We start from the raw sequence: 57907 nt of genomic DNA, 5'->3' as shown, positions 1-57907 counted from the left end.
CCACTGCAACGTGATCCCAAACTGTGCAAATATGAGATAATACATTAATGAAGGTGATGAAATTTGACAAACATTAAAATAGATGTTAGTTTTGATTTTCGTAAACTTTTTTTGGTTTATACTTTGGCCCCCTCAATATCGAATCCTAGTTCCGTCCCTAATCAACAAGACTTACTGCCTAAAACCAAAAACTGGCTTCTCTTGAATGTTACTTACTGTGAGAATGTAAGCTTGAAAGAAACGAAAATAGTGAAAAGAAGAAGGTGAAACTAAATTGTTGGTACCTTAAGTTTTCCAATAATGCACTTTTGGTCCCGAAATTTGAAGTGAGCACTATTAATCTCAGTAAAAAAATGACTACTATTGGTTCCTTCTTTAACTTGTGCTAACAAAAACAGTTGACGACTAAGACAATGGCTCGACATGAGTCTAATTGTAAATGCAAGAAAGGCAAGACACGGAGATTTGCAAATATGAGCAAAAATTAGACAATTTGGAGGTAAAGTGGGGCAAAGGACGATTTCGTGTAATTTTGAGGTAATGGGCTGCGTTGAAAAAGCAAAAGACCTTACCCAAGGGAAAAGACAATGATCCATATTTCATTTGGGTTGTCTCTTTGATACCGTGTTGGATCACAAACAAATACGCAACAGTTTTTTTTTTTCTGTACATTGGAATTCTTTTTTGGGCAAGAGTGATTTGGTGTTTAGGGTTTGGTTGAATGATTTTGGTGAAGGTTGTGTACAGAGAATGATTTGGAAAGGGGTTTCAGAGGGGGATTGATTGGTGAAGCTTTGCTGGGTTTAAACTTTTTTTTTTTTCCTTTTATCTTTGTCTAATTTTTATTTTGGGGTTCCAATTCCTTCGAACAATTTTTATGGATTAATTTCTTTGTATGTAATGTAATGGAACGTGGAAAAGAATGGAAGAAGAGTACAATCAGCATGCAGTTAGTTCATCCAGAAAATATTAAAATTTAGGGATTTATTTTAATTTGTTTTAAATTTTTTTGAGGCTATTTAATTACATGGTATAATGAAATTGACATGACATAAATTTATTGGGTCAACTAGTACATGTGATAGACTGATAAGCTTAGGAGACACTTAACTAATACATCAATACCTAACACAGACAAAAGAGCTTTCTTAGAGCATCCACAGCAGTGGAGTTAAAAATTTAGCTTTTTAGCTCCACCAAAAGTTACTTTATCTATTTTACCTACATACATGCTGCAGCAGTGGATCTATTTTAGCTTTTAACACAATAAAATAATATATCCATTACAATAAAATAATATATCCACTACAATAAAATAATATATCTTATACAATAAACAACCACCACAACCACCTTCAACCGCCACCGCCATCGCCGCCACCACCGTCGCCGCTGCCGCCGCCGTCGCCGTTGCCATCGCCGACGACTTTTTTTCCACCGCCGCCGTCTCCATCGCCGCCGCCACCGCCGCCGCATGATAGCAAATAATCGTCTAGTGTTATATTTTTTTTTAACCCCAAATTATACTCATACATTTTTTTTTTAGTAAAACAATTTTTCAATTATTGTGATAACGTATTATCGTCTCAATTATCCAGAAGCAACCTTGAAATAATGTGAACTATGAAATGAAGGAACTTTATAATGTAGTCCATAGATTTATAAGAAAACATAGAAAATAAAATACATATTATAACAAGAACAATGTAGTCCATAGATTTACTCACATACATAATTCAAACCAAATTACAATAAAACTCACACACTCGCACAAGTTCCTATGACTCATACTAAACCCACATACAAAAAAGAAAATTCCTACGACTCGCCTTGCAATTGCCATAAATGTTCAATAAGGTCCGATTGGAGTTGAAAATTTCCCTGCACACAGAAAATTTCCAAACTAACATTTATATCGACACAACAAATTACATAGATAAATTATACAACAAACTTACATTTATATTACAGAGACATTTATATTACATTTATAGACAAATTACAGAGACCACACAATAAATTACAGTGACCCAATACATTCATGTGGTTTTATGCAACACAGTAATTTACAGAGATCAAGTTTTGTGCAACACAATAATTTACAGAGACCACCCATACAGAGACCACCCATACGTAACTCTGGCTCTGTGCAACACAACAAATTACACTAACAACAAAACATAAAAACTTTCCCACACAAATTACAGAAATCACATAATCTAGACAAGAAATTTCTGCAAATAGAAAATTCTCAATTCAGAGCCCACATAATCCACACAACCAATTCCTGCAAACCGAAAATTCCCAATACAGAGTGCACAGAATCCACACAACAAAATAACAGAAAATTTCCAAAACACAAAATTTCCAATACAGAGACCACATAATCCACATAACCAATTCCTGCAAACAGAAAATTCCCAATACAGAGAGCACAGAATCCACGCAACAAAATAACAGAAAATTCCCAAACAAAAAATCCCAAAAACAGAGACCACAAAATCACAATAACCCAGAAAAATTAAGCTATGAAAAAATTCACTACAAAAGAAAAGAGAGAGCACTGACCTGAAGTGGATCGGCTGGGACGGCGACGGCGTGGGCTGGGCTTGGACGGCGACGGCGTGAAGAGCTTGATGAGTGAGATGGGAGCTTGCGACGGCGACGGTGATGAGTGAGGGAGATGAGCTGGAGTGCGATGAGTGAGGGAGATGAGTGAGGGAGATGCGGCAACGGACGGCGTGGGCTGGGCTGGTCTGGGATGGCGATGGCGTGGGCTGGTTTGGGCTGGACGGCGACGGACGGCGTTGGCGAGGGCTGGTCTGGGACGGCGATGGGTGAGAGAGATGAGTGCGATGGGTGAGAGAGAGGAGTGAGGGAGATGCGGCTGGGACGGTGTGGGCTGGGTTGGGCTGGGATGGCGAGGGACGGCGTGGGCTGCGTTGGTCTATGGCGGCGACGGTGATGAGTGAGGCAGGAGTGATTTGGGAGATGAGAGTGAGGGAGAAGGAGATTGAGAGCGACGGTGAAGGAGATAGAAAATAAAAGAATGAAAAAAAAAGGGGAAGGAGTGAATATTTTAATCAGGCTGCTCCTTAAAAAATTTTTTTTTTTTTTTTTTGATGAGTGCTACAGTGCACATCTATCTATAGATGTGCACTGTAGCAAATCAGCCAAATATTTTGACTTTGGCTCCACTGCTGTGGGCTTGTTTTGCAATATTGGTGGAGCTAAAATAGCATTATAGCTTTTTAGCTCCACTGTTGCAAATGCTCTTACAAATGGTGTCGGTGTCTAATGTTAGGGGATATATAAAAAATTTAAAATTATAAAGGGTAAAATCAAAATTATCCTCTAATTTTGTGTGAGGACTGAGGAGGATAATAACTATCCTTAATAGACACCTGACCGGAAAAGAAAAACCAATTTTCATGTCATTTCATGGAACCATTCGAACACCCAGATAACACTACAGAAGGACATTGAAAAAAAAAATTAAAAAATAACATTTGGTTCTTCTGCTGTATGATGAACATGGCATATAAAAGTAGTATAGCTCACCAAGGCATATTACTAAGATACTACTAATTTATTCATGTCACAATACATTTTCGCCCTTCTTAATAATAATTCCCTTAACCTCCTACATTATTTATGTAACAAATTAAGCATAGAAATATATAGATATGTTAAGTAGCTCAATTAAAAGTTTTTCAACATAAATAATCACCCTTTCTTTACAAATCGCATATTACAACATGGAGAGCTACCTAAACACGGTTTGACACACAGTTAAGGTCCATAAGGACATAGATATGGATTGGAGAAAGAGAAAACATAAAAGGGTAAGAAGTAGAAGTAGGACCGGAGGAGAAGTAATTTGGGTAGAGAAAGAAAGTGTATTAAAAATTTTGATTTTGATTTTGATTTTGATTTTTTTATAGATAAATTTCACTCTCCAACCGCCATTGAGGAGGTCTCCAACGAGGAGCAAGATTGAAGAGGTAGAGTAAATGAACTTTGGCCTGGAGACTTAATAACAAAGAGATGAAATTGAATGTCAATCACACTTTGCTTGCTTGGAGGACAGTTGATATTTGATTCTTATCATTCTTTCTGTAGGGATAAAAGGCCCAAAAGTACATATTAGGCTGTAGGCCTTGTTCGAGGACGCTTAGTGGTCCGAGGACAGATAAACGATAGTGAAGACATAAACGTTAGAACTTCATGAGCAAACTACGACTAAGAAGGTTTGGGAAGGTGGGCCGAGAAGGAATGCCTCCCCGACTAAGCAAAGCAGAGGTCAGAAGGTGTGGTCTACCATCCAGAGCAACGTTCCAGGAGATTCTATTGATAATGATACACATCATGAAAGCAAAGGACAAAGGAAAGTTATGAAATATCTAAGAGAAAGCTGCTACCACCACCGCATTGAATGCTTTGCAGCTAACTCTCTGACCGTATAATGTGGAAGTGATACCTGAACAGTAATTTTCAACCTTACAGCTACTCCCAGAGACTTCAAGAAGGTGTTGATGGGACAAGGATCAACGCCAGCGACCTAGTCTACACGTGGAGGGTAGAGATGAAAGAAGGAAGATGGTATAAAAGAGAAAGAAGACCCTGAGGGAAGGGGATCAAGGAATGGAGGGAAAAACACTGTAACAACAGGAACTAAACTTGTAATCAAATTCAAAAGAAATATATACAAGAATTGATCTCCTCGAATTGTGTCAAGGATGATTTTCTTTGGATAAAACCAATTTATCTTTACTTTCTTGTCATCTTGACCCACTATAATTGTTGTCCAACTCATTAGAGCCTAGTTTTCTAACCCATTCTTGACATATTCATTGTATTAGACTCTTTGTGCCTAAATCCTTTCACCATTTGGGCTTAGGGATCAAAACGTGCCTTTACAATTGGCGTCGTTTGTGGGAATTTCTTGTGTTGTAGTGAGTTTAACGTTCAATTATGGTAGGTTCAGGTCTAAATCGAGGGGAGTCTGTTGGTTCCCAACGTCAAGACTAGTTTCTCAACCTTGAACGGAGAAGGGACCGAGAGGTTAGTGTGCATACCACCCATACTGGTAGGAGCCAATCGCGAAGTAGGAGTCGCATCTCTCATAAAGAGAATACTAAAAGCATGCAACTGGAGATTAACCGTTTACGAAGGAGGTTGCGCTGCAAACGACGGAGGAGGACTCCTTCAAATTCTGACTTCTCTTCTAATGATGATGGGAATGGCAATTACAGGCCCAAGTCGAGGACTCCCCCTAGTGAGTATTTCTCGCGTGATGAAGATCACCACCATAGGTGCAGACATAAAAGCCCATCTTGCAAAGGCCTAGGAAATGACACTATGAGTAGAGCGCTAAACCAAATTTCCAAATCAACTTTCACATACAAAATTGAGGGGGGAAAACTTCCTTGGTGTTTTACTCAGCCAACATTCACCATGTACAATAGTCGAACAGACCCTGTAGAGCATGTGAGCCACTTCAACCAGAGAATAGTTGTGCACTCCAAGAATGAGGCCCTGATGTGCAAGGTGTTCCCATCCAGTTTGGGGCCTGTGATAATGAGGTGGTTTGATGGCCTGGGAGCAGGTTCATTGATTCCTTTAAGGAACTCACCCAAGCATTCAGATCTCGTTTTGTTACTTGCAACAGAGTTCCTCGGCCCTTGGACTCTTTGTAGTCCATGACTATGCGAGAGGGAGAGACCTTGAAAACATACTCTGACAGGTACTGAGAGATGTTCAATAAGATTGATGGGAATTTTAATGACGTAGCTATAAGGATTTTCAAGGTCGGCCTACCCGTCGAGCATAATTTGAGAAAATCTTTAATGAGGAAGCCTGTAAGAAGTGTGCGCCAACTCATGGACTGTATTGATGAGTATAAACGGGTAAAGGAGGATCAACAACAAGGGAAGGGAAAGGCTAAGGTTATCCCATAGGATAGGAGGGATTTCAGGTCAGATAGATACAACAATAACCGGCCTCGAAGAGACTTTGCTGGGCAATCTGGGTCTACTACTACTCAGGTGGTCGGCACAGTGTTCCGTGAGCCAGTGCATCAAGTCTTGGAAAAAATTAAGAATGAGTCATACTTTAAATGGCCAAATAAGTTGGGAGGAGACCTTATGAAGCACAATCAAAGCCTTCATTGCTAATACCACCAAAAGTGAAGGCACACCACAGAAGATTGTAGAACTTTATGGAGTCATTTGGAGCAGCTGGTCAGAGAAGGAAAATTAAAGTAATTTTTATATCAGCCCAATAGGCAAGGGGGCCAAACAGGATTAGGATCTCAAAGAGATGCTTCTTCGAGAGCCCATTTGGGCACAATTAATGTTATTTTGGCTGTTTTGGGGAGGACTGGTTCTTGTCCCTCTCGGGTGTTGTCCATAGCTCGGCCACATGCCGAGGACTCCACCCCTGAACCAAAAAGGGCTAAGTTGAGGGTCCGACCACCGTTGAGTTTCTTGGATGAGGACAAGGTTGGAACCATATAGCCACATGATGATGCCCTAGTGGTCACCCTTAGGATAGGGGGTATGATGTGAAGTGGGTGTTGGTGTGATAGGCCAAGAATGTATTGACCCCTTGTGATAAATTAACCAATTAACTTAGCCAAGTTAATTAATTAACTCAATTAACATGAAAAATGCATGGTAGCACAAACAAATCACCAATTAACTAAAGTGCTATGGAAATTAAATTGACATGGTGATTTGTTTATGAATGGGGAAAACCTACACGGCAAAAACCCCACCGGGTAATTTTAAGATCATCACTCCCGAGAATCTACTATTATCAAAACAAGCGGTTACAATTAAAGGAATCCTAGTACTTTATACCAACTTACAATTGAACCCTTATCTCAATACCCAATTAGACTTGTTCTGTAGTGACAATCTCTCATTTTCAATGCACGGCTCCCAGTACGTAACTAACTAATAGATGCGCGGATCTCAATACGCGACTTGATCACCAACTTGAGAAAGATATTGACTGCAAAGTTCTTCAGTTTATCACATGATGAAGATCACGAAACTCCTTGGTCACAAAACCCTAAGATGTACAAACACAGCAGCTTCTTCAAGAGAAAGATGAACAAGGGCAAATTTTGTCTCTGGTCACAATTTGCATGAACACAACTTTGCTTCACACTTGCGCACCCTTTGACAGCCCTTAAAATAATCCATATATATGTTTAGGGTTATGAGAAAAGAAATTCTAAACATGTACTCACGGATTGGACGCAAAACAAAACTAAAAATATGTTTTTCATAAACCTCGACAAATAGGGTATCTATCGAGCTAGATGTCGAGCTTCGAGCTTTGAGCTTCAGTAGCTTTTTTTAAGAGCTTTAAAATCCAACACTTTCTCACTTGTTTCTTGGACAAACTTGCATGGCTTTAACACTTAAACTTAAAATCTTGTTCCTTAAAGTATTAAATACATCCTAGATCTACCCAATTACAAGTAAAGTACGTTTTGTCAAAGGATTAACCAATTCTAAATTGACATATGTTCCTAACATCAAATCACATATGTCCTAACATGGTGGATTAGGGTAGCGGGGCAGAAATCATGTACCCTGATTTGTATAAAGGGCTAAACTTGAAACCTGAGGATTTGACAGGTTATGATTCACCTTTGTTAGGTTTTGATGGGAAAGTTATTGTTCTAAGGGGTCAAATTAGATTACCAATACAAGCAAGTTTGGAAGTGGTGGAGGTGGATGCTTACTCCCCCTACACTGCCATTATGGCAAGACCTTAGCTTCATGCCCTGGGGGCTGTTTCTTCCACCCTGAATTTAAAAGTGAAATATCCATCCAGGGACCAGATTAAGGAGCTGGTTGGGAGCCAGTCTATGGCTAGGCAGTGCTTGGTAGCTGCAATTATGCATCAGCCTGAAGTTGAGTCCTCGACCTCTACTGAAGGGGGCTTGTAGCAATCAAGGATTTCGGGGTTATCTATGGATCCGGTGCTAGAAGGGGCAAAGTGTGAGAAATTTAGAGAAAATAGTTATAAATGATGATTCAAAAAAGTTTTTTCAGGTTAGAGCTCAGTTGCCTCCTCGAGAGAAGGAAAAGCTAATAGTGTTTCTTAAGAGGAATATTGATGTATTTACATGGAGTACTTAAGAAGCTCCTGGGGTGGACCCAAACTTCATTTGCCATCATTTAAATGTCAACCCGACTATCGTCCCCAAAAAGCAACCACCTCGGTGTTCATCTAAAAAGCATTTTGATGCTGCCAAGGATGAAGTGATCAAACTTAAGCATGCTGGGGCTATTAAGGAGGTGTTTTACCCCAACTGGTTGGCCAACACGGTAGTGGTGAAGAAGAAAAGCAAAAAATGGCGAGTATGTGTAGATTTCATGGATTTGAACAAAGCTTGCCCTAAGGATCCTTTCCACATGCCTTGAATAGATCAGTTGGTGGATGCCATTGTAGGCCATCCTCAAATGAGCTTTTTGGATGCCTTCTGAGGGTACCATCAGATACCTTTAGCTTCAGATGATCAAGAGAAAACAGCTTTTGTTACTCCTACTGGAAATTACCACTACAAAGTGATGCCCTTTGGTTTAAAGAATGCAGAGTCTACCTATTAGAGGATGATGACCAGGATATTTGAGCCACAGCTAGGAAAAAATATTGAGGTTTATATAGATGACATGGTGGTTAAGAGTAAGTTAGAATCCGAGCATGTTAGCGACCTCGAGAATATCTTTGAGACATTGAGGAAACATAAGCTACACCTTAATGCTTCTAAGTGCTCCTTTGGTGTTGGTTCAAGAAAGTTCTTGGAGTACATGGTCACTCATCGTGGAATTGAAGTCAATCCTTACCAAATTAAAGCAATTAACAGTTTACAGCTACTTCGGAATCCCAAAGAAGTCTAAAGATTAACAGGAATGACTGCCGCCTTAAACCGATTTATCTCTCAATCAATGGCCAAATGCAGACCTTTATTCCAGTTGTTGAATAAGTGGAAGGGATTTGAGTGGACCGAGAAGTGTGTCCTGGCCTTCCAACAGCTGAAGGAATACCTTTCTCGGACACCTATTATGTCTAAGCCCGAAATGGATGAGGTTTTGTTCACCCACATTGTTGTGGCTTCCCATGCCGTGAGCTTGGTGTTGATACGGGTTGATAGTGGTGTGCAGAGACCAGTTTATTACGTGAGTAAGTCGTTACATGAAGCAGAAGTTCGTTATTTACCACTGGAGAAGGCTATTTTGGCAGTAGTACATGCTACTAAACTCCCTCATTACTTCCAATCCCACACAGTTGATGTTTTAACCCAACTCCCGCTTCAATCACTATTTCGGAGTGCTGATTTCACAGGAAGGATTGCCAAGTGGGGTAAGATCCTAGAGGCTTTTGATATCAAATACATGTCTCACACCTCTATTAAGGGCTAGGTCCTCGCAGATTTGGTGGCCGAGTTTGCTGAATTCCCATTAGGAGAGGGAGTTGAGAAGCAAAACATGGATAGAAAATCAATTGGCAGGGTCTCCTTGCAAGAGCCTTTATCTTGGAGAATATACGTTGATGGTGCAACAAATCAAAGAGGATCTAAAGTGGCGCTAGTTGTAATTTCTCCTAGAAGATCATTATTGAAAAATCCTTAAGGTTGGGTTTCTTGGCCACAAATAATGAAGCTGAGTATAAGGCTTTATTGGTAGGGATGACTATGGTTCAGAAAATGGGAGGAAAAACAGTGGAGATATTTTCAGATTCCAAGTTTGTTGTGGGCTAGGTAGAAGGGGAGTTGGAGGTTAGGGATGTGAGAATGCAGGAGTATTTGAATTAGGTTAGGCGCTTGCGATCAGGGTTCGAGTCCTTCACCCTACTGCAAATCCCTAGGAGCAGGAATACACTTACTAATTCTCTTGCCACTCTCGCAACCTCTTCAGCGCAGAGCTTACCTCAGGTTATCCTTGTCGAAGACTTGTGCAAACCTACTGAGATGAAGAGAGAGATGGTCCATATTCATCAAATTAAGGTGGGACCTAGTTAGATGTACTCTATTGTGCTATTCCTTAAGTAGGATATCCTGCCTAAGGGGAAGTCTAAGGCTGACAAAATGCGGAGAAAGGCTCCTCAGTTTGGCTATCCGAGGACCAAAAGTTGTACAAGCGCTCTTTTTCTGGGTCATATTTGCTATGCATACACTTGAGGCAGTAAAGCTACTCCTAAAAGAGTTACATGAAGGGGTTTGTAGAAGCCACACAAGAGACAGATCCTTGTCTCACAAAGCCCTCACTCAAGGATATTGGTGGCCGAACATGCAGAAAGAAGTACAAGAGTATGTAAAAAAGTGTGACCAATGCCAAAGATTTGTCCCAAACTTTCATCAACTAAGGGGTGTCCTCAATCCTCTGTCCAGCCCTTGGCCTTTTGCTCAATGGGACTTGGATATTGTAGAGCATTTCCCTAAGGTAGCAGGGAATAAGAGATGACTACTGGTCGGCACGGATTACTTCACTAAGTGGGTTGAAACTGAACCATTGGCAAATATCAGGGACGTGGGTGCCAAGAGATTTGTTTGGAAAAATATTGTCACTCGGTTTGAGATCCCTCATACTCTCATCTCAGACAATGGTCTTCAGTTTGATAACAAAGCCTTCAGGAGGTACTATTGTGACCTAGGCATTAAGAATAGGTATTCCACCCCGGCTTATCCACAGGGGAATGGACAGGCCAAGGATGTCAATAAAGTCATAGTGAATGGACTCAAGAAGAGGCTGGATGTTGCAAAGGGAAAATAGGTGGAAGAGCTGCTACACGTCCTTCAAATATATTGGACTACACCTCATAAGTCAACAGGGGGGACACCCTTTTTAATGACTTATAGGGCCAAGGCTCTAATTCCTCTAGAGACCGGATTCCCAACACTGAGGATGAACTCTTTCACTCTGAGCAACAATGATGGACTGTTAGAGGAGAGTTTAGATTTAATTGAAGAGCGAAGAGAAAATGCCATGGTTCAATTGGCGTACTATCAACACAAGTTCAAGCAAGGGTACGACTCAAAGAACCCAGCATGAGGAAAGTTAGGGCCCAACTAGGAAGGGTCATATCATATCGCTGGATTAGGTGAATATTATTTGGAAAATCTAGATGAAAATGTTGTTCCACACCCCTGGAATGTAAATAACCTGCGAATGTATTATTATTAATGAAAGTCTTTTCCGCCATATTTTTGTTTATGACATTATGCATTACACTTCTTATTTGATTAAGTGTTAAACAGAACTTTGGTCATGCCTAGTTCCTCGGACCATATACCTTAGGTAAATTAATACTTCCCATTACGTGTTTAAGTATTAAACAGAACCTTAGTCATATTTGGCTCCTTAGACCACATACTTTGGGTAAATTAATACTTCATATCATTTTTCTAAGTGTTAAACAAAACCTTGGTCATGCCTGATTCCTCAGACCACATACCTTAGGTAAATTAATGCTTCCATTACTTGTTTAAGTATTAAACAGAACCTTAGTCATGTCTGGCTCCTTGGACCATATGCTTTGGGTAAACTGATACTTCATATCATTTTTCTAAGTGTTAAACAGAACATTGGTTATGCCTGGTTCCTCGAATCACATACCTTGGGTAAATTAATACTTCCTATTACTTATTTAAGTATTAAACAGAACATTAATCATGTTTGGCTCCTCGGACCACATACTTTGGGTAAATTAATAGTTCATATTATTTTTCTAAGTGTTAAACAGAATTTTGGTCATGCCTAGTTCCTTGGACCACATACATTGGGTAAATTAATACTTTCAATTACTTGTTTAAGTATTAAACAGAACCTTAGTCATGCCTGGCTCCTCGGACCACATACTTTGGGTAAATTAATACTTCATATTATTTTTTTATGTGTTAAACAAAATCTTGATTATGTCTAGTTCCTCAGACCACATACCTTGGGTAAATTAATACTTCTTATTAGTTTTTTAAGTATTAAACAGAACCTTGATCATGCCTAGCTCCTCGGACCACATACCTTGGGTAAATTAATACTTATTATCATTTGACTAAGTATTAAATAGAACCATGGTTTTGTCCGGTCTCTCAGGCCACCTATCTTAGGTAAGCTGACATTCCTTTGACTATGAGAATACTAGACAAAACCTCGGCCATGTTAGGTTCTGTGAAGCATATGCCTTGAGAAAATTAATACTCAGCCCTACCCCATGCTGAGTAACAAAGACTCTCATTGTTGTTACTTAGTCAAAAGGACACTTTTGAGCATTAGACAAAGCATTTGCAAGTGTTTTTATGATCAATTCATGAGCTAATTGTCATCTACAATTCCTTAAGTCTACTGTTAAGTGGAAGGTCATATGGAGTCCTGGAGGGATAAATGCTCCATCATTTTCTAAAATTAGGAGGAAGTCCAGTGATATGTAGGAGCCTTTGAGTTAATTCCGCTTAAGGTATGTTTTTGAAGTGAAAGATATACTTTGTTGAGATTGTAAACACATTATCATTTATTCAGATAACTAAATGAAGTTATGTCTCATTTTCATATTGGTTAAGTGTTAAATGAAACAGAAACTATGTTGGGACTTGTATGAATATCACAAGAGTAAAGAAAAAGTTCATAATTTTCATTAAGTTAAACCTTAGAAAAAGGAAAATGGATTACAAAAGAGCAAGTTGGTTACAAATTATGGAAGCAAAAACAATAGTTTAAAAAAAAAAAAAAAAAAAAAAAAGAAGGCTACTCTAAAAAACTACTTCTTTTTTATTAGAATTTTGTCTTTTGCTGGGGCCTTGGTAGACTGGGTGAGTGCTGCTTCTGAGGATTATGGGCCCTTACCCTTGAGGTCCTTCTTGGCAGGCACAGGGAGAGTTGCCAGGACAATCTCCATCTTGGAGGGTACCTCTTTCTCTTTGGTTGGGTCATGAGGTGCAGCTAGGGGCTTAATGGCATCAAGGGCCACTGATTGTGTCTGTTTCTTTTTCAATAACCCCAAGCTGCTTGGCCAGCTTGGAAGGACTATCAAGAGAGAGAGGGGCCTTGGCTGGAATGTCCTTACCAATCTCTGCCACCTCGAAGGCAGTGTCAGCCTTGGTGCTAGCAAAGCTTGATGTAAGGATGGCAGGAGGGTAGTATACACTCTCTACTCTCCTAAGTGCAAAAGAAGCCTTAACCCTAACTTGGTTAAAGGCCTTGTTCCACACCTGGAGGCAGTAGCTCCTACATACCTCCAAGACCTCGGCTCTAAAGGCCTCCTTGGTCTCTGCCACCCCTACATCATACCCATCCTGCTCGGCTGATCTCTGGCCTTCTTAGCCTCCTCCAGTTTCTTCTTTAGGGTCATGATTTGTTCCTTGGAGGCGGTCAACTGGTCCACGGTTTGGCGAAATTGCCTTCATTAACCCTCAGCTTGCCTTTCAGCTACTTCCAAGGCAGCTTCAACACTCTTTTTGTCCCTCTCTGCCTCAGTCAGTTTATTTTTCAGTTTAAGTATCCTTTTTTTGGCCACATTGAAGGTATCTACAACCGTAATGTGCCTTCCCTCCTCTTCCTTCATAAGCCAATGGGAGCTGTTTACCATCTCCTCAGCCCTAAACGTAACTTGGATGGCTTATCAAGGAAGGAAATACAATTGTAAAAAAAAAAATATATATATATATATATATATATATATATATAAAGGGAGAAAGGAGAGAAAGGGGCTAAGGGACTTACCATGGTGAGGTCCCTCTTTAAGCTGAGGAACACCTCATGCTTCCTAATGGACCTGAGCTCAGCCATATCAGTGAGCAGCAGCAGAGCCTGCTCCACTGCATTGGCCACATATCCAGCCTTGCCCTGCTGGAAATCCCTAATTGAGGTATCACTGGGGAGAGGAGCTTTGTCCAGCACCAGAGAAGGGGTCTAGGCAAGGACTTCAATTTGTTGGTCACCCCTTCTATCTATGGTAACACCCTCACTGGAGGACCTTATTTACATGACCTTGGTTTGCTTGCCCCTTCTTTGGACCTCAGCTTCCTTGGGTGGGGGGTTTCTCCTCTCCTCCATAACCTCCTTTTCCTTTTGATCTCGCTTTCTCTTTTTATCAACAAGGTCAGGTTGGGAGACCTATGTAGGGGGCAGGTTGGAAGGCTTTGGTTGAACTGCCTTTTCAGGGACGTTGCCCCCACCGTGGGACTTCAGTAGGTCGAAGAGGCTCGTTCTTGGTTTGCATTGTAGCCCCATAGCTTCTGGAATAGAAGTGTCTTCTTGTGTTTGGCTTATTTGTGCTGAAAGGAAATGGCTGAAATCATTGATGGGAGCCTCGGGGGATTAAGGTCGGTTGAATACCTCGAAATCGTCCTCGGATTTCGAAACTTCAACTATTTCTTCCTCCTCCTTGATGGCTGGTTAGGATGGTGTGGCTACTTCCTCGGCACTGCGTAGGAATGGCAACTCTACCTGTTGCACGCCCTCTAGGATGGGGTCAATGACAAAGAAGCCGAGGACCGCGATGTTGATTCAGTGCAGACGTGGATCCCTCGCCTTGATCACACACTTAGGTGCTTGGAAGCTAGATGAGATTGGAGTGTAGCCTAGGATTAGGTGTGCCGCCCTTAATTGTCCATCGCTATGAACGAATACCTAGGACTTGAGTATTCAATTCAAATCTGGCTGATTGACAAGGTTCAGGTTCAAAATGGTTGAATACTTATCTATAAAAACATCAAGAACAGAAGAGCCTTGTTAGTATAAGCAATGCAAGTCAAAGGGAAACCAAATTACAAGTAAAAAATAAAGAAGAAGGGGGAGCACGAGAGACACTAGTGAGAAAAAGGGGTATTATCATTAGAAAAAAGAAAATTAGAAAAAAGAACCTAGACTCACGAGCCCCACCTGGTGTCCCTTTTCTTGTCGGGCAGTGGAGGCCATCATGCCACTCCCCAGAGACAATCAAGTAATCCTTGTTCATGCCTTTGTTGGATTCGGGGAGGCACGATATAACCCTAACTTTAGGGTACCTAGTTTTTAGATAATACCCATGCCCTGTTAAGTGGTGACAGTTGTAAATCCAATTAACGTCGTGGTGGGTGAGGTTTAAGCCCATCTTCTCATTGAGGGCGTCTACACTTCCTAAGATCCTAAACATATTGGGGGCGCACTGAGTAGGGAAAGCCTATGAGTTATAAGATAATCCCTAATAACTCTACCCATAGGGATTCTCATCCCTCCCTCTATGAAGGCAATCATGGGGGTCATTGCTTCTCCCTCTTGCCTCTCAGTGTGCCACCCTTCCTATTTGTAGTGCCTAATGGACACTTCTGGTGGGATTCGATATTGAGCTTTAAAGCTCTCTATACTCTCAGGGGAGTTTACTAAGTAGGCGAATCTACCCATTTAAGAGGGGAAAGGAAGGGAATAGGTAGACGAAATAAAATTAAGTGGGTTGAGGAGAGAATAGACTCTGAATAAAAAGAAAGACGGGAAGGACCGAAGTGAAGAAAGAAGGAAGAAATGGCTAGGAACTACTCACGAGAATGAAGAAATGCTCCTTGGACTAGCTCTTGAATTTTGAATGCGAAAAGTGAGATGGATAAAGCTTTTGAGCAGTATATATATGAGAGAAGAGCGAGCGGGAAAACTCCCGCTCGTATTCCCGTAAAATCCCTAGCTATTCGATCCCCATCATGCTGTAGAACATGGGAAACATAAAGTTGCAGGAAATAATTGCAGGTGCGTTCCAGATGCCAAAGTGTCAGAAGTGTGCTTATAGGCAGTTAAAAAGACACCTACACAAACAGGAATGATGTGAGGGAAGAGCAAAATTAGGATTAAAGTATCAAAATCCCTTTCTTTTTTAAGGAGAAAAAGAAGGAAATTTTGAGGGCCTATTGTAAGGATAAAAGGCCCAAGAGTACATATTGGGCCGTGGGCCTTGTCCGAGGACGTTTAGTGGTCCGAGGACAAAAAAACAATAGTGAAGACATAAGAGTCAGAACTTCACGAGCAAACTACGATTGAGAAGGCTTGGGAAGGTGGGTCGAGGAGGCTTCCTCCTTGGCTAAGCAAAGCAAAGGTCAGAAGGTGTGATCTGCCATCCAAAGCAACGTTCCGAGAGAAAATCATTCTCAGGACAATCCGAGGAGATCAGTTCTTGTATATATTTCTTTTGAATTTGACTACAAGTCTAGTTCCTACTGTTATAGTGTTTTTCCCTCCATTCCTCGATCCCCTTCCTTAGGGTTTTCTTTCTCTTTTATACTATCTTCCTTCTTTCATCTCCACCCTCCACGTGTAGACTAGGTTGCTGGCATTGATCCTTGTCCCATCAGCACCTTCTTGAAATCTCTGGGAGTAACTGTAAGGCTGAAAAATACTATTCAAGTATTATAGGTAAAGAGACAAGGTGGAGGTAGAGTGGAGTGATACACACGGCTGTGCAAAATTTTTTGTTTGTTTTCTCTTCCACTAAAAATTAGGGTATTTATGAGTATAATTAATGAGGGAGAGAAAATGAGTAGATTTTTTTTCTTGAGTTTTTTTTTTTTTTTTTATTTTATTTTTTTTTTAAGAAGATATCTGTGATTTTCATTAATCAAGAGCAGCCCCACATATATATAATGTTATTGTTATGTAATCTCTTATGGATATATCACTATCGTCATAATCGCGTATAGCTGTAGACAACACAATATTAGCGCAAAAACTAGAAATTCAGGTGGTTATCTATCTTTCAAGCTATGTTTGGTTAACATGAAATGAGTTATAAGTTTGAATGATTAAGATTTTTTTTTTTTGAATAGACTTTTTGTTGAATAATTTGTTCACTTGTTGTTTGGTTTAGTCGCTTCTTTATGGAATTTTTTTTTTTTTTTTTTTTGTTATTTGGGATAATTTTTATTGTTGTTATTAAGCTTTTTTGTGGGGGGGGGGGGGGTTTAAGGGGTTAAGGATTATGTTTGGGGGGCCAAAATTATTTTTAGAGGAATGCTACGTCCACAACATTTTTATAACAAATCTTATACAATGTTAGGTTCTAAAAATTTAGAACAATTGGTAAATCGTGAACACAAACTTGTCTAGATATAGATCCTAGAGTCTATAGGTATTATTAGACAATGCTCAAGGTGATTCAAGTCAAAATTCAAGAACATACAAGCTGCAGGAAGAAGATTTCATAATTAGTCTGGTTTGACCGATTGAGAGACAGGCTCGACCGATCGAGATTCGTATCTACAGAATTTTAACTAAGCCCAAACAGCAATTCAAGCCCATTAAGGATTAGGGTTTCAAATCTACTTCTTTTTATAAGGTTTTTTAGAGAGAGAAGAGCGTGCCTCTTTGGCATTTAGGGTTTTGTACCCAAAAAGCTCTCTCATGTCTTCTACTGGTGTTATTCCTTGAAAAATCTCAAGATTCGGTATTGTAGAAGTTGCTGCCTTCTCTAGTCATCAAAGGTGCTGATGATCTAAACCTTCAAAGGTGGTATTGGAGTCACAAACAGGAGAGTTTGTGTTGCTAAACCTTTGAGTGTGATCTCAAAGTCACAAACGTGGGTGTTTGTGTTTTTGTAAAGGCTAAGAAAGAAGTAGTTTGTAGACTCGGAGCTATCATGGGGTCGTGGTAGTAAGTTTCCTACTCGAGGTAACAATAGGATGTTAGTGGTCTAAGTCGCTATTGTGTAAACTTCAATTCTTTCATAGTGGATTTGCTTTTTACCCTGAGGATAGCTAGGTTAAATCCTCCCCAGGTTTTTTACCGGTTTAGTTTTCCTGTGTTATCATATTGTTGTGGTCTTTATTTTCCACACTTTACAATAATATGATATATGTGTGTTAACCTAGATTTGATAATTTGACTAAGTAATCATTTGGCTAATTAACTAGGTTAATTTGGTTGTGTTTTAAAGGGTCTAAAAACGTATATACAACAACTTGTTATTGGTAGGTTTAAAATTAATGTTAGTGTTGGGCCCAAATTAGAATCAATAATTGCTTACTACATAGGATTTGTTGTAAAATCATTGTGAAATTATTGTAGATGAATCATTACTCTTATTTTTCTTGAACTCAAATTCTTGTGATTTTCAATAGTGTTCAACATTGTTATCAGGATGGTCACAATAGGTTAGCGTATTATATAATTTTTTTTTTTTTTTTTTGTGGCAAATATATATACATTTTTTTTGCAAGTCAGGGTGGTCCTGTGACCACCCTAGCTTAGAGGTGGAGTTGCCAATGGATAGGCATGATGTATTGAACTGATACAATACGAACATATGTCCAAATTGTAAGAAGGATGTGGTCTTAAAAATATTGAACTTAGTACAAGCCTCAAAGATCAAGTTTGACTTATACTCTGGCCCCCTCTAACTTAAAATCATGGATCTGTTCCTGCTCACAAGATGATGTCACCGGGGGAGTACAATATCGCTTAGAGAAAATGACAATGTGTGATGGCGAAGGAAAGACTCATTGTTTCTTAAAGTGGATAGACGACGATGTTTGTAACATGTAAATTGTGAATATCTTATGTGTAATTTTTTAATAATTAAAGGGTTGCCATGTCAGTTAAACATGTCATGTCATTGTTCCATTAAACACATAGGCAAAAAAAAAAACTAACGGAAGTTAACGAAGAGACGAATAACGCTCATATTTTAAACTGTAAGGACCAATAGCACTCACTTGAAATTTCATAAACCAAAAGTGCACAGAAGGTAAACTTAAAAAACCAACAGTATAGTTTCATCAAAGAACAAATAGAGAGGAATATCTGAATAACTCTAAGAAATTATGTTGGAAAACACTAAAGCATAAACAATACGGTCATGCTCTATTTATAGAGCTTTATAATATTATTCTATAAGCTTTGGATTGCCACCCTAATACTTAACAGCTATCCTAATAATCTTCATAATTACAGCCGTGAATACCATCGTGTATACCTTTGTGAATACAACCATGATAACAAGAAAATATCTAAGGTAATAGAATCTTAGACTTGCAATGTAGAGAAGAAGAACAAAGCTAGAGAAGAAGACTTCTTTATACAAATGGTGACGTAGCTTGAGTAGTGTTTCATTTAATGAAAGAGTTTACATTGTGTCCGAATGTGGCGGAAACCCTTTGGTTTACGCCATCCAATAATACTACGCCACATCATCAATTATTAAAAAATTGAATACAACTTGCAAGAAACAAACGCCATTTCATATAACAAAATCCATCTCCTCCTTTCTAATTTCTATCATTCAAGTCAAAATAAAATCTCATCTCTTCCTCACAAGAAACACCAATCCAGCAACCCGCCACACACATGCCAGAGTTGCTGCCTTCACCACCACCTAATCTTCTCTCCTTTTCTCTACAACAAATTTAAATCAACATTAAATTAAATTTGTAAACAGTATCCCATCAATTTCCAGCACACAGTAATCTCAAAAGTTGGAATGAAACCTAAAGAACTCCACAAGAAGGAACTTTGAAGTTTGAACACCAACTTTATATACCAATAATGAAATTTACAAAACCCATTTCATGAAAACCCCCAAAATACAACAAAAATACAATAAACCCACCTAAATTTCCTCTAAAATAGAGCAATTCAAAAGTGATCCAACTGAAAAATCGTACAAATCATTTTAAATAAACCATAAGTCTTGGATATCATCAAACCCTAAACTCACCATCCCAATTTCCATCTTTGTGCACACACAATGAACCACCAAGTCACCAATCCATTGCTACAAAAAATCCTTAAAACCCACAAAAAGCCCATACCCTCAAATCTGAATCAAACCATATACAACATATGTTTTTGTGGAGAGTGGGATAGTAGATAGGACGACGACAACGGCAGCAAATTTTGTGGCTTGTGGTGGCATATGGTGGCATGGGCGGTAGGGGGCTGGCTTCTCTGTTCTTGAAGACTTGAATGATGGAAAGGAGAGAATTTGAGATTTTGATTTCTGAAATAGGATTGTGTGTGTAGAAAGTTGTATATAATTTTTTTATTAAATGCTGACGTGGCGTTGTATTATTGGTGACGCAATCCAAGGGGTTTATGCCACATCCGGATAGAATTTAAACTCATAGAAAACATATTCCTAAGTTCCGAGATATTAAAAATAGATTTGGGATTCAATGAGAACACACATGGAATATTAAAAAAGCGTTGCGTATCGCAACGCCGTTACATGAGACATTACAATCGAGTTTTATATAGTGTGCAGCCCCACACATCAAAAAAATATTAGCTTAAAAATTCATATAGCTGTCTATCTTCTACAAATAAGGAAAAAAGAGAGATGACCCGCGTAACTTTTATTATTTCCAGGCCATGTGAAACCAATAATTTGTTATTGAATTTATATTTTAAAATTTTCAAAGTTAGATTACATATTCTATATGTGGGTTCCGGTTAGCTCAACTGGTAAAGTCTATAATGGTTGTATAAGAGATCTGTGGTTCAATCCCCGTTTATACCAAAAACTGATTGGTGTCTTGGTCTGATGATAAAGAGTTATCATCAAAAGCGAACGCCATAGGTTGAAACTCTTTTAAAAAAAAAAAAAAAATTACATATTCTATATGTTCTTAACATGCATACCAATATTCATGTCAATCAATTGTTATTTATCATTTAACCTAGAAACTCATTTTTTATGCATTATTATACTACAAAAACCTGAATTTAAACAATTAATTGATGACATAACTATTGATATTTAATTATCTTGAAATTTTGCAAGCATGAAGAATACACGAAAATAATATAATCCAATGGTTGATTTGTTAAAATTCGCATTCAATTAAAAAATATTGAGTAGTATAACATTGATTAAAGTTACACCATGTGTAAATTGAACTCAACCTAAGACCCCTCTCTAAGTCAATTCAACTATGGCAGAACTTAGTCATCCAATGTAGGCCAAAATGTAAAGTTGACTTGTATTAAATTTGTAGTGTTCATGTACTCTTTAATTGTCTATCTTCTTGTAGACTCGGACACAAACGCAATACTAGCTAGCAGAGAGAGAGAGAGAGAGAGAGAGAGATGGCCATTGCACATGTTCTAGTTATACCATTTCCAGGATAAAGCCATGTGAACCGCATGATGCTTTTTTTTCTGAAAATGGTGAAGTATGGTTTCAAAATCACATTTATGAACACAGAATTCATCCACGAGCGTGTCATGGGTGCATTGGACAACCTCGTGGATTCAAACATTAATTTGGTGTCTATCCCAAATGGATTGGGTGTTGAGGATGACCGAAATGACCTAGGCAAGTTATGTGAAACTATCTTACACACCATGCCAAAGAAGCTTGAGGAGCTCATAAACAATATCAATGCTTCAAATGGTGATTGTTGGGTTAAGATAGCTTAACCCCGGTTAATTAATTCAATTACCCAAGTTAATTAATTAGGTTCAATTACATGTAAATTGTGGAGGCACCAACAAATCACCAAAAATACTAAATACAACAAAAAGTAAATTTGACAAGGTGATTTATTGACAAATGGGGAAAACCTTGCAAGGCAAAAACTCCACCAGGTGATTTTAAAGTCATCACTCCCAAGAATCTACTAAACAACAATCAAGCGGTTATAAGTATAAGGAATCTTACCAACTACCCTGGCCTATCCCGAAATACTAACCTACAGTTGAACCTTCGCTCCAATATCCAATTGGACTTGATCTTGTAGTAGCCTTCTTTCCCTTAATGCACAAACCTCCAATTTGTGACTAACTTCTTTGCACGAATCCCAATACATGACTAACTCCAGCAACTTGAATGGTTGTTGTTGGCTGCAAAGTTCTTCACTTCATCAACAATGAAGATCAAGAAGCACCTGGTTATAAAATCCAAAGGCGTACAAATGCAATAGCTTCTTACAAAGAAATTAAGCACTTGGTCTCTATATCCGTATATAACGGCTTTTAAAATAAGCCTCATATATGTTTAGGGTTGTGAGAAAAGAAACCCTACATATACACATAAGCTTGGGCTGGATTTCAAATCTAAAAATTCTGAAATCGTAATTCTTGATATATTGAGCTAGTGTCGACTATCTATTGAGCTTCGAATTAAGTCTCAATAGCGACTATCTGTCGAGCTATCTGTCGAGAATCAATAAGCAGCTTTTCTTCACTTGTTTCTTGGATCAATCTTCGTGTCTTTAATACTTGACTTGAACAACATGTTTCTTAAAGTACTAAACTTATCTTAGATTTACCCAATTACAAGTAAAGTGCATTTCGTCAAAAGATTAGCCAATTACAAAAAATATGACCCTAACAATCTCCCCCTTTGGCAATCTATGACAAAACCACAAACAACAATTACGAGATAAGTCTAACACAACTATCCCATAACTTACAAAAGTACATAAGTCTAACCCTACTACGAACTCTTGAAAAACTTTGCAAGAAGAGATATCATGGCATGGTAGACTTGCAACTTATCTTAACTAATACACTTAAACAAGATTCATCAAGGCATCAAGTTTGAAATATAGACAAGTTGTATAAAAGAAGAAACAGGTGTATAAAAAGAGAAAAGAAACAACACATGAAAGATAAGGTGAAAAACATACATCATCATATATATAGAAAGAAGAATACAATGTATATAAAAATGGTCACAAGACCGCAGTACATGAAGTGAGAAAAGATACATTAAAACCTCACTACATCCCTCAAAGCACTCTCCCCCTATCTAGTATATCCTATGCTAGCTCCCCCCCTAACATAATTACTACTCTCATATACAAAATTACTTCCCCTTTTTGTCACAAGTGACAAAGGAAGCATCACTGAGAGGTCGTCATCTCATCATCACTAGAAGAGCTAGAACCATCATCATCATCATCATCTCCACCAGAAAAGGACTCCTTAGCAGGCTCAAGTGAAGGTGAGGGCACAAAACCACCAAGGCGAGACTAGCGGCGAGCGATGCAACCGATTCTAGTGTTTATTTGATACATCTCATCAGACAGATGGTCGAGATGACTACCAAAATTAGCACCCATGTGCTGAAACTGATCCATGATGTCAACATGAGAGACATCTGCCCTAGAGGAGGAAGAAGGGGTAGATGAAGAAGAGGGTCGAGGGGTAGGGGCTGCATCCATCGTCTCCACACAAGGCCGCTTCGTAGCCAACTGTGCTGCACTCCTCTGGATAGACTCCTTATTAATGGCACCTATGACATAGAAGAGAGAAGAGGGAAGAAAGGTGATGTGCATATGTGTGAGGATAAGTGTGATAGAGGAAGGAAAGATGAGCTTATCACGTGTAGTTATGTCTTGATAAACCTCTATAATAGACTCTATCATGTATGATGGAAAATCTATAAAGAGATCCTCCATGAGAGAAAGAAGAAAACAAGCACGAGGTTCAGTGATTGTGTTATAGTGTGACCGTGGAGTGAGAACAAAGGTCATCACCATATTAAGGATCCTTGGATCCTTAGCAAACTTGGTTGTGGAGAAATTTAGGGAACCTCCCCACAACATGGCCTTCTCACAAAATAGTGAGGCCAACTCGTCTCTAAAGATAGAAGAGAGATGCTCATGATTAGGGTAATCCTGATGATCCACCCTAGGGATGCGTAGTACCTCTGAAATGAAATCTGGGGTAACTACGATATGTGTAACACAGAGTACCATAGTAAACTGAGGCACAGAAGTATCGATGGCGTGCATATTGGAGTAAAACTCCTGTATGAACAAGTCGGGACACCTTGAGGGTTTCTCACATAGAGAAGCCCATCCCCAAAAGCGGAATGCACCAGGTAGAGGAGTGTCTGGAAAATCAGACAGAATGACTTGGCATTCTGAATGAATCGCCTGGTCAGAGAAGTTCTCGTCGAAATCCTTTTGGGCATTATGTAACATTCATAGTGTTACATTAAAGAATAATAAATTTGAATTACATTTACATATATATTCAAGTTTAGATGATTGAGTTTCATGTAAATATAATGAATACAAAATTGTAGAATAATTATAAAAATAAGATAAATAAAAAAAGCACTTAACATGAAATATGAGTGCATTTAAAATCTAAAGACATATCACATCAAATTGTAAGGCAATTATAAGATTACTTGTCATCAAAATCTAGGATCACTAAAACCACTCTTTACAAAATATTGGAGCCAATTAAAATCTAATTTGACTCTCGAGCTCATGCAACAACGCGGTATGAAATTATATTATTAAAAAAGCATTGAATACACCCCGCTACATGAGATATAGTGTGTAGGCCACATATATCAATAAGATATTATCAATAGGAATTCAGATAGCTGTCTTTCTCAAAAAAAAAAAAAAAAAAAGGAGAGAGATGGCCAGCTATATATAATATATATAGGCCAGTTGTGAAACCAATAATGCTCGCTCTCTCTCTCTCTCTATAAATATATATATATGTGAAACCAATAATGCTCGCTCTCTCTCTCTCTCTCTCTCTCTAAATATATATATATATATATATATATGTGTGAAATATAAAGTTGACTTTTACTGAAATAGTAGTGCCCATATACTCTTAATCGTCTATCTTCTCGTGGACTCAGATACAAACGCAATACTAGTTAGCAGAGAGAGAGAGAGAGAGAGATGGCCACTGCACATGTTCTAGTTATACCATTTCCAGCACAAGGCCATGTGAACCCCATGATGCTTTTGTCCAGAAAATTAGTGAAGTATGGTTTCAAAATCACATTTGTAAACACAGAAATCATCCACGAGCGTGTTGAGGGTGCATTGGATAGCCTCGTGGATTCAAACATTAATTTGGTGTCTATCCCAGATGGATTGGGTCCTGCGGATGACCGAAATGAGTTGGGCAAGTTATGTGAAGCTATGTTACACACCATGCCAGAGAAGCTTGAGGAGCTCATAAACAATATCAATGCTTCAAATGGTGACGATAAGATCAGTTGTATAGTGGCCGATGCTGGTATGGGGTGGGCCATTGAAGTTGGCAATAAGATGGGAATTAAAGGAGCTGTCTTCTGGTTTGCTGCAGCAGCTTCTCTTGCCTTGCAAGTCAGCATCCCAAGCTTGATTGATGATGGCATTATAGATTCTGATGGTAAGATTATTGATCTATTCCATCTTTATATTAGATTGTACATATATATATATATATATATATATGTATGCATTTTTTTTTTTTGTCCCATTTTTATGCATATATATTTAGTTCAAAGAATAAGTGCATTTACTGTTGGTAAAACTGGTAGCAAGGAAATTGAACCATCGTATTAAACTACGTGATTCATTAAATCATTCAAATAAATTACATAACTATTAAGTGGTTAATATAACTAAAAATATATGTAAATAATCTTTTGAAATGTCACGTAGTAGGTTGAGGGAATTTTTCGACAAACTAGTTTAGAGGAAAATTTATTTTATATATATATAGAAATTTAGTATCTATTTGGAAACAATTTATCTAACTTTTTACTAAAAGTATGATAGATAAAATATAAAAATCAAATAAAATAAGTAGGTGACTTTTATGGAACCCACAAATAGTAGAAAAAATAAGTAAAAGTTAAATAAAATAAGTAGGTGACTCATGTAAAACCTACAAATAGTAGGAAAAATAAAAAATAAGCTAGCTTATAAGTGCATTTGAAACAGACCCTTAATATATTATTCAAATCTTAAATTGACTAGAATCAAACTTAAGCTCAATTTAGCTATCACAAATAAGATTATGATTATTATGTTTGCACCTTTAGGTGAGATTAGAAGTAATGAACTTATATTAGAGTTATTTAACAGATTTGAGACTTAATTGACTCGCTAGGATTGTTCCTTAATGTATCTAATATAATTAATTTATTTGTACAATATATGTATATGTAGTTTTATTATCCATGTCATATATGAGATATTCTACGTTTACATATACCATTTTTCTACTCCACACATCAAAAGGGAAAAAATGGATAGTTAGTGTAGATAACGAATTTATATGAAGACTCATGATTCTTTTAGTACGTTGGCATCAAAAATTTTGGAACTCATTCAATAAAATTGGTTGATCTTGGTCAAAGAATTTTAATATGAGATTAGTAGTTCTTATAAGATGCCTCCATCCCAGCTCAACAAAACTGTCAAGACTCTAGTACAATCTACCACAGCAACCACAGCCATATCCACCTTGGGCATAAACACTTGTACATCGATAGTTAGATTAATTAGGACAAGTTTTATAGTGCTGTACATTATTAGCTGAGCTCCCTATGCTTAATGAATTGTACTTTGGCTAGGCAGAGGATGTTAGTTAGCTAATCTTGTTAACCAATCACAGCCATGTAAGGCAATGTGGTCGAGTGTAAAGGAATAATTCCCATTGTAAGCTGTTCATGTTTAATAATGTTGCTCAATTTCTCATTGAGATGCTAAAAGCTTTGCAGTTTGTAGCTCAAATGACACTTCCTAATGCTTTTAAAGGAGGCATTAGAGTTCAAATTCTCCCTCTCTTATTGTAACTAGCAAATTATCAAAAGAAAATTTTCTCATTGTGATACCAGCTTAGAGTTTGATTTCCTTGCAAGTATCATTGGGGCCTAGTTCCCTCGAGAACTATTATCTGAGTTGTTATTAGAACTATTGGGGTTCTTAACAAAAACTCATACAGTGGTACCCAACTTCTTGTGAACTATATTTTAATCGTACTTCGAAGTCTTTACTTAATGCCTCTTAGCTTTTACCATACATAAGCCAAACTCGTAACCCAAATCACATTGGTAATAGGCAAAGCAAACAAGATAATTCATCAAGGCAAGAATTGGTTTGTGGAAGAAATGGGAATTCCCCACCTTAACATTAGAACATTACCAAGTTATATGGTATTTCGTCATACTAATACATGTCATTGGAACAATTAGCAGTGGTGATGATCCAGTTAGTCAATTAATGGGAGTAGTGCTTGATTCTTTGTTTGGCATCGCAGGAATTCCAACCCAAAAACAGGTGATTCAACCACTCCCAGGCATGCCTGCCATGGACACAGCTTATATTTCTTGGTATCGTACAGGTGATTCAGCCTGTCAGAAGATTTTCTTCAAATATACCCAACAATATATGCAAAATTTGAAGTTCGCGGACTGGTGGCTTTGCAACACAGTTCATGAACTCGAGCCTGTAACATTTTCTTTGGCTCCAAAGCTTCTGCCGATTGGTCCATTGATGTCAAGCAAACACACTGAAGATTCGGTGGGACAATTTTGGCAAGTAGATCATTCTTGCCTAAACTGGCTTGATCAGCAACAACCCTGCTCAGTCGTGTATGTTGCCTTTGGTAGCTTTACAGTTTTTGACCCAACTCAATTCAAAGAGTTAGCTCTTGGTCTCGAGCTCACCAATAGACCTTTCCTCTGGGTGGTACGTCCGGATATCATCGATCAGTCAAGAAATGCATATACAAAAGAATTTCAAGGCACTCGTGGGAAGATCGTAGGTTGGGCACCTCAAACTAAGGTCTTAAATCACCCTGCCATTGCTTGTTTTATTAGCCATTGTGGTTGGAATTCTTTGATAGAAGGTGCAAGCAATGGGGTACCTTTCTTGTGCTGGCCCTACTTTGCTGACCAATTTCTTGACCGGATCTACATTTGTGATGTTTGGAAGGTTGGACTAGGATTTGAGCTAGATGAGAATGGAATTGTATTGCGGGAAGAAGTTAAGAGGAAGGTAGATCAACTACTTGGTGATGAAAGCATAAGAGCAAGATCTTTGGAGCTTAAGAAAATGTTGATGAATAATATAGCAGATAATGGTCAGTCTTCAAAGAATTTCAACAACTTCATCCAATGGCTAAAGGCATAATTCCGCATGTGTTATGCAGTAGAAGATGAGATCTCCTTCCATGAAGGATTTACATATGGAAGAAATCAAGAAATAGATATTCCTTTAATATTGACATCAGAGTGTATCTGAGGCAGCCTAAAGACTTGATATAAATGTAACTCATATCTTGATGCCCAGAAAAATAAAGTGTGGGAATGACTTCAATATACAAATTTGAGGTATAATCAAAATAAAATTGGTATGCTCAGAGAAGGAATGCTGTTAGCCTGCCATTAAATAGATTACTCCCTCGCGGTGATGCCATGGGTGCATCTCTTACACTACTTCTTATGCTACCTGTGCTTGTGTGTGGAGGGGATGCATGGAGTTGTCACCAATCATTGGAATTTTTTAGAGGTGTGATTAGTCACTCTTGAGTCTTTTTTTTTTTTTTTTTTTAAGTGGTTTTTCCTAAATTTGGTTCCTTTAAACCAAAACTGAAAGGAAACAAAACAAAACCAAAAAAAAAAAAAAAAAAATCATTTCTCATACCAAAAAATAGATCCGAAGGTTGGTTACAATTAGAAGAATCGAACTTGTGGATCCTACTTGTGAAGCCATTGGCTCTCTCTCCCCTGAATAAGTCCATAGGTCTGCTTATAAGTTATATCCTTGTTTTTCGTTATTGCTTTTTTTTTTTTTTCCTCCTATAATCGTGCGTATGTTGATTTTATGTACACAGCATGATTTTACTAGAATGATTTGACAATTGAATGCAATAAGTTCTATTCCTTAACATAAGAACAAGGCCAAGTTTAGAATTAAAAAATATTGGAAAAATTAAGTCTTCACTCTTCCTTATAAACTCTCTATAGCTAGAGTTATGATTGCAAATAAAGAGTAAAATTAGTTTTGAGGTAATTGATACAGTACGATTCACCCCAATTATAAAAGTTTTACATTTAAAAAAATTTTATTGATTGATTCGAAGGAACTAAAGTTTGATAAAATTTACTATTTTGTGACTATCCAAACCTCCAAATTATACTAGTTAACAATTTGCAATTTGAGAAACTATAACTATCTTTATTTATTGTATACATCATAATTTATACAATAACTTTCAACTAGAACTAGATAAAGATAAACTTAAACTTCCTAGAATTTACCAACAAAATAAATCATAACCAGTGGCGGATGATCAAAGGGACTAGAGGGGGCCTAGGCCCCCCCAAATATTTTGAAAAATATTATTTTTAATATATGATGTAATTATATTTACAAGTAGCTAATTGGGAAAATACAACTTGGCCCCCTTTATTTATTATTAAATTTCTTAATACTTTTTAGTGTAAGCATAGTCAACAAATAATTAAGTAATAATCTTCTCATAATATATGTCAAGAGTGATGATATATCTATATGTGTGTGTGTGTATCAGGTTGTGAATAGCATTAGTGTTTTTTTTTTTTTTTTTTGGTGTGTAAAATGTAATAATATCTTTCCAAATGTTTTTTTTTTATTGCATGTAATTTTTAATTGTTTTAACTACATATCTATAATTTATAATTGATTTAATTACAATACTTGGCTGCCAGCAAATTATTAAAAAAAACTAAGTTTTATTTAATATTTAAATAACTTATAAATTATAGGGTAAACAATATACAATTACATAGTATTCTTTTACATCTAAATAAATAAATAAATAGAAACATAAAATATAAAATGAATTCTTCAAAGCATTTTAAAGATAATGATAATGATACGAATTTTTTTCTTCTTCTTGAGTTTTTTGTTGTTTAGATATATGGTTTATGTTAATTGTGGCCCCCCCAAATAAAACTTCTTGGCTCCGCCACTGATCATAATTCATCTTTAAACTAACTTGCCTATAGAAAAAATAATCATAATCCCTATAGAAAAAATAATCATAATCTAATTTGATTATTTAAAGCAACCATAACAAGCTAAAACGTTACCTATTTAATACTTAAAAAAATAAGACACATAGCATATATATATAACCAAAGCTTGGAGAAAATCCAATTAGATTTTCTTAATTTTGCGCCTAGTACCCTATTTAATTTTTAATTTTGTGTTAAGTGAATTATTGAGTATAAAAATCAAAAAGTCCAAATCCAATTAGATTCTAAATTGGATTTTAATTGAAATCCAGTTTTCTATCACATGCCCAATTGTCCATATAAGATTTTAATTTATGGCAAGTGAATTATTGGGTACAAAAACCGAAGAATTTAAAACCAACTAAATTCTAAATCATATATGTATATATATATATATATATATAATAAGAAACCATTATATATTTTAAAAATGTATGGTTTAAAATAAGCTAATACAATGTATAATTTGAACTTCTTCTTTAAAAAAATGTATAATGTAAACTATATAATTGTGATTATTTTTAATTATATCTGTGCATATGCACGGGGCTACACACTAGTTAAAATAAAACAGTAACTTTCAGCTGATGTAAGTCTCAGCAAAATCAGCAAAGGTCCCTCGATTACAATCACCTCGAGCAAATTCAGCTATAAACCTTGCGACGGAGCTAGACTTGTCCACATGGGGGAGATGACCACAATCTGGTATTAAACGCATACTTGCATCCTGAAGTTCTAACTGCAGCCTCTGCATCATGTTAGGACCAGCAACTAGTAAAACAGTGTACCTTGCCCCAAGTGTAATAAAGGTTCAAGCTTACTTATAATAGCTTATAACCATTTCACTTTCAAAGTAGACTAACAAGATTTTTTTTCAGTTTCATGTTGCTGATCGGGTGGTTGGTGGTCATATAATCCAGTTACATTCAAGTTATTCCCCAACTGAACTACTAAACATCAACCGTAATCACATACCAAGTGTGACTAGAATTAAGTGGGACTATATGGAAACTAGGTAAAGTGTAATTTATACGAAATAAATTAAAATTTTGAAGCAAATATTCAAAGAAAGAGACTGCAAAATGCATCTCATGACTTGTTGCTACTTGGTGGCAGATTCACTTGAGAGATAGAGAAAGAGAGATACTCACCCTTTCATTATGAAAAATACCCTTTAAGCAGGCACATTGAATTAATTTAAGTATTTTCTATGCATAATTCTTCATGAACTATGCAGTGAAGCCCTGGTGACTTCCCTGCCAACCGTTATGCTTAGCAGCAAGTCAAAGACACAGAACATGATTTATTTGTCTGAAGTTTAAAATGCTGAGTGGCTGAGCTATTCAAGTGAATGGGAGCCCTATGGAGTAGCCAGACACGTCAAAACGCTTCCAAGTACATCAATAGCACCTATTTTGATCTAAGTTAGTCTAAACGGGCGCTGTTGACACCAAATGCAAAGTATAGCACATTATTTTGAAGATTTTGGTTGCTTCTCTTTCTCGAAGTTTTGTTGAAGGTAATTGTTGAAACAGAGTTTTAGCCTAACAGCCATTGCATTAAAGTTTATAGGGAGAAAAGCTTTTGCAAAGCAACTTTTTTCTTCTCATGCACAAAATTATTTATACATTTGTTTTAGATAAATTAGTGTAAGGTTGAATTTTATCAACCATCTTATTGGTTTTATTCCATGTCAAATTTGCTTGTATTTTAGCAATTAGTAACCCTGTATTTAGGTGGGAATCATGTAAGGGTAGTGAGTGAGAAAGTGTGAAGAAATGCTCAAGATTGTGCAACGATGCAGAGACTCGCAGCTGGGACTCGCGGCTGACTAGCGACTGGCAAGCCACCAACTGCAGCACACGTGTGAAGTGTGCAGGGGAGCTGAAGAGTCATGCCAGCTGTTGCACTACAGGACAAAAGTCCCAAGCTGGCCAGGCCGTTAGCTCGCAACTTGAACTCGCGTCTTAGTCCAGTCGCGAGGCCAAGTCGCCAAACCACTCTGTTTGGGAAAAACTGACTCTTCGCATTCCTTTCTCACCCCACTATATATAGACCCTTATACCCAAGAAATATAAAGAGTTTCCAGAGAGAATTTTGAGAGAGAAACCCTAGAGAAAAACAAGATTGATTCATCCCCAATCTTCACATAGAGACTCTTCAAAACCTTTTCTCACCATACTCATATCTGTGAGAATGTCATTTGGTATTTGGGAAGCAGTTAAGAATGGACCAATTTCATATTGGTTGATGCTATGGTCAAGTAGCGGAATCGGGGTAGTTAAAGAAGAAATAGGTTCGGCGTAACCTCGTTGGAGTAGGAGCTTGGAGGGCTTAGGTACATTCGGTAGATTAGACTTGGAGAATCTTCTGCTATTACCAAAACCTTTTCTCACCATACCTATATCTGTGAGAATGCCATTTGGTGTTTGGGAAGCAGTTAAGAAGGGACTAATTTCATATTCGTTGATGCTATGGTCAAGTAGCAGAATCCGGGAAGTTAAAGAAAAAATAGATTCGGCGTAACCTCGTTGGAGTAGGAGCTTAGAGGGCTTAAGTACATTGGGTAGATTAGGCTTGGAGAATCTTCTGCTATTCATGTATCCCAACTAAATTCTTTAGTAGATTATTTACCGCTTGGAGAGTAGCGGATTGGTTTTACGCCGAAGGCTTCGGTTTCCTCTTCGATAACACATCGTGTGTTGTCCTTGTGTTTGTATCTCTCTTCACTTAATCTTTTCCATTTAATTTCTGCTGTGAATGTGATTTTATTTGATTTAGATTGTTTATCAATTTTGTTTTAAGGTTATGTTCATATTCCACACATTAATTATTTGACATTAAGCTTGAATTGGTTATTTGTAAATTTGGGGTCTAAACATTTATAGTGTTTTATACACTAATTGAACTTACAATTAGTTTAAATAATTATAATAATAATAATAATGAAAAGAAGCTAAAAGCATTAGGCCAACATTAGTCTGTATTTAAATTTTTGGGCTAATAGAAACAAGTGCTTCTTGATTATCAAAAAGAAGACAGAAATGCACTAGTGGCTGACATTTTTTTTTTTTTTTATATTTTACCAGATAACAATGGTAGCTGACAAATTAGGGGCAGTTTTAAGATCAAAGGACATTGGTGGTCTTTTGGTTTTAAAATGATAGGAAAATTTTAAGATGCAAGTCCATTCCACAAAGAAATTCTATTTTATGATTTCATATGTAAAAAGGCTGAAAGCTAAAACTAACCACTGCTTGCTTGTAGTTGACTATCTGATCGCGCTCACTGCAAATGATTAGTGCTTTCTGCTTTAACTGTAAAATAAAAATATAGACAGCATGTTAACACAACTGTGTAATTTGTTTTTGTTCCTGAAGCTGTCATAAATTGAATTTGTTTGAAGGCACAGTATCGACCTTCTAATCATCCCTTTACCAAAAATATAACTTGACTAGAACATTTACCCTCTATTTGGTTCTGAGAAGTAATGAAGAAAAGAGAAGGCTTTTAAATTCTTAGGAACAAGCACAACTCAGAAGTTTCTTTCCTAACCTTATACCTTTCCAAGAACCACTTGCCAACTGATTAAAAACAGAAATTAATGGGAGCTGTTTAATGCCTGTCAGGCCTTAAGAGGGATGTGCTACTTAAGATGTACATATCTATACCTGTTTTATTTGGGCAATAACATTGTAGCCCCCGCTAATCATAAAATTGACGGTTGCATCTTCCCACCAAGGAAGCAGACAGTGTAAGCGTCCCACCTGCTCGTAATACGGGAACATGACCACCAGTACATTAAAGATATACAAATTAGCCAGGAGAAAATTTATTATTGCATTAGTTCTCAATTTTTATTAGTGTAAGAGCAACAAAACAAAAAGGGAATCTCATCACTGTTGATTGAAAAAAGAGAATAATCTTACATTTGTCCAATCCAAGCTTGTAGCTAAGGAAATGCCATTGAAGGCCAATGTATTTGCATAAAGGCGTAATGGGAAGCTTTTCAATAAAGAAACCTGATGCATATAAATAAGAAAAGGATAAGCTCTTTAATATTTTGGATGATTGAATAAAGATGGTTTCCATTATTAAGCTAAATAATTTCCTGTAATGATGTGCCCAGTGTCCACAGCAAATCAGGAAACTGTTATGTTTATGGTGTCCTTGAACTAAAAAGTAATGACAAAGCAATAGAACAATAGAACACAAACAATTAAATAGTTAACAAAGAGTATGACTTCAAATAGAATAGAATGGTGGAAAAAAATACATGTGGTCAACACTGACTAATTTGTTGAGGATTCATTGCCGACCCCAAAATAAGGGACTAAGACATGTTAATGTTTTTGTAATTATAGCTACGTCTATTCTTTTCAACATTTTTTTTTTCATTAACAAGTGAAGTGAAGGGGATTCAAATTTAGGTTCTCCACATAAGGGGGACTAGGCAATGCTATTGAGACACAAAGCTCTTGGCCGTGATTTGTATTTTTTCTTTCCCTTTACTAAATATATTCTCTCCCTTTTTTGTGTTCTTTTATTGCAATTCCTTTTACTTGTTTACAATATTTGTTTCCTTTTTATTAAAACTAGTCATAAACTCACGTGATGCTCGGGAATATTTTTAATGATCATTTTATGGTTAAAGTTATTTTAAAGTAAAAAACTTATAATAATAATAATTCAATAAGGATCATTTTGTGAATCACTAAAAGAAAATTCTTACCAAATAAGTTAATAAAGTACCATTACTAAAAAAAATAACCAAAGATATATAACGTTAACTTATTAAATTATTCAAAAAAGATTTGTCAAGAAATCATTTAAATCAGCCTTCATATATATATATATATATATATATGCCCTAGAAACTTCATAATCAAATAGTGTAGAGTAAACATGGTTTTACAAAAACAATGAATTTAAATTGACATAAAAAATGTAGAAAATGAAAAGAAGACAAATCTTAGTGTAAATTTTTGTGTAGTTGAATATTACTCCTATACTTGTAGACTCCATGTTATGGTATGTTGATTTGTTCATATATATTTAGATGAGTAAGAATGTAACTATTATTTGAATGTTTATTGTGATTTATTGATACTAAGTAATAAAAAAAAATTAAAACCTAAATTTTTTTTCCTAATATAATGGAGTAGAAGACAATTGATTGTAATTTAAAGTAATTAAAAAAATAGAGAACATACTCATATATTCATATGTTTGTATTACCTAGGCAAACAAAGAGTCATTCTTATAGTGTTTGATGACTTCTATATTCAGTGAACTGTTTTAGATAGGAATTTGATTATTGCGCTAGAGTCACAAAATTTTTAGATAGTTTATTTTGTTTAGACAAAGATGATGTGGATAATGAAAATAAAGAATATTTGTAATATAAGTATATTATTTACCTTGTCATTTTTTTGGTGTGACGCACCCCAATGTGAAGTATATGTTATGCAAATCTTTATTCTTTATTTCAAATTCTAAAATCCAAATGGTAAAGGGGGAAAAACTAACAACTACTAGAACATGTTAACGAAGAAAGGATAATGAATCAAAATTAGAATCAAAATTATTGTTGTCTAATATTCTTTTTACCATATTCATTGCTACAATAAATCCAATAAAACACACATTAGGAATTTTTCATAGCATTGAAAACCCATTTATGAATGAAGTTTACTAATATAATAGTAATCTTCAACATTTGTTCTTCCTACTTGTTCTTCTACATGACCATCTTTGTTTTGTTTTGTTTTTTTTTTTTTTTTTTTTTGAATAATTTTTAGTCATTTTATCAAACACATGGAAACATAGAATTGCAAATCTTACGTTTCATTTAGCATCGAAATAGAGAGCAAACCATTTTGCTTGACGGAAAATCATAGTAAAAGAGACATAAAAATAAAAAATAAAAACACATAATACTGTAATATATAAATCAGACTTGAATATTACTCCTATACTTGTGGACTCCATGTTATAGTATGTTGATTTGTTCATATATATCTAGATGAGTAAGAAAGTAACTATTATTTGAATGATTATTGTGATTTATTGATACTAAGTAATAATAAAAAAATGATTAAAACCTAAATTCTTTTTTCTAATATAATGGAGGAGAAGACAATTGATTGTAATTTAAAGTAATTAAAAAAATAGAGAACATGCTCATATATTCATACGTTTGTATTACCTAGGCAAACAAAGAGTCATCCTTATCATGTTTGATGACTTCTATATTTAGTGAACCGTTTTAGACAAGAATTTTATTATTATTATTATTATTATTATTATTATTATGAGTTGGGTTCAAGTTACACCCGGTGTAACTCTAAGCAATGTTACACCACCCAATATTTTTTAATTGGATGCGAATATTGACAAATCCACCGTTAGATTACATTATCTTCATATATTCTTCATGCTTGCAAAATTTCAAGGAAATCAAAAATTAATAACTATGTCATCAATCAATTGTTAAAATTCAAATTTTTGTAGTTTAAAATAATGCATAAAAGATGAGTATAAGGATCAAATGGTAAATAGCATCCGATTTATATGAAAATTGGCATGCATGTTAAGAACATATAGAATATGTAATTCAACGGTTGGATTTTCAAAATATTAATACAATAATAAGTTACTAGATGGTGTAACACTGCTTAGAATTACACCAGGTGTAACTTGAACCCAACTCTATTATTATTCTTATTATTATAGTCACAAAATTTTTAGATAGTTTATTCTATTTTGACAAAGATGATGTGGATAATGAAAATAAAAATTATTTGTAATTTAAGTATATTATATGTCTTGTTATTTTTTTGGTGCGACACACCTCAATATGAAGTGCACGTTATGCAAATCTTTATTCTTTATTTCAAACTAGATGATGTCCCGTGCGATGCACAGACTATTTTACAATTTCTTTTGAAATCATTTATATATATATATATATATATATTAAGACCTACATATAGTACTTATTTTGTTATATAATATTTATATTTGCTCACAATATTATTGAATACTTTAAAACTTGATTTTCTTAATTCATATTTTATTAAAAAATTTGTATAACACTGTAAGACTATAACATATTATAATATTTACCGTTAAAATTAATTAGATTTTTTTTTTTAACTAATTAAATGATTTTGAAATCTATAAATAAGAATTTAAAGCATAAAATATTTATATATTCTAAAATTACATAAATTTAAGCAACTTACCAAACACTTCATCAACCACTCTATTCTCACAACAAAATATGGAGACCTCAATCGCAAACACCCAATTTATTATCTCAATAAAATTAAGGAAATCATTTTTAAGTATCAACATAAAGAGAACGTAATTAAATAAAGAGAAAGTAGCTAAAAACACATCAATTTATCAAAATTTAATTGTTTTTAGTTGGACTCCCATATCCTTTAAAAAAAAGTGAAAAATACTTTGAAATCATCATCAATTTTTATTTTTATTACTATGGCTCATACCGCACAAAACAACAATAAATTAATTAATTAATTAATTAAAATTAAAACCTACAAAGAAACCTACAAATTATGAGTTATAAAACAAATAATCAATTAGAATGTTTTTCTTTTTCTTTTTCTTTAGTTCTAAAATAAAATACATTTATAACTTTCCCAAACCAAAATCTCAAACACCCAAAGACTTAAAGCAAATCACAACCTTCACAAAATCCATAACATCCGACTTCAACATCAACCACTCTATTCTCACAACAAAATATGGAGACCTCAATCGCAAACACCCAATTCACTATCTCAATGAAATTAAGGAAATCATTTTTAAGTATCAACATAAAGAGAATGTAAATAAAGAGAAATTGGCTAAAAACACATCAATTTATCAAAATTTAATTGTTTTTAGTTGGTTTCCCATATCCTTTTAAAAAAAGCAGAAAATACTTTGAAATCATCATCAATTTTTATTTTTATTACTATGGCTCATACCGCACAAAACAATAGTTTAAAAATAAAAAAATAACAAAAATAGAAAAATAAACCCTACAAATTATGAGTTATAACACAAAATAAAAAATAGTTAACTACATAAATAATCAATTAGAAAGTTTTTTTTTTTTCTTTAGTTCTAAAACAAAATACATTTATTACTTTCCCAAACCAAAATCTCAAACACCCAAAGACTCAAAGCAAATCACAACCTTCACAAAATCCACAACATCCAACTTCAACATCAAAACCGTAAGCTACCATCACTAAATAAAAAATGCAATCCCCCTTCTTTGGTCATAGCCTACTCACACGAGTTAGAATCAAATGGTACCACAATGTTGAAGTTATGTACGTGTCTTTGAAAGGCTGAAGTTTTTGTCTAACTGTATTTGAGATGAGATAGCATAAACGGTTGTTGTGGGAATGTGTATATTAAGGAGTAGAAGTGAAAAGAATGAATAGAAATGCAAAGAGTTTTTTTATGTGTGAGAAAGAGGAAAAATCTTGAAACATTGAACCAAATAAAAGAAATAATAGTCTTAAAACATTGAATAAAAAATGTAATAAAAAGTAGTCTTGAAACATTTAAACCAAAAGAAATAAAGAGTCCTTATTTTTAAATTTGTTCTTATCTCTAACGTGATTTAAGAATATTTCAATTCTCTTCATAGAATGCGCCACATGGCAAAACCTCATATTTTCCCGCATGAAGTCTCCACTTTTATATATATATATTGTTTGATTGATGATTCTGAAATCCAAGTGATAAAGGGGGAAAAAAAACCAACAACTGCTAGAAAATGTTAATGGAGAAGAGGATAATGAATCAAAATTATTGTTGCCTAATATTCTTTTTAGTTTTTACTATATTCATTACTATAATAAATCCAATGAAACACACCTTAGGATTTTTTCATAGCGTTGAAAACTCATTTATGAATGAAGTTTACTAACATAATAGTATTCTTCAACATTTGTTCTTCTACATGACCATCTTTTTTTTTTTTTTTTAAATCCTTTTCGTTGTCATTTTATCAAACACGTGGAAACATAGAATCCCAAATTTTGGGATTACATTTAGCATTGAAATAGAGAGCAAGCCATTTTGATTGACAGCAAATCATAGTAAAAGAGACATAAAAATAAAAAATAAAAACACATAATACTCTAATATATAAATCAGACTTGACATACAGTATGATTTTAAGGAACAAAGCGATATACCCACTCAAGAATATAGGATTACTGCTTTGAAATGAGCTCTTTTTTGGCAGGAGCTAAATTTAAAACCATTCATCTTCCAGTTATGAGAGATAGAGGGCATCTAATGGTTTATATATCATTTCTTTGATTTTATAGAGATGGTGATGGCTACTGAACAGGTATGAACTAGTTGGATTCAATGAGAAGATGAAGAGCCAAGATAGGAGGAGAGGGAGAGTCTACAGCATTAAAGAGCATGGGAAGTTGAAAGGAATGGAGAGAGGGGAGTTAGGGTTGTTATGGAAGTTGAAGTGAAAATTGTGGAATCATTAAAAAACTAAGGGTACGTTTGGTATACTGAATGTAGATTACATTAGGAATAATAATCTTTATTACTGGAAATAGAAGACATTGTAATGGATATCCATAAATTTGGTTGTTACATATGGAAAGTTTGTAAAAGATAACGTATAAGAAAACTCTATATTTTTGAAAATATGTTGATTTTAAAAACTATTATATGCACTAAAGAATAGCTATTACATCAATTTTAAAGATGAATATTTATTCTTCAATTTAAAGAATAATTATCAAATGTAATAACTAATCCATGTAATAAAGATACAACCAAATGGCCAAATTGCTATTACACATGAATAATTATTCCATTACAGAAGTTATTACAGCATACCAAACATACCCTAATAGAAAAAGAATGGAAATAAAATAATTTAATTTATTACTAGAAAGAAAGTAATGACATGGCCGCTGATGTGACTCAACGTGAGCATAATAATAATAAATGTTATACTTCAGCTTTTAGTATTATATAGAATGGGCAAGAATTAGGCAGTACTTAGGTGCTGTTCTTTAAGTTTCCCTTTTAAGATTTTGTCATGTAAATTTTTTCTCATGGGATGAAAGTGTATTTTTTAATTAAGTAGTTACATGGCTGAATCTTAAAAGGAGAACCTAAGAAACAGCACCTAAGGTACTATACCTAAATTGTGTCCATATAGAATATAGATTATTCTTTTCTTTTTTCAAAGATTTTTTTTTGCTTTTGCAGTATCTTTTACATGTTTACAATACTTGCATGCAACGAACACATTTTCTCAAGCATTTCAATTTTACTAATTTGGGAGCAGAAACATATTTCAGAAAATTGCATATGAATCCTTTTGCATTTCAAGAGTGGTATGTGACCTCTCTTCTGTGATAGAGAAGGAAATATCTGGTCAACTTCCATCTGTTTCATTTAAGAACTCTAGTAAAAAAAGAAATACAATCTAGGTGGTGCAAACACAAGATTGATGCAAATTGATTCCAATGGTCCAGATTGTTTCTAATTTGATGTTGAGCTATTATGAGATTTTATTCTATTTTCAGTTTTTAACCTAATAAAGTACTAGAACCTAAAATGAAAGACAATTGACCAATAAATATACAATTGACTTGCAAAATAAAATAATAGATTTCTCTTTGAGCCTCCCGCATTGCTGCATCAAATACTTTTGTAATACTGAAGAGGCATTGCGGATTGTGAAGTTCCATGGTTACAAATTTCAATGGATATATTTTGAAAAAGTAAAAAGAAGGGATGAGGATAACTAGAATATTGCAACTAAGACAAGATAAATGGTCTCTTGGGCTGTGAAGAATATCAGCATTCACTGCCTGTTAAGCCTCTTGACATGTATGAGCAGATTCACATATTGTATGCATATATAATACCTTAACTACATGATATGCTCTTCTGAAAATCAATAAACTTTATGATCCAAATATGACAGTCACTATGGAGCACTGTTTTTAACAATATTATTGGATTTGGTGACTCACCCCAGCGTATGCTAACATTCTAGGTAACCTGGATAGGTTTCCTGTGCCTTCTGCATATACACTTGCATTAATTAAAACCAGCTTTTCTACCTGTAAATTTGAGAGGGAATGTCATAAGCACAGCCATTGTTGGCTAAGTAACCTAAATATAGGGTCAGACCAAAGAAGAAATAGGAGCAAGAGCAAAAGCTAGAGAATGAGAGCAGCAACTTTAATAGACCAGATATTCTAAACTCCATATTGCCTCCATGTCAGCTAGAAGTCTGTTCATGTTCTTATCTTATATTTGTGAATATGCAAGTACATTAGTAGGAATTCATTCAAGTTAAAATGAATTACATAAAGTACAATCCGATTAAAAGGGCTAAGGTTTTCAGCTTTTTGCTAGAAAGAGCTCAATGCCTCCCTAGTTCAGCACCTTGTTAACAAAATAAAATACCAATGTAGCAATGAGTGTGGGGACCCAATAGTTTTGGTCTTCAATTTGGAAGCATATCAGTTTTCAACTCACAATCTGCACAGAAAAGGTTGATCCACTCTCAACCATTACCCTCCCATTCCACATATTGGAGAGGAATTTGCCATCCCAAACTTTATAGACTTACTCATTGTTTATTACTGCAGAAAATGAGAGAACTTTTTTTACTCAGTTCAAACTAGACCTTGTCATTCTGATTCCTGATTTCTTCTGCATTGAATTTTAATTAAGCATAGCTTAAAATTTCCCAAAGCTCCATGGAAATTTGAAATGTTTAATGGAAGTGCCTGAATAGGATGGTCTATGGTATAATAAGCCCAAAGAGGTACCACACCTCCTGAAGCAAAGGTTACTAGTATAAATCTGCCCTTCCCCTTCTTCTTGCACCCAAACTCACTCACCCCCCCCCCCCCCAAACCCCCTCCAAAATCAAAATTCAAATATATTGCATTGTATAATAAAAACAGCTGAGACAGTTGAATGTCAAAATATCGAAAGGGAAATATGTGATTCTCAAACATTACAGCGCCTGTGGTTTAATAACAAGAGCAGTTGGAGGGAAATAATTACAGCTTCTGGATGATTCTCTGCAAAGTCAATTGCAACAGCAGCACCAAGGCTTGGTCCAACCAGTATCATTGGTCTTTTGATGTAGGACTTCCAAAGCTAGAATGTAAAAACGGTTAAATTAACATTCTCAAGTACTGAAATTCAATTCCAATTACCACTATCAATTGTGAAAATTCAATTTTACTGAGAAGTGAAGTCACTAATGTAACATATCCTCATTTGAAAAATCATCAAAAATAATTTTCAAGCCGAAATACTAATCAAAAGACTCAATGGTCAAGAGCATATTATATATGACAATATGGAGAATAGAGATAAAAAGATTTTTCTGCTGATATACAGCCAAGCCAAGTGACAGAAGCAGAGTTTACAAAATCCAAGAGTAAAAGATTTACTTGACAATACCTGATAGAGGTGGTAACGCTTGGATGCCACGTTACATGGTGGAAGCCTTTCTAGTAAGGGCAGGCATCAAAAAGGGAAGATTATTAAAGAGCATGCTATAAGTTAAATCAAGAAAATACAAGAGCAAAGGCAGGTGAACCAACCTAAATCAGAGAAGCCCCACCCAAGAACATCAATGGCCCAAGCCTCCAAACCAGCCTCTTCAAGCAAGGGGTATGTGCACCTCCATTCTAAACATGAACTGAAATACACAAAATAATCATGACAGAAAAAAAAAAAAAAGTGAAAAAAAAAATAAAATTCATCAGATGAAATATGTTACAGCCATGGCACGACTTGCATTTAATTTCAAACCTGTCAAAGCAATGGAGGAGAACCACTGGATTGATGTCACTCTGTATAAGCGGTTTCACACAACTACTCATTATACAACTCTCAGAGAACCCAACCTGCAATTATAACAGGCATGCCACATAAGTCTCCGAATATGAAGTACGCCAAGAGTCTCATCAATTTAAAGTCAAAAAGTAAACAATGTCACAAAATTGGAACTTTGTGAATGAGAAACCTCATAAGTAGATTTCCCATCAAACATCTCACAGTAATGTCATCCAAAACTTCAGCCAATCTAGTCAATGTTTCTTAAGTCCACGTTGTAAATATCAGATAGCCAACTCCAGAGATCACCACCCATGATTGACCAATCCCGAGAATTCCACCTCTCAAAATGGCTGAGAAGTACCACGGCTAAAAGACCATTTGCAAGGCTACTATTGAGTATTAAGTTTTTTTTCTCTTCTTTCTTTTTGATAATCAAGTATTAAGATTTTAAATAGACATGAAGGTGGATTCCACAGCAAGAGAGTGATTGGGACACAACTACTTTCTTTTCTTTTTTTCAGAGCTTGCAAAAATGGTAAACCAATCACAAGAAGTCACACATATTAAAACCATCTGCACTAGTGAGGGAAAAAAAAAAGTTTCAGTTGACTACAGAGACTGTAAAAATACAATTATTCTGCTGGATTTTCATGACATTGAACTACTCATCTTGGTATGTTAAATTACCGACCCTAAACTTCCCCTTAATAAGTGGGGGCCCAACAAGTAGGAATTTAACATTTTAAATGGGAGGTAGAGTAAAGCTAGGGATCAAACTTAAGATCTCCTGCTTTGATACTATGTTAAATTACCGATTGTCCCAACAACTTAAACTATTAGAAAGTGGTGAATTTAATCACTTAACCATAAGCCTAACATGTTAAAATAATTTTTATTATGGATGCTCTTATTATATTACTTATACTTAACACACATGAATTAATACGAAAAAAAAACCATCAGGACAAATATATATAAATTGATCATCCACCCAAGACCAAGAGAAAAAACTTGATCTCAATACTAAGTACAGTTCCAGTTCCATGGTCCTGTAATGTAATGTAATATGGAAATAAAAGGAATACATACTTTTACAGGGAGTCTCTCTATTCGCTGAGCCAAAGAACGAGCAAATGGGTCTTTGATTTTCTCAACCTCCTTAGGAAGAAATGAGGGAAACCCACCAGCAGAACCAGTGTCAGCACCAGTTTTATTACAACCCAAAAGTACCCTTACGCTTCCACGTTTCTTTGCCACGGTCATCCCCATTAATGGTGGTGGTAGTGGTGAAGACCCCAACTTGACAGCCATGATCATAATGGGATATCAGAGAGTGAAGTAGTAGACTAGTGGTACTTCTTTTCAGAGATATTTTGGTAGGAGTGGTGTTTATTTTTTTAATGAACGTACGAGTGGTGTTTAGAAGTACACATACATTCCTGGGACATGTTATGGCATTTACTTCATGTGATGCAGGTGGACGCAAACATCAGACATTAACACCAGTACTTATTATGGGAGAAAAATTCAAGCGCGTTGAAAGTTGAAAGAAAGCTGCATTTTCTATTTTCAGATTCATGGGAACTAATTGTGTTTTCAATCATTCATTACCTTTTAAAGTGTCTAAAAGGATGGCATTCAACCACGTTTTCAGTCGACCCCACTTCAGCAAGTTACAGTGGATGGTCTTAGAAAAATGGAAAATGCACTGTAGTGTAAAAGTTCGATGAGTACAAAATGAATTATGAATTCCATTTAAATATTAATTAGTTGGTGCTATTATGTTTGAAAATTAAATATATTAGGTGTGATTAAAAAACAGAGGAAATGTAAAAACTATTATGATTGCTATAATTCAGGATAGGAATATATTGCTTGAATAATCTTTAAAATATGTAATTATTATGGAGTCTTATGACTAACTTAGTCGCATAATTATTTTCTATATTTTTTATTGTGTGCATTAATTTTTGTTTCAATGGTTAATGGTTGCTAAAGCAAGAAAACTTGAGTAAGCGGGTTATATTCCAAATCATTTTTTTTTTTTATATATATAAATTTTTAGAAAAAAAAGATATAACCACATAAATTATCAAGGTTTTTGTGTACGGTGACATTGCCTAGAAGAACCTAAATTTCAATCTTTCCTCTCAACTTATTGTGAGCAAAAATAAAAAAAAGGATAAAAACCATATGACTTCCTCTTTTATATTAATAATTAGTGCGCTTCCTACAAAAAAATTGGTACTTGGAACTAGAAATTAATGCATTTACCTCCTGACATTTTCATAAGAGCCGTCTAGGGTTCTAATCTCTCCTCCCCCATTGTATCTATCAATTCAAAAATAAAATAACCTATTAAGATTGAAAATGAGTTTTGAATTTTATTTGTTCATTTTTCTTGAAATTACTGAGTTATTTTCCCAATCTATATAGAATCTGTGAAACGATCCTAAGTGATCCTACTCACCTACCAAAGCTGTTTGTGACATTTGTTGTTGCCCCGAAATTAGTTGATATAAAGATACAAGCCTACGGGCCACCTTCTGTTGTATCTATGTTTCCTTATTCCATCTATCTTGTGTACTCAGGTTACATCCCAAATAATCTTGCGCATGTTGTTTTTATGCACCCTCCAGATTTTATTAAATTGACTAAATAATTATAAAAAATAAAAATAAAAAATAAAAAATCTTGATAAAGAGCAATCTGGAGCCAAAGGTTTGAAATATTATGGTATCTCTTAAAAGAATGAATATTAACCTTTCATTTACAGTCTCTATTATCATAAAATATATATATATATATATATTTAAAATTTAAACCCTATCAATAGCTAGAGTTATGATTGAAGTAAAGAGTAAAAATCAGAGATGAGGTATTTTTTCTTCTTTTTGATAAATTCGAGATGAGGTCATTGATACGATACCGTACACCAGAATTTTATATGCAAAGTAAGATAAAATGGTATGCATTTTAGAAGTATAAGTTTTCAGCTAAATCTTTAATGGATAGTGTTTATTACACACACTGTTTGCAAATGTACACTGCCCAAAACAACTGAAAACGTGACTTTAAGTCACAATTTCAGTTGTTTTAATGTCATGTTTTCAGTTGTTTTAATGTCATGTTTTCAGTTGTTCTGGGCAGAGTGTAATATTTGCACACACTGTGTGCAACAAGTTTTTCCCATCTTCAATAGGCCTCTCAGTGGCAATCCCCTTGAGAAAATTCTGCAATTAACTTCGCAACAGAGCTAGGCTTGTCAACATGAGGGAGATGACCACAATCTGGTATTAACCGCATAATTGCATCCTGAAGCTCACAGTGCAGCCTCTGCATCATATTTGCACCAGCAACTAGTAAAATGTACACATTATCCAAACTGTGATAAAGACATGTACTTAGGAATTCGTTGAGTTGCCTAAAGGAAAAAAGACCAGCAGGTTGCAAGTTGGTGTATACAGTTATTCAGTTAAGCACAAGGCAAATGGGTCCATAGAGAGGTACAATGCTAGAGTAGTTACAATGGGGTTCACACATGAATTCCATATGTATCCTTTTCCCATTAGCAACCAATCTGATCTAGACACTGAATCAGCTGGTGGTAAAAAATGACTTCCTCTATGATGATTTAAAAAGGAGATGTACATGGATGTTCCTCCAAGTTTGACAAAACCCTCAACTCATGAAGGCATTCAGATTGAAGAAATCATGTATAGTTTGAAACAATCTCCCAGAGCATGGTTTTAACGGTTTAGCCAGGCCATGTGGGGTTACAGATACAGGCAGGCTCAAAGTGAACACACCTTGTTTATCAGGCACCAGCCTTAATATAAGGTTACTGCTCCTATAGTTTATGTTGATGATATATTTGTAAAAGGTGATGGTCCTGAGGAAGTAAGAGGCTTGAAAGGACATTTAACTAGGGAAATTGAAATAAAGGACCTGGAGATTTGAAATACTTCCCAAGTAAAGAAGTAGGAAGGTCCAGGCAAGGTATATATTCATATCCCATGGAAATATGTCCTCTGATTGAGCGGAATCATAGATTGGATGAAGATCCTGAAGGTGTAGTGGTTGATAAAGGGAGATACCAACATTTAGTTAGGAGACGGATTTATTTTTCTCACACTCATCCAGATATTGCCTACTCTCTCAGTGTGGTTAGCCAGATTAATGCATGCACCTCGGAGTTTCACATATGTATTTGGTTTACTATATCCTCAGTTATTTGAAATCAGCTCCTAGTTGAGGATTACTCTTCTCTAATCATGATCACTTATCAATAGAGTCCTATAATGATGCAAATTGGGCAGGCTCTAGTAGAGATAGACAATCCACCTCAAGATGTTGCACCTTTGTTGGAGGTAAGTTGGTCACGTGGAGAAGCAAAAAACATGCAGTTGTAGCCAAGTCCAGTGCAAAGGCTGAGTTTCGTACTATGACTCGTGATATTTGCAAACTGAAATGCGTAAAGATGATGTTGAATGAGTTGGGATTTAATACACAGGAATCTATGGGATTATATATCAACAACAAAGCTACTATTAATATTGCTCACAATCCTGTACAACATGATAGTGCTAAACATGTTGAAATTGACAGGCATTTCATTAAGGGGAAGCTAGATTATGGCATGATCATACCCATTTGTGAAAACAGGAGAGCCACTAGCAGTCATATTAACTAAAGAAATCTCACATAGAGATCTTCATACCATTTTGAGAAAGTTGGGCATGGGCAAGACCTATGCCCCAGCTTGGCAGGGAGTGTTAGAATATAGAGTCCGAACTCTATTCAATGTGTAATTTTCTTTCCTTTTGTCAGTAGGTACATCTGTAATTTGTATAGGATTTAAAAATAATATAATCAGTGTTAGGGTTATTAAGAAACCTAATATGTTTTCTCCCAAAAATTTAACAATTTCCCCTTCTGAGAAGGTCAGAATAGGCTGAAAAATACCTTAAAACCCAACCCATGCACACATCTATTGCTAATAAAGGAGGAGTGATTGTTGAAGAGAAAATGAAGAAATGGGAGAGAGAGAGAGAGAGAGATAACAGTAAAATAGAAAAGAAATTTCTAAATTACGTCATTTGTAGGGCTTAATGGAAACCCATATAATGGAAATGGATGCAAGGACCATGTTGAACATAGAATGGAAGTTGGCCCGTGTATTTAAATATAATAGCCTAGCTGAAACATGTGCTTCTTAATTGCCAAATAGAAGACAGAAATGCACTAGTAGCTTACTGATAACAATAGCAGCTGACAGATCACAGGGCATTGGTGGCCTATTGGTTTTTAAATGATAGGAAATCTTTAAGAGGCATTTCATTCCCTACATAAATTCTATTTTATGGCATAATCATTATTGAATAATGACCTCATATGTGATAAAATAAAATAAAAAACTAACCACCACTTGCTTGTAGTTGACTATATGATCGCACTCGCCGCAAATGAGAAGTGATTTCTGCTTTAACTGCAAAATAAAAATATGGACATGATAAGACAGCTGTGTAGTTTTTTTGTTCCTGCAGTCTCATCAACTTGAATCGTTTTGAAGGAAAGCATCAACTTTCTATTCATGCTTTTACCAAAAATCTAGCTTTCTTTCTCTAGAATGTTTACTTTGGTTCAGAAGTAATAAAGAAAAGAAAATGCCTGTAAATTCTTAGGAACAAACATTACTAAGCAGTTCCTTTCCTGACCCTATATCTTTCCAAGAACAACTTGGAACATTTTCAACTGATAAAATTAAACAGAAATTAATGGGAGCTGTTTATTGCCTGCCGGGCCTTAAGGAATCATATGCTACTTCAGATGTGCATCTATTAAACTGGCCCAACCATACCTGTTTTATTTGGGCAATAACATTGTAGCCCCCGCTACTCATGAAGTTGATGGTTGCATCTTCCCACCAAGGAAGCAGACAGTGTAAGCGTCCCACCTAGCTTGTAATACAGGAATATCACCGCCATTTGATGGAAGATATAAAAATGAGCCAAGAGAAAATTTAATGTTACATTGATTCCCAATTCTCATTAATGTCTGACCAACAAAAGAAAAAAGGGAATCTCATCACTGCCAACTGAAAAATATAATACTTACATTGGTCCAATCTACTACTGTGGCTAACGAAATGCCATTGAAGGCCAATATATTTGCATAAAGGCGTAATGGGATGCTTTTCAACAAAGAAACCTGGCCCGTACAAATAAGAAGGTTACAGAGGGATAAGCTCTTTAATAATTTGATGATTGAATAACGGTGTTGCCATTATAAAGCTATATAATATTCTGTAATGATGTGCTCAGTGTTCACAATAAATCAAGAAAACTGGTATGTTTATGGTATCATCAAACTAAAAAATAATGAGAATGAAACAGAACACAAGCAATTGAATGGTTAATATGAAATCTAATAATTGTAGCTACGTATCTTCTTTTGAACATGGTTTGTGTTTTCTGTTTTCTTTTTACTAAAATCATTCTTCTTTTGTGTTACGTTCTTCTTTTGTGTTACGTTACCAATCAAAAAATAAAATCATTCTTCTTTTGTGATTTTTGTTTATGCAACTCCATCTACATGTTTACAATACTTGCAAGCTCCAAATACATTTTTTTCTTAGGCAGTTCAGTTTGACCACATTGGAGACAAAACCATATATCAGAAAATTGCATATAAATGCTTTCACATTTCAAGAGTGGTATGCAACCCTCTTACGGGAGAGAGAACAAACTTTCAAGTCGTCTTCCACATGTTTCATTTAAGAACACCACTCAGAAAAATAAATCAAGCACTTTACCGAGAAAAAGGGCCATTACCGTTGGTGTCAATGGAGATAGGTTCTGCAAGTCTAATAAATTCTAGTGCAGACTGTAAAATTCCTTAGTTACAAATTTCAATAGACATATCTTGAAAAAGAAAAAAAGAGAGCTTAGGGACAACTAGATGATTGGAACTATGAAGGGATAAATGGTCTCTCTTTACTATGAAAACCATCAGATTCACTGCCTGCAAGCCATGAATTTTAATATGTATGAGCAGATAACATATCGTATGCATATAATCATCCTTGTAACTACAGAATGTGGTCTTCCAAAAATCAATCACCTTTATGAGCCAAAAAATGGAGTTCACTATGGAACACTGTCTTTTACAAAATTATTATTGGATTTGGTGACTCACCCCAGCATATGCTACAGATCTAGGTAACCTGGCTAGTGCTCCTGTGCCTTCCGCATACACACTTGCATTAATCAAAACCAGCTTTTCTACCTGTAAATTAGGGAAAGAATGTCATAACTCATATGCACAGCCATTTTTGGCAAGGAAATGTAAATATTGAATCAGACCAAAGCACAAATAGTAGCAAGAGCAAAAGCTAGAGTGTGACAGCAGCAACTGCAAGGAAAAGAAATTCTAAACTTTAAATTGCTGCCAGATTCCATTTCAGCTAGAAATCTGTTTCTTTTTTTTATCTTATATATGTGAATATGCAAGTACATTAGTAGGTGTTCATTCAAATTAAAATTAATTACATAAAATACAATCCAATTAAAAAGAGTTAAGGTTGTCAGCATCTTACTAAATAGAGCTTGCTACTTCCCTAGTTTAGCAACTTAATAAAAAAATAAAATAGCAATGTAGCGATAGTCTGCTGACCCAAAATTTTGGTCTGTAATTTGGAAGTAAGCCAGCTTTCAACCAACAACCTGCACAGCAGAGGTTGATCCAAGCTCAACCATTACACTGCCATTCCACATATTGGAGAGGAAATTTCCATCCCAAACTTTATGGACTTGATCATTGTTAATTATTGCAGAACTCAAAGGGAAAACTTTTTCAGATTTACTCAATTCAAACTAGAGCTTGTCATTCTGATTCTGACTCCTTCTGCAATGAATTTATATTTATTTTTAATTACCCATAACTTAAATTTCTCAAAGCTCCAAGGAAGTGTCTTTATTGGATAGTCTATGACAGTAGGTACCACCAAAAGATCCAAGAATGAAAACATATTAAGCCCAAAGAGATGGCACGACTCCTGCAGTGAAGGTCACTAGTTTAAATCTTTCCATCCCCTTCCCTTGGGGCCAAAGTCACTTGTCCCTAAAATTATTATTGAATTATATGATAAAACCTGTTTAGAGAGTTGAATGTCAAGATACAGAGAGGTCTAATAACGAGCACAGTCGGAGGGATTAACTTACAGCTTCTGGATGATTGACTGCAAAGTCAATTGCAACAGCAGCACCAAGGCTCGGTCCAACTAGTATCATTGGCCTTTTGATGTAAGAGTTCCAAAGCTAGAATTTAAAAATGGTTAAATTAATACGCTCAAGTACTGAAATGCAATTCCAAGTACCACCCATCAATGGTGAAATTTCAATTCTGATAAGAATTAGCCAATGTAACAAATCCTCATTTTCAAACCATCAGAAATAATTTTCAAGCTGAAATACAAATCAAAAGACTCAATGTCGAGAGCATACATATACAACAACATAGAGAATGCAGATAAAAAGATTTGCTACTGATGATACAGTCATACAGCAAAGCCAAGTGACAGAAACAACATTTACAAAATCCAAGAGTAAAAAATTTAAATGACCAATACCTGATAGAGGTGGTGACGCTTGGATGCCACATCACATGGTGGAAGCCTTTCTAGTACAGGCAAGCATGAAAAAAGAAAGACTATTAAAGAGCATGCTATGACTTAAATCCAGAAGAAACAAGTGCAAAGGCAGGTGAATGAACCTAAATCAGAGAAGCCCCACCCAAGAACATCAATGGCCCAAGCTTCCAAACCAGCCTCCTCAAGCAAGGGGTATGTGCACCTCCATTCTAAACAAGAACTAAAACAACACAAAACAATCATTACAGCAATAATGATAATAATAAACCAGCTAGGTTCAGCAGATGATATATGTTAAAGACAAGGTGTGACTTGCATGTGATTTCAAACCTGTCAAAGCAATGGAGAAGAACCACTGGATTGGTCTCACTTTGTATAAGTGGTTTCACACAACTACTCATTATACAACTTTCAGAGAATCCAACCTGCAATTATAACAGGCATGCCACAAAAGTCTCCGAATATGAAGCAGGCCAAGAGTCTTATTAAATAAAAGTCACAAAGTAAGTAATGCCACAAAATTGGAACTTAGTGAATGAAAAACGCCATAAGTAGAGTTCCCATTGAATATCTCACTGTAATATCATTCAAAGCTTCAACTAATCAGTTGAGGTGAGAGAAGATGTCAACCATTTAAGCTACAAGGCTCTTGGCAATCTAGTCTAATGATTCTGGTTCGACATTGTATCACAAATTACTACCCATGATTGACCAATCCTGAGAATTCCACCTCTCAAAAGGGTTGAGATGAGAAGTACCACTGCTAAAAGACCATTTGCAAGGCTACACTTAGGAGCTTTAAATAGACATGAATATGGATTCCACGGCAAGAAAATGATAGGGACACAACTACTCTGAAAATTTTTTTTTTTTCGAAGTTTGCCAAAATGGTAAAACAATCACAAGAAGTCACATATATTAAAACCATTGGCACTCACGAGAAAAAAAAAATGTTTCAGTTGACTAGAGACTGTAAAAATACAAGTATTCTGATGGATTGTCATGACATTCAACTTATCATCTTAGTAAAAAAAAAAAAAAATTTGGATGCTTTAGGACAAAAACCTATCATGACATGTTAAATTAAATGAATAAATTCATCATATCTTAAAAGATTAAGTATAAATTTCTATGAGTTGGACCCCATTTAATGGCAGCTCAAGTGGGCCACAAGTGAAGTGAGAGTGTTAAATTAAATCAATAAACTTACCAACTCCTAATAGCTAATCTCCTAAGAGCATTTGTATCAATGTGTATAATAGAAAGAAAAAAAAAAGTGTCAAATTTACACATTCAACCTCCAAAATCACTCACATCAATCAAGTGTAAATTTGCAAAGTTGTTAAAGTTGTTGGGAACACAATTTGACTCCTTACAACCACTCTAAAAATAGGCCCATGTTGTATGATGTTGAATGCCATAAAAGATTTGAATGTGCCTTCATTATCACCAATTGGTTTTGAGGTGAAATGACGCAGCCCACAGTCCGACAAATGGTATCAGAGTCATTCCAATAACAGAAGAGAGGAGTGTCATTGTAAGGGAGGGATTGTTGAGAGACCAGCATTTAACTCCCTACAACCACTCCCACGGTTCGGCAATAGTAATTATGTAAATATACACAATGTTATGTAGCTTTGTATTTCATTATTTTAATTTTTTTTTAATCTCATCTCTTGTATCATCAACTTCTCCTTTCTCTTTTTCTCCCTCTCTCTCACGTTATGAAGATAATAATAAACAAAAAATGAAAAATGATTATTTAATAAAATAGTTGAATGCTCTAGTAGCTTACGCTTGGAAGAACATGTAATTTAACATGACAAAAATTGATAATCCACGCAACACCAAGAAAAACCCACTAATAACAAGATAAAAACTTGATCGCAAAACTACCATATTGGTCCTGTTAATGTAATGTAGTTTGCGTTTGGATACGCTGCTGAAAGCAATTAAAAACAAAATCATTTTTCGTCATATGCTGATTGCACTGTCATGTTTCATAAACAGTGCAAAACGCGCTGAGCTGAAAAAAAAATTTTAAAAAAAAAAAAAAAAGCTGAAACGCAAAACGCGTAAAACGTGGACGTGAGACGCGCAAAACAAACGGACCTTGGGAAGAAAGGAATACATACTTTAACAGGGAGCCTCTCAATCCGCTGAGCCAAGGAACGAGCAAATGGGTCTTTGATTTTCTCAACCTCCTTAGGAAGAAATGGTGGAAACCCATCATCAGAACCAGCTGTGCCTGCACCAGTTTTAAAATTTCCAGCAAAAACCCTGAAACGTCCACGTTTCTTTGCTTGTGTCAGTGATGGTAGTGGTGGTGGCGGCGGCGGAGGAGATCCCAACTTGAAAGCTAACATGTTTTAGCTAGAGTGCAAAGAGTCAGTAAAAATATATAATATTTCTGTAACTTTGAAAACTGATACGTATACTCTGAGTTTGTTTGAATTAAGCTTATTTGGACTGAAGTTGAAAATTGGAATTAAAAATATTGTAATAAAATAAATTTTAAATATATAAATAGTATCATAAGATCTATTTTAATATTTTTAATACATAAACAGTATATATATCGTTTATAATGGTAAATGTGAAAAAAAAAAAAAAACATTTTGAAAACACAGACACTGAATTAATTGCTATCCAAACCTACATTATATTTTTATAATAAATTCTATTAATACAGTTATTATTAGTTTAAATTTAAATTTAGCATTGGAGTAATTTTTTTTACTTAATAATAACAATGATTACTAAAAATTTATTATAAAAATATATTCAACGTGTTATCTCAGATACGATGAAACTGAAACGCCAGTTGGGTTTGCGAATTGCGACACATGCATCAATAATAGGCAAGATGTTGACTTTTTTCTTTTTTTTTTAAATGAGGCAAAATGTTGACGATGTCTCAAACAGCAAACAGGACAAAAATGACACATCTCTACTAACTAATAACTATATAATAAAAGTGAGTTATTAACGTGTGACCTTAGCGTTTGGTTGAGGATGATAACTAAATGAAGAGAGAGAAACTGAGAGCGAAAGGAGTGAGAGAGAGAGAGAGAGAGTGTTCCAGAACCTGCTCCCTCGAATCAAATTTTTATCCAAAAAGAAAACCTTGGGAGACAGAGAGAGGAGAAATCACACAACCTGAGACCAAGCAGTGATTTTCATGGCAAAATAATGCTCAGGTTGGTATTTCTTACTTCTTAGTCTTAGATCCACGCCTCTCCTCAAAACCTCTTTTCCTTTCCATGGGTCTGATTTTTGGGGGGGCAAAATGTGGGTTCTTTAATACTTTCTAGTTCAAGTATCTGTTTGGGAAAAAAGAAAAAAATTCTTGGGTTTTTTCAATTCAATTAGTAATAGAAAAATTATGCCATGTAATTGATATTTGACATGTACATGTTATTAGCTTTTAACTTTTGTTATTCAGCTGGCGATTATGGACCGTGGCTATGATTTGTTGAGCTTCTTTTAGTTGTGAAACTGAAGCACTCTCTTTCCAAAGACTACCGATCACACATGCAGCAGGTAAATCTCTTTGTAACCTTTTTTTTTCCCACTTTGATTCATTCATTCCTTCTATTTGATTGTGTTTTCTTGATAAACTTTTTCCAATTTCCTGTTCTGTTTTTTCTTAATAGAACAACATCCTGACGAGGTCAGATTTTCAAGGTTCGAGGACATGAAAGCAAACGTTCATAAAGTTATTTTCCTCTCTTTCTTCTTTTGATTTTATGATGTGAGAAGATAATATTGAATTGCATGTGATTGAGTTAGTAAATAGGATTTGGGATGGGCGAAATTTTTTGCATTCAAAATTTCAGTTTTTTATAAGAGTGCTTATGCATATACATGTTTGTGAAAATGCCAAAAAGGGCTATTTTATATTTTTTGTTCTCTGTGCATAATTTTTCCTTTCCTTACCTTAGTTATGTAATAGGTCATGGTAATGTTTTTGATGTGTTTGGATTTGGTTAGCTTCTTGTCATGGCAATAGCTATGCTTTGCCATGCTTGGCCGAGCTTTGCATTTTGAGGATAATGTCTTAATTCTCCAAGAAAAGAAAGAAAAAAAAAATAGAAGACAAATTGTTGATATTGGTCTATATGCATGTTTGTCATGTTTGTGAAGCTTAGGCCGTGTCATTGAGTTCATGACAGCTTGTCCACAATGTGTTGATGGGTTGTTTGTCCAACAATTCTTTAAGTACTTTAGCGTTCTTGCTTAAGCTCCCTTTGTTAGATCATGTCTTCATCCATGATGAACAACGTCTTGGCCACTAAAGGTCATAAAATTTTTGAACATATTGAATTGCCAAGTCTTATCAAAAAAAATTTTTTTTTTTTCCATAAATGATAGATACGTAAATTTTATCAATTTGAAAATAGAATTATTACACTTTAGAACACACTGCATTTACAATAAAGAACAAACTAACTCTATGCCGCTTTACCGGACTAGAAACATAATGCTTATCAAGTATCAACCAAAAGAAACTTTCAGAATTTCTATGACAAACCTGACAGAATAAAAGGGCCCAAGCATTAATAGTAAAAAAAGAAATGCAATGAAATGTAGTGGAAAAGAGCAACAAACCCTTATTTTCCTTAAGCTTGCAAGATTTCACGTGGACAGAACATCTAGAGTTGTCCATGAGCAAAATTGAGAGTTACTCATGCACAATGGTTAGAACAAGATACAACTAATTTACACTTCGGCAAATAATATAATACATTATAATACAGCTTGTAGAGTTGTCGGGCCTCCCAGTTGTTATGAAGAATCATTAGTTCAAGTTTGTTTTCTTGCTTATCTTCTAGAAAGATTTGTTATATGAATTGGCATTTGGTGGAGTGTTAAATGACAAAGGTGAGTGTTTTCTCACTATCTCATGTAATCAGTATTCAAGGTCACTACTAATACAGAATGTTCCCTTTTTATATTTTCTTTATCACCTTATTGATATTTTGATGTAACTTTAAGGAAAATTCAAACCTGGTATTAGTTCTGAGAATATGGACTGCTGCGTACAATAGATACTCTAAGCCATTGGTAGACATCATAAAAGCAACCGTAGTGATTTCAAAATTTTATTCTTTGTATTTGCTAGCTTATTAAAATGTCCATACTCATTATCCTCTAAATCTTCATGCAGGCTGCACTCCAAGTTATGGATTCCTACTTCTTTTGCTTGATTGGATTTAATTTTATATGTTTTTTCAATTTAGGTATATCATATTTTTGCAAGTGTTATTTCAGGTTCACTATGTGATTGTGTCAGTTAATTTAGCTTAATTGTGTTATTTCAACATATCTAAACTGGGTGTTTGCTTTTTGTTTCAATTTTTATTTTTATTTAGAATTTTATTTGGTAGTCATGCTTGGAAAATTGGAATTGTGATATAGGGTGTTTTATTTGTTACCTAACATTGATTTTTTTTTTCTTGCTTAAAAGGGTGTTCACTAAAACTAAGTAAGCTAAAATGTCAGATGATATAGAAGGTAGTATGAATAACAAAAATTTCATTATGGATGGATGCAGGTATTTGATGAAGAGCTTCTATTACAGCATATGACAACATTAATTGCGAAAAATTAAATATTGCTACAATGTTGTAGCAAAACTCGGTTTGTTATTGTTGAAGGATGATATTTGTAACTTGTAAGCATTCTAAGAAGTTTTTATTGAATGGATATTATTTTTAACAAATATGTTCTAAAAGACTATCTTAGTATAATAGATATTCATGTTTGAATATTTAATCTAAATTTGTGTAATTAAAATTCTTATATGAATGAGATAAGCATTATATGACATACATTTTTTTTTTCTTACATAGTTTCATATTTATTTAAATAAAAACTCTATATTGATTTTCTTACTCAAGTCAAGGGGCAGAGCAGTACCTGCCTTGCACGTGCCACTTAACATAGTGTTTTGAAAAACCCACAAGATAGGTGCATGCGCCGTTGGTGCAATTGATTGAAAGTTGAAAAACTTACTATTAATTTCAACCTTCTGATCAAATATTTTAACTTTTAACCTTTTTTTTTTATATAGGGTTTTTACTTTCACAACTTCCTTTTCTTTTTCTTTTTCTTTTTTTCACAATTGCGGGTGCATGGTCCCTCGTCGTTAACTCCTTTTCATTTGATTTGGACTGATCTGAAAAGAGGCAAGTACGGTAGTGCAGATTGCCAGTAGGACAATTCGTTTGAATATGATATTTGATACACGGCTATGTAAGTTTCTTTAAAGTGTCCTCTTCTCTTCTCTTCTCTTTCCTTTTCATATGTATTAAAAATATTTAGTATTTTAAAAAAAAAAAAAACAGTTGGTTAATCTTACATTGAAAAAAGAGTATGAATTGAAAAAACAATGGGTTAATCTCACTGTTTGTACTGTTTATCTAAGAGTTAGACTATTTTGGATATATACTACTGTAAGTTTTTTTAAGACTTTCTCTCCTCTCTCCTCTTTCCATGTATGTTAAAAATATTTAGTATTCTCAAAAGAAAAAACAGTGGGTTAATCCCACATTGGAACTTTAGACCTTCTTTCCTCTTCCTGTATGTGTATATGTTAAAAATACTTATTATTCTAAATAAATAAAAAAAGTGGAAATGAAAATT

At 35.3% G+C, this 57907-nt stretch overlaps 3 protein-coding genes and 2 long non-coding RNA genes across 8 annotated transcripts; 2 read left to right on the top strand and 3 right to left on the bottom strand.

Annotated features, from left to right (window-relative positions):
* Positions 1–19031: 19031 nt before the first annotated feature.
* On the bottom strand, positions 19032–19968 carry LOC115978177. Its single transcript, XR_004088658.1, has 2 exons — positions 19690–19968; positions 19032–19367 (listed from the first exon to the last, which is right to left on the bottom strand). It is a non-coding gene; the product is annotated as an uncharacterized LOC115978177 (long non-coding RNA).
* A 4576-nt stretch (positions 19969–24544) lies between these two features.
* Positions 24545–28257, top strand: LOC115976297 (UDP-glycosyltransferase 83A1-like). Its single transcript, XM_031097495.1, has 2 exons — positions 24545–25109; positions 26988–28257. Exons 1-2 carry the CDS (start codon positions 24632–24634, stop codon positions 27860–27862), a joined length of 1353 nt encoding a protein of 450 aa, XP_030953355.1. The 5' UTR covers positions 24545–24631; the 3' UTR covers positions 27863–28257.
* A 1313-nt stretch (positions 28258–29570) lies between these two features.
* LOC115968929 lies at positions 29571–44205 on the bottom strand. The gene is made up of 11 exons (XM_031088475.1): positions 43699–44205; positions 42583–42677; positions 42372–42469; positions 42229–42278; positions 41824–41919; positions 40776–40865; positions 33660–33752; positions 33402–33497; positions 32982–33047; positions 30315–30478; positions 29571–29769 (listed from the first exon to the last, which is right to left on the bottom strand). Exons 1-11 carry the CDS (start codon positions 43924–43926, stop codon positions 29571–29573), a joined length of 1275 nt encoding a protein of 424 aa, XP_030944335.1. The 5' UTR covers positions 43927–44205.
* Positions 44206–45441: 1236 nt separating this feature from the next.
* Positions 45442–53703, bottom strand: LOC115976295. 2 transcript variants are annotated; one of them, XM_031097493.1, is made up of 10 exons: positions 53395–53701; positions 51590–51684; positions 51382–51479; positions 51239–51288; positions 50832–50927; positions 49807–49896; positions 48727–48819; positions 48470–48565; positions 48032–48097; positions 45442–45945 (listed from the first exon to the last, which is right to left on the bottom strand). In XM_031097493.1, exons 1-10 carry the CDS (start codon positions 53623–53625, stop codon positions 45817–45819), a joined length of 1044 nt encoding a protein of 347 aa, XP_030953353.1. In that variant the 5' UTR covers positions 53626–53701; the 3' UTR covers positions 45442–45816. The 2 variants fall into 2 exon arrangements, with proteins under 2 accessions (XP_030953353.1, XP_030953354.1); XM_031097494.1 differs by lacking the exon at positions 45442–45945 and adding an exon at positions 45952–47074 and having other exon boundaries at positions 53395–53703.
* A 562-nt stretch (positions 53704–54265) lies between these two features.
* Positions 54266–57091, top strand: LOC115976294. Of its 3 annotated transcripts, XR_004088288.1 has the most exons (5): positions 54266–54459; positions 54705–54802; positions 54916–54977; positions 56430–56502; positions 56817–56984. It is a non-coding gene; the product is annotated as an uncharacterized LOC115976294 (long non-coding RNA). The 3 variants fall into 3 exon arrangements; XR_004088286.1 differs by lacking the exon at positions 56430–56502 and having other exon boundaries at positions 56817–57091; XR_004088287.1 differs by having other exon boundaries at positions 56430–56984.
* Positions 57092–57907: the final 816 nt, after the last annotated feature.

Source organism: Quercus lobata, chromosome 2 (assembly GCF_001633185.2).
Source record: "Quercus lobata isolate SW786 chromosome 2, ValleyOak3.0 Primary Assembly, whole genome shotgun sequence".
In the NCBI taxonomy this organism is placed as follows: domain Eukaryota; kingdom Viridiplantae; phylum Streptophyta; class Magnoliopsida; order Fagales; family Fagaceae; genus Quercus; species Quercus lobata.
Note: the sequence above shows the minus strand (reverse complement) of the source record. Positions and strands in the feature narration are given on the sequence as shown.

Excerpts from the sequence above, each read along its gene's own strand:
- LOC115976297 (XM_031097495.1), top strand. The coding sequence starts at position 24,632 with ATGGCCACTGCACATGTTCTAGTTATACCATTTCCAGCACAAGGCCAT. Across the intron at positions 25,110-26,987 it reads TGGCATTATAGATTCTGATG|GAATTCCAACCCAAAAACAG; the intron begins GTAAGATTATTG and ends TTGGCATCGCAG.
- LOC115968929 (XM_031088475.1), bottom strand. The coding sequence starts at position 43,926 with ATGATCATGGCTGTCAAGTTGGGGTCTTCACCACTACCACCACCATTA. Across the intron at positions 33,753-40,775 it reads GAATGTTAGCATACGCTGGG|GTTTCTTTATTGAAAAGCTT; the intron begins GTGAGTCACCAA and ends TATATGCATCAG. Across the intron at positions 29,770-30,314 it reads TTTGCTGAGACTTACATCAG|CAAATTAGATTATGATTATT; the intron begins CTGAAAGTTACT and ends GCTTTAAATAAT.
- LOC115976295 (XM_031097493.1), bottom strand. The coding sequence starts at position 53,625 with ATGTTAGCTTTCAAGTTGGGATCTCCTCCGCCGCCGCCACCACCACTA. Across the intron at positions 48,820-49,806 it reads GATCTGTAGCATATGCTGGG|GTTTCTTTGTTGAAAAGCAT; the intron begins GTGAGTCACCAA and ends TGTACGGGCCAG. Across the intron at positions 45,946-48,031 it reads TCAACTACAAGCAAGTGGTG|AGGCTGCACTGTGAGCTTCA; the intron begins GTTAGTTTTTTA and ends AATATGATGCAG.